The sequence below is a fragment of the Electrophorus electricus genome, chromosome 14, assembly GCF_013358815.1.
Source record: "Electrophorus electricus isolate fEleEle1 chromosome 14, fEleEle1.pri, whole genome shotgun sequence".
Lineage (NCBI taxonomy): Eukaryota > Metazoa > Chordata > Actinopteri > Gymnotiformes > Gymnotidae > Electrophorus > Electrophorus electricus.
The window spans coordinates 7,559,665-7,631,753 of record NC_049548.1 but is presented as its reverse complement, the minus strand read 5'-3'; the positions used below and the strand labels follow the sequence as shown (position 1 = coordinate 7,631,753).

At 40.5% G+C, this 72,089-nt stretch overlaps 3 protein-coding genes and 1 long non-coding RNA gene across 5 annotated transcripts; 1 reads left to right on the top strand and 3 right to left on the bottom strand.

Moving 5' to 3' along the window:
* Positions 1–6,230: 6,230 nt before the first annotated feature.
* LOC113588626 lies at positions 6,231–8,448 on the bottom strand. The gene is made up of 3 exons (XR_003411870.2): positions 8,362–8,448; positions 8,118–8,211; positions 6,231–6,637 (listed from the first exon to the last, which is right to left on the bottom strand). It is a non-coding gene; the product is annotated as an uncharacterized LOC113588626 (long non-coding RNA).
* Positions 8,449–12,392: 3,944 nt separating this feature from the next.
* jcada (junctional cadherin 5 associated a) lies at positions 12,393–29,991 on the bottom strand. Of its 2 annotated transcripts, XM_027027889.2 has the most exons (5): positions 29,698–29,991; positions 29,172–29,260; positions 18,710–19,167; positions 13,335–17,455; positions 12,393–12,891 (listed from the first exon to the last, which is right to left on the bottom strand). In XM_027027889.2, exons 3-5 carry the CDS (start codon positions 19,054–19,056, stop codon positions 12,857–12,859), a joined length of 4,503 nt encoding a protein of 1,500 aa, XP_026883690.2. In that variant the 5' UTR covers positions 19,057–19,167; positions 29,172–29,260; positions 29,698–29,991; the 3' UTR covers positions 12,393–12,856. The 2 variants fall into 2 exon arrangements, with proteins under 2 accessions (XP_026883690.2, XP_026883689.2); XM_027027888.2 differs by lacking the exon at positions 29,172–29,260.
* Positions 29,992–50,477: 20,486 nt separating this feature from the next.
* mtpap (mitochondrial poly(A) polymerase) lies at positions 50,478–57,957 on the bottom strand. Its single transcript, XM_027027884.2, has 10 exons — positions 57,916–57,957; positions 57,523–57,712; positions 57,091–57,257; positions 56,608–56,835; positions 55,975–56,199; positions 55,472–55,680; positions 53,250–53,476; positions 52,629–52,721; positions 52,409–52,482; positions 50,478–51,385 (listed from the first exon to the last, which is right to left on the bottom strand). The coding sequence occupies exons 2-10, from the start codon at positions 57,677–57,679 to the stop codon at positions 51,068–51,070; spliced, it is 1,698 nt and encodes a 565-aa protein (XP_026883685.2). The 5' UTR covers positions 57,680–57,712; positions 57,916–57,957; the 3' UTR covers positions 50,478–51,067.
* Positions 57,958–57,994: 37 nt separating this feature from the next.
* On the top strand, positions 57,995–65,541 carry map3k8 (mitogen-activated protein kinase kinase kinase 8). The gene is made up of 8 exons (XM_027027890.2): positions 57,995–58,110; positions 58,658–59,015; positions 59,258–59,428; positions 60,699–60,960; positions 61,992–62,098; positions 62,683–62,835; positions 63,598–63,844; positions 63,956–65,541. The coding sequence occupies exons 2-8, from the start codon at positions 58,683–58,685 to the stop codon at positions 64,081–64,083; spliced, it is 1,401 nt and encodes a 466-aa protein (XP_026883691.2). The 5' UTR covers positions 57,995–58,110; positions 58,658–58,682; the 3' UTR covers positions 64,084–65,541.
* Positions 65,542–72,089: the final 6,548 nt, after the last annotated feature.

Genomic DNA, 72,089 nt, shown 5'->3' with positions numbered 1-72,089 from the left:
CTGTCATTCCCGGTCCATCGACTCTCAAACTTACCGTCAGCTGCCTTTGCAGTAGCTTCCGGGCGACGTGAGCCTACTCTTAAAGGGCCGAATCCGTTGGCAGAAGGCAGAATCATCACCGTTTCTTTTGCTGTTGCTGTAGATTGTCGGCAGCAACCTGTTGGATCTCGGTTTAATCGTTATGGAGCTCTTTATCAAAATAAAATAAAACAAAATACATTTTGTTAAGCCCTCTTACAGAGATGTTGCTATCTTGGTGCTATCTGAAAATCAGACTGATATATATATATATATATATATATATATATATATATATATATATATATATATATATATATATATATATATATATATATATATATATATATATATAAAATCAGAGAGAGAGAGAGAGAGAGAGAGAGAGAGAGAGATTGTATAATTTATATACTGTAGAAAATTAGGAAGTAGCTATGAGGCATAAATTGCACATTGAAACCATTCAAACAAGCTTCTTGCATAGCTTTCACTGATAGTGAGCCATATTTGCCCTTTGTTTTTGTATACCAGCCCTGAACTTTCATCCATTGTCGCATCCACTATTTCAACATGTTGTCAAAACACTCTCTCTCTCTCTCTCTCTCTCTCTCTCTCTCTCTCTGAACATTGTATGACTTGTTGAAAATATTTATTTTAAGTGTGTCAATGCATCATTAAAATGGTCATATCTTGTACTAGGATTTGCACAAAATGGTACACATGATGGTGAAATACACAGACACACAGCTGCCTGTAAACTTTATGTATATATGGGAGCATATTAATCATCATCAACCCTTGTTGGTTCTTCATGAGTAAGCACAACTAGTCCATTGCAATAAACCTGCTGTAATAAAATATGTCATAGGTCATGTTCAAGTAGTAATATACAATCTCAAATAAAAAAAACAAAACAAAACAAAAACCTCATCACAGGACAAGTCTTGATTGCTAGCATTATACAATTAATCACAGTAATGAGGAGAAATGGATGTATGGGGGGGGGGGGGACACCAAAAAAAGATGAAGAGATACTTTATTTATAATTGTTTTTTCTTCTCTAGTTGTCACACTGCAATGCTTAAAGAGTCATATCTCAGCCATTTTCTTTTTCACAAGATATCATATTAAATTTCTTGTTTTATTTTCTTTAATAGTCTTGAACTCTGTAATCCAAGTTTTGGCAGAACAAATGCACCATTATTTGTCATGCCAATAAATCACCTTGAACTGAATTTTGAAAGAGAGAGAGCATAAAAACCTCTCAATCATATCTTGAAAAATGATGTGCTGTTTTTTTTTTGTGTTTGTTTTGGTTTTGCTGCAATTTGCATATTAACAATCCTTCTATTATTCATCATATCAAATAATATTCTTACTGTCAGCAACCTTATTGCAGTCGCAGGTAAATTCCCTACATCATAGATTAGTAAACTCCTAGTAACACAGACACCTTTGTCATATGAGAAGTGAAGACAAGGTCAGTGATTGAAGGCTGGTGGACACACTGAACATAAGCAATATTCACAAACCAAAACTGAAACAGCGAGAGTGGTTGGTGTCATGCACACAGCACAATGAGGGTAGAAGAAACAAACAACTCCCTTACCTGTACATTTTCAAACATACGCTACATTACAAACTGTATCTTTCAGCTGTATTTTATCTCCCAAAGAATGCTTACTAAGGGCCCTGCATTCTTTATTTTCTTTATATATTGAATATAATAAACATGCAAACATTTGGTAAAATCAACCAGTGTACATCAAAGGCAGCATAATCCAACAGAAGAAAACTACTGTTGCTTTCACCTTGTAGTGCAGATATGCCCTATATTTCAATAGTTAAATGTTTAATACAATATGTATGAAGACGAGTCAAAAGAGGGTTTTTTTTTCTTCTAACAGTCAGCTAAAGAGCCTGAATCGAAGAGTGAGGCCTGCATCTCCAAATCTGCCCCCAATGAGTGCAAAGATGAAATACAGCTGTTACACACTGTAAATAAAGTTGTTCCTCCAAGTCTCATTTCACATGCTGCAATGGGAGCAGTTTGATTGCCATTCCATTTGGCCTGTTGATCCATAAGAAACACATGTGTGTCCCAGGCAAGATTCTGTGGTCTTTTACTGGATTATGTTGCACAATCTTTCGAAAAAGATCAAAGATTAAAAAAATACTGAATATGGTTTTTGTACATTAGTGACCCAGAAAGATTCTTTGTCCTTGAGGGAAAATCATGGCCAAAGAGAAAATGTATTTCTTTTTTGGATTTTTAACTTTTACACAAAACATCCCAAGTGCCTCATGAACAGTACCTATGGATCTTTGAGTACCTTTTCATCCCAATTTAAAGAGCTGAGCTGAGGCTACTTAAGTGGCTTCAGTGAAATGTGCATATTGAATGCAAATGTATACTTGTGTAATACAATTAAATTTACTGTAGAACAATATGAATTAAAGGTCAACTGGAGATTTGGACAAAGTAACACACTCAGATGGAAAAGCAGTGACCACAAGCAGAAACTCAGCAATGGCTCTGTTATTTATATTTTCTATTTCAATATACAATAACAATGTTTCATTGAGACAATCTACTATACCCTCAGTAGAGTGATCCTGTGAGATGTTCTGCTCATTAGCTGAGAGCAGACACAGTGCGTGAAACAAGACAAGGACTGTTTGATATAAACTGAACATCTTTTTAATTTGTCTGAGACAAAGGATCACTGTATCACACACACACACACACACACACACACACACACAGACACAGACACACACAGACACACACAGACACACACACACACACACGCACACACACACACACACACACACACACACACACACACACACACACACACACACACACACACAAGCATAGTTAGTTGGCTGATGGCTCATTTAGGTTTAAGATAAAGGGACACAGGCACTGTCAAAGGCAACATGCATGAAATGTGTTCTGGTTAACTGCAGAACATTTCTACCAGACAAAATTAGTGTGTCTCTATAGGAATTGTGAACTTAACTAAACACGTGCTGTGAATGACTTTCAAACATTTTTTTTGTGCTTTATAAATAAAATGTATTTACTTAGTTATTTCACATATGTTTTGGTTCCCATTATGACAGCTGCATAATCTAATGGCATTGTGGCGTTTTTACATGATGCCTTATGTTCAGTATCATGCAAATTTGCTCTGCTACTGACTAAACTTCAGGCTGTGTTATGACTAAGTTGACTAAGAAGTACCTTAAAAGACAGCAAATAGTTATATTAGCATTATAATTTTGAATGTGAGATGCTTAGATGGAAATTTGATCAATAAAGATTTTCAATAATCATATTGGAAGTACATCAGATTGCTAGTCATCAAAATAAACAAGTATTAACAGTCTTACCTGACATCATGACTCAGCAATGACACAGCCATTTCTATTTTTAACATGTCAACAGTTTATAAAATCTTACACATTCTACTTCCATTAAATAGCTTGTTCATTTAACAAATCTCTCCATTATCTACAGCTCTCCATGTTACCTAATGTCACTTTACTTTTAAAGGAAAAACATTTCAGCTGCATAATTACTCTCCTAGAAGAGCTGAAACAAAGTGTACAGGGAAGCACTGAATAAAGGACAAAGAAGAAAATTAATTCATTATTCAATATCGCTGTGCATTTTGAGTTTCGTACCGACAGCCCCTCAATGACAGACAGCTTGCTCTGTACTGACCTTCTTAGAGCATCTTCGTTTCATTTCTGAAGATGGATGGATAGAGCACCAGGAAAAATAAAGGGAGAAATTTAAACACAAGGGAATGAAGGAGAGCAAAGGGAGGAAGAGATATCTGTGCCCTGACATCCAGAGAATAAATAACTATAGAGAGTGTTGATGACTGTGTAAAACTAGAACCGAGAAGAAAAATAAAGTGTTAAAAAGATGGAGACATAGTAACTCATGTGTATTAAGCAAGAGAAGGAGAAAAAGGAAAGAGATGATGATCTTTTTTAAAAGGCATGGCATTGTTTGTTTGCACTGGTTTCTGTGGTGCATTGTTATATTTTGTAACTAGGCCTTCTTTTGTGTAGTTTGTCAGCTGTACAGTCCACCCAGAAATCTCCCTCCATTCATTGTTTTGAAGGTTCTAGAAATCCCTCACCAAAATTGTCCTGAACGGCATCATTGCCAAATCTCACTAATGAAAGTTCAATTGCCCAGGGATAAAAATCTAAATGAAACTTTCTGCAAAAGATCATTCAGAAGAAACTCTCAGAAAGAGACTCAAATCTCTAATGTATCGGCATAATGAATGCTTTGTTATATATACTTGTTGACTATTGTGCTAGTTGACCTAGCAAGCCAACCAAAATAGTGGTGGATAGGAGAGAGAGAGAGATTTAAATAGAATGTTTCACTCTTAGAGTTATGCACCGGAAAATAATACAGTAGATCTACAATGCCCCACAAGACTTGTCCAGATAGGTCAGGTTCAACTTAGCTCTGTGTTCTACATGGCCTACAGTGGTTCATGGACTTGGGAAGAAAAGCTAAGAGTAAATTAAATATCTGGCTATGAAGGTATGGAAAGATAAGATTATACCAAACAAACTCAGCATGAAGAGAGAAAGAAGAGGAACAAGGTTAGAGAACCAGATTTTACAGGAAGTCTAAAAGATTTTGCCTTTCTATTTTTGGTTAAGACAGAAATGTCTAGTGGTTTGGATGCTTAGAGCAACACAGATAACAAAAACCAGTGATCCTGTGACAAAACTGTGTTTGCCCCCTTCCTGCCATTTTCTTTTTGCATGTTTGTCACACTTAAATGCTTCAGATCATCAAACAAATTTAAATATTAAAACAAAGATAACAAGTAAATAAAATACAGTTTTTAAATGAAGGTTTTTATTTTTTGGGGGGGAAAAAAAAAATCCAAACCTACATGGCCCTGTGTGAAAAAGTGATTGCCGCCTAAACCTAATAACTGGTTGGGCCACCCTTAGTAGCAACAACTGCAGTTAAGCATTTGCGATAACTGGCAATGAGTCCTTTACAGCGCTGTGGAAGAATTTTGGCCCACTCATCTTTGCAGAATTGTTGTAATTCGGCCACATTGGAGGGTTTTCGAGCATGAACCGCCTTTTTAAGGTCACATCACAGCATCCCAATCGGATTCGGGTCAGGGCTTTGACCAGGCCACTCCAAAGTCTTTTGTTTTTCTTAAGCCAGCCATTCAGAGGTGGACTTTGTGTGTTTTGGATCATTTTCCTGCTGCAGAACACAAGTGCACTTCAGTTTGAGGTCACAAAGAGATGGCCAGACATCCTCCTTCAGGATATTTTGGTAGACAGCAGAATTCCTGGGTCCATTTACCACAGCAAGTCTTCCAGGTCCTAAAGCAGCAAAACAGCCCCAGACCATAACACTACCACCACCATACTGTACTGCTGGTAGGATGTTCCTTTTCTGAAATTCTGTGTTACTTTTTTGGGAGATACACCTTCCAAAAAGCTCAACTTTTGTCTCGTCAGTCCAGAGTATTTTCCCAAAAGTCTTTGGGATTATTAAGATTTTGTGTGGCAAAACTGAGACAAGCCTTTGTTCTTTTTGCTTAACAGTGGTTTTCATCTTGGAACTCTGCCATGCAGACCATTTTTGCCCAGTCTCTTTCTTATGGCGGAGTCAAGAACACTGACCTTAACTGAGGTAAGTGAGGCCTGCAGTTCTTTGGATGTTGTTGTGGGGTCTTTTGTGACCTCTTGGATGAGTTGTCACTGTGCTCTTGGGGTAATTTTGGTTGGCTGCTCCTGGGAAGGAGTTTGTTCCTGAATTTCTTTGGATCGCAACATGCTGTCTAGCTTTTGAGGATCTTTTGGTCTCCTTCACTTTGTTAGGCAGGTCCTATTTAAGTGATTTCTTGATTGATGACAGGTGTGGCAGTAATCAGGCCTGGGTGTGGCTATGGAAATTGAACTCAGCTTTCCAAAGATCACATTTTCACAAAGGGCTATGTAGGTTTGGATTCTTTTCCCTTAATAATAAAAACCTTTATTTAAAAACTGCATTTTGTGTTTACTTGTGTTATCTTTATCTAATATTTAAATGTGTTTGATGATCTGAAACGCAAGTATGAGAAACATGCAAAAAAAAAAGGGGGTCAAACACTTTTCACACCACTGTAGACACTCAAGGATAAAATGTTGGTAACTTTATTAGGGCAGCCCAGATACATAAATGATAAACAGGTAAGAGTCAGAACCAGAACCAGAACCAGAGCAAAGGAAATTATAGAAACAGTTTTTTCAGGGAAAGTCAAACAGGCAAAGTCCAGAACCAAGCAGGCTATGAGAAAACAAAAATACAGAAGGGAAAATCCAATAAGGCATAATTTAAAATTTAAACAGGGTCATAACCAGAAAATTTACAGAATAAAGAAACCGCTTAGTATACTTACACATTGATAAGACAATACCATGCAAATAGGAAATGAAAAAGACAGGTATATAAACACATTGGTTAATACAGCACAGGTGGAACCAATAAATATTCAGGCAAAGGAGATCATCTGTGAGTTACTGCATTGTTGTTTCAGGGTTGAATGTCCTCGTATCTGCATGCATTCTGGGAAATAGAGTTCGCATGGGTTTGGTCAGATTCCATAAGATGCTACACGAAGGAACACCAAAAATTGCATGGATATAACCACAACCTGTAGGTAATAGCATAATACATAAATAAAACAAGGAAATCACCACATTAGTTTAATTTTTCAAGTTTATATTGCCGTTCCTTTGCCAGTAGATAAGTTGCTTTTTGTCATATGGCCATGTATGAGTCAGAGATTATCCATGTTCATTCAATCAAATATTGAAGATAATGAATATTGTGTGCCGGCCAAGAGACCATACAGGTTATTCTCACCCAGCCAGGTTATTCTCTTCCAATAAACCACACATAGATATACCCTTAGTTAATCTAAACTACAATCCTTAATTCCACTTCAGTGGGATTAAAGAGTAGTAGGAGTGGTAAAACAGTTTTATAACTTTACAGGTGGTAAAGTGCAGATATCACTCTAATCTCCCCTCTAGTTCCCTCACTGTCTCTCCCTCACCCATGTGATATGATGGATGATATGACTAACCAAACCGATGAGAAGGTTACGTAGACATGTTGATTCACTGTCTACACTTTAAATCAAGTACTGCTGTATATCAAGTACTGATGTAGATTGCTGATAATGTTTACATTTGCAATCTAATGTTTACTACTGTATAATATTTAAAAATGTCTAATGTCCTCTTTACTCTGTTAAAGAGTAAAGTACAATTGCACATATTTTGCTACAACTACAACTGTATATATATATATATATATATATATATATATATATATATATATATATATATACAGTTTATATATATATATATATATATATATATATATATATATATATATAATTTTAAAACAATTTTAACCTAGCATCCTGTAAGGAATTTGTAAATCCCAGTTTCACTGTACTAGTGCAATGACAATAAAGATATTATATTCTGTTCTGTTCTATTGCATTCTATTCAGTGGTTTTGTTGTCAGTCAGCCAAATTATCCACATCCCCCTTTCTCCTTAACATGAATTATTCAGACTGGACCACTCAGACACTGAATGCAGAGGGCAGTGCAAGCAGAGGGGGCAGACAGACCTCAGCTGGGTCTCCTGCAGTTGCTCTCACTTAATAATTGATGAGTGTCTACTCTTTCTAATGTCAGCAGAGAAAGGAGAGTCAGAGAGAGATGAACACACAGGGAGAGGGAGACATATGAACAGACAGAGGTGTGTGGACAGGTAGTGTTTTATAATAACATCTGACTGTTCACTGAATAAAAAAATACTTTAAGAAAATCCCCTATACCACCACAAAAGAATTTTATTTTAATTGAAAGTATGCGTTGTGGGGTTATGTCTGGCATTTATGTCTGGCAACTCTAGTGTCTACAGTGTTGGAACACTTTGTCAACTTTGAGCATTTTTAAGGAGTAGCGCTATATATCCTGAAGGTTGTCCATTACAGTTGGATATCTGTGACTGTGATGAAAGTCTCACCCCAGTAGTGTTGAACCTTGCTTTGCTTTCCACAGTGGTAACAGCTGAGTGACATCAACACCAACATGAGGAATCAGCAATGGAGCTTTCACGCCTAACATGAACGGAAACAAGAAACAGATATCTTTGCTGAAATAAGGTTAAAACATTTGAATCATTGAAAGACAATAAACAACACAATGGCTCAAGTTGAATAAGAGTGAGAAGGTGTGTATGCGCTTGTGTGTGTGGTAGACGTGCTTACACCAAGAAAATGACCAGATCTTGTCCAGATGCTTGGCACATAATATTTAATGTTCCAGTCTTTGGAGATGCCAGAAAGATCACATCTGCAAGAATTTGAACAAACATAACAGTGTGTCTAAGGCTGAGCATGCGATAATAGAAGGATACAGCACTATGACGTGTGTGGATTCATTTAGGGTGAGGAATCACATACAGAAACGGTATTTTTTGTTCTTAGAGGTCCAACAGCTAGGGTGATCTGCTCATAGTCCTGTTCCTTTTAGAGAATTACAGGACAGTGAAAACAACTAATGAAAAACTATGTACCCAATTTCACCAGTTTCAGTGTTCTTGGCACCAAATATGTGAATCCTTGTCCTTTGTTCATTGGAGACAGAAGCTTCAGGGAACTCGAAACATGGTGAGAGTACTTTCTAATTGAATCCCCTTGATTTGATTTGATCATATCTGATACCGAACATACTGATTCTGGTAGTATGCACCTTAGTTAATCACACAGGAAGCTCTATAACTCAGTCAAAACTCAGCCACTATCTTCATCTGGAGAGGGCACTTAGAGTTTGTAGTCTTCCATTTGCTAAGATCTGACTAAGTGCCTCGAGATTCCCGTGAAAGGTTGAATTGGTTGCCAGATTAGAGGCATTAGTCAGCCCTGGCCTGACAGAGCAAGAAGACGTTAAAAGGGCCTTTTCTCTGTCATTCTAATTGGAATGAGCTCATGACTGCTAGCTGTAGTCCCATTGCCCAGCTATGTGTCAGTTTTGAAAAGGCCACTTACTCTGGCTCTGTAAGTGGAGGGGTAATTCTTCAGTCTAACCTTCTCTTTGTAACTCGGGACACAAAGACACACACACACACACACACACACACACACACACACACACATAAAGCCCATCCCATCAACATTTAAATTTACTTGCTGCAATTAATATTGGCTGTTAATTTATACTGCTGACCTTTTGAGATGACAAAGCATGCCACAAGTAAGACAAATAAAACATCAGAGAGATATGTGAACTAATGGACAGGAACAAACATCTGAACCATAAACCATGAGGGACCTAACCATTTACACTTGGAGATGGGATAACCTTTCAATATTTCATTAAATAAATAAAAGTAGATACTTCTGAGAGTTACTGCACAATATTAGAGTATGGAACAATACCTTTAAAACTATACTAAAAGCTCCACAATAAAGCCATTTATCATTTAAGAGGTCAAAAATTGTTACAAACAGGTTTTTTTCTAAAGAACAAGCTACTATCAGGCTTTGCATCTCTACACAATAACAACGCAATGCTTCATAAGCTTTGCCTTATGCCTAAGGTCTAATTCCTTCTAAATTCGAGTCCAGACTGGACGTTTTATTTCCTGAGCGTCCTTATACCAGATTAGGATTGGGTCAACATGTGGAGAGATTCCTGAGCTGTACAAATGCTGTTACAGGGCAGAGACTGATACCATTCTGCTTAATTGTATAATTCTCTTGATCCTCTGGTCAGAGCTCTGTTCATTGTACACAAGAGTGCAAACCGCAATCATGCAAGAGTCCCTGTGGTCAACAAAAAGTGGATTTGCAGTGTGAACCAATACAATGGATCCTGTGTTCCTCTATACTCAGATTACAACAGTACACATGACTATGGCATATGGCTAGGACATAGGTTTTATATTTCATGGACATCATTAAATTATTGCAAGACAAAAGATATACAAACTATTCAGTTTTATGATATCAAAGCATACCAATCAATTTGTTATAACACCAGTTTTTATTTGTCAAGAGCAAGGTATGATTGGTTAATTGATTTAGTCCTTACTCATACAGCTACAGATGACAGTTCACTTTCAGTTAGATATTTAATTAGTTGTTAAATATCTATTTGAATTAAATATCAAATGAATATTAAATATCATAATACATTTTTTTACAATACTTGCTTGTTTTGACATACTACAACCATTTAGCTATCATCACATCCCTCCCACCACAGTGATGTCATTTCAGACAACATGCTACTCTTTTGCTGTTGCATGTAATTAGGGGGAATTTGATAGGCTTTTCAATACTGCATGACTCAGTTGCATTTGCGGATGAATTTCTACTAGGAGACCTATAACAGTGATGTTAGCTTTACTGTTCAATCTACCAGAACTTGTTTTTTTTTTTACAAAGGTCATTGTCTTTAAAGAGGGAAACTTGGCAGCTGAGGTATATGTAACCTGAGGTAAAAAAAAAAACCAAGAAAATAAAAAAAAGAGGAAAAAATGTGAATGACAAATTACAGATTTTCTAAATGGTTGTCATAATCTCATATTTTAACACCTTTTATTTAACCAGACTTTAGCACAATTTATCACTGACCAAAGAAATTCAATGGCCAATATTCAACCAGTAGCTACATTATTTCTGAAAGAGTCTGCCTTAGGATACCAGAATACAAACGAGGGTAGTCCATGCAAAGTTTATTAATGAATAGTTTGTTATAATGTACAAAGGAAACACTTTCCCAACACTGTGTTTAAAATATGTGCCTATATAATAAACACTTCCCTTTAAAATATTCTAAAAATAATGTTTTGAATTTAAATATCCATCAAAGCTTATTTTGGAAGATACAAATAAGTATTATGAAATATAATGATTTTTACTGTATAGTACCAAATGCAATATGCAAAATCTTAGTCCTGTTTAACCCATGACACACTGCTTATCTCATGCTGAGGGAACACATAACATATATCAATACTGTGTACAAAAATGGACACACAAATTCAGTATGAGAAATTGAAAGAATATTAAATGATATAGACTGTGTGCAATACCTTATTTACTTGTGTTGCAAAAACACTTACAAAAAAGGTAGAGACAACTGTATACTGAGGACAATGGCCATTTAATGATAAATAGGAAGGATACGTGTGTGTAAGAGCCTACTCTTTTTTTTAACAGAATATTTTCTTAAACATTCATAGTGTGTGTCCTAGGCAGCCCAAGTCACCCTAATGTTTATGAAACTCAGCAGGTCAGTATAAAGCTAATCATACTGTTGTTCTCATGTAGCTTGTGGGTTTGGTCACACACATTTGCCTACATTGTACAACATTTACAAAGCAACAACATATACTGATAGTGCCATAATACAGATGATGTTTGGTATACCCTATCCTGAGTATACAAGATACCAATTAAACTTGTCAAACAAGATGCCATGACAGCTTGTAAGAGGTACAGACAACATACAAGATATCGAACAACTGTGTCAAAAGGCACACCAACACCCGAGAATCTGATTTGCTGAACAGCCTCTGAATGGATTTATACACACTCACTCAAAACATACATAAAATGATTGTAATCAAGCAGATAAAATTGCACATTTAAAAAAAAAAAAGAAAAAATGTTTATATATATAATTCTTTTTTAAGAATGTGGCCTTTTTTATTTGTAGAGCCTGAAGATTAAGAAAAATAAATACACATTCTTTTGTTTTTGCATGTTTGACATGATATGATGTATTTCCTGCTGGTTACTGCTAATTACAAGCTTGTATTGCATATAAGATTTAAAAATATAGCAAAGAGAAAAATGATATACCAAGTTCCAGAATTATAATGCTGGGGTCCCAGGAGCTTTCATTGACCATAAATCTGTGTAAATCCAATAAAAGATACTTGAGCAAAGTGTAACGTATTCAATATTTAAAGGTCTGACATGTTTAAGAAACTCATATCCACTTTGTCAAAATGAAACAGATTTAGTTATACTCTGTTTAGCAACAGCAATGCTGCAGCCACTGACCAAATGAGACAGGGTGTTTCTGCAAGCTCCAGTGGTCAATCATACCTATGATCTAGGTTGTATTATTTATGATGGCACAGTTGAAAACAACATTTTTATTATTGCTACATGGATTTGCTAATGTACTTTGGTAATATAGTTCAACATAATGACAGATCTGACGGTGTGTATATATATATATATATATATATATATATATATATATATATATCTTATAAAAATATTTGAATTTTGTTCTTAATTTAATTTATAGCCGTCAAGCTGGCATGTTTCTATTTTTTAATGGCACTATTAAATCATTATGTGAAAACATGAAAAACATTTGCTGGTGCAGAGAAAATTATTAAAACAATTTAATTCTCAATCTGACTCCCTTCAAGGTTATACTCTTTATATATACACACATATCCCAACACCCATGTCAAGGCTTGTATTCATACAGTCACTTGTTCTCTCTCAAACAGAGCCTTATGGCATTCATCGTTTTGCTGAAAAATAAGTAAAATAAAGATGTTAAAAACATGCTAACAGATAAGGAATGGGTGTTCTCAGTTCTTGTACAAAGTAACATTTCCTAAATTCTTTAAACCAGTTAAAGTTTTTTTAAAAAGTGTGTGGTGGACTGTAGTACATATCCCAGCCTGGTCACAGTGATAGGGAGTGACAGTTTGGGTTGCCATATCCAAGTTTACACCCTCTCAACTCGGCTAGGATCATAGGTGTCTGAGGATTGAAAAAAGAAATACAACTCAATATAAGTCAACTTGGCTTCAGTTTGAGTGAGAAGCAAAGCTCGGAAATAAAAGAAATATTGGTGAAGCTCAACAAAGATCTGTATATTTTCTCCATTTTCAAGTTTTGTGCAAGGAATTATTGTCAGATTCAATAAACTGGACTATGCTTCCCTCCTGTGGCAACACTTATTACAGCAATTTCTCTTTAGATTTAGTATGGGAGTAGTCCCTGGATATAGTATTGCAGAAGGTTTACTCTAAGATGGAGCTGGAGTGTTGAATTCAATTTGATCAAATTTATATGTGTGTCTCATCTTAATACATAAAAATACAGATTTTCATAATTCAAATATAAGTGATGGATACCTGACTACCACATCTTGAGATTAATCCATGGTAATTTATTGTTATGTAAAGGAACGCTATACTAACCTGAAACACACAGAATATCTTCATCCTCTTCTATAGCCAAAACAGTGGTCACACTGTAGGACTCTGGGAGGGTAATCTCTCTCTTGGCCACTCTGCCCCTACGAGGCTGAGGAACTGGGCGAGACGTAGGCTTTGAGGCCTGATTTTCCTGCAGTTCCTCCTTCTGTGGTTGCTTCGGCTCATCAGCGCGCTTTATGACATCATCTTTCTCTTTTTCATTGCCAGCTTCCCACTCCTCTATTCTCACTTCCCTTTCCACAATTCCTTTTTCTTCTTCAAGTACTTTCTCCTCTTGATTCAGTTTTTCAGTTCTTTCCTCCCCCACTTCCTCTTCTTCTCTCTCTTTTTCCATCTCTTTGATGAAATTGCTGACATATGATACTGGTTCACCCTCCACCACAGCAGTAATCTGCTCCACAGACGTTTCTTCATTTCTTAACATTAAAGATGGGGGATGTACAGTCGATGTACACCTGTCTGGTTGGCCATGAAACATTTCTGCAGAATTCCATGTCTTTTTTTCACCTCCACAAACACTTAAAGCTAACTCCTCATCTTCAGTCGCTGGTAGAGACAGACGCAGTTTAGCCGGAGGAAACTCAGGCAGTTCCACCATGACAGAAATGGTATGGTTTTCTATACTAGGTTTATCGTCTCTAGAGCCATTATCTTTTCCGACATCTGGATCTTGCTTCTCCATTTTTGGTTCATAGCTGTGCTCTGAGCTCTGTTCCACTTCCACACACTCTCTACTCACATCCCATGTGTCTTCGGTTGGGTCTTCCTCCATGGTTTGCATAGCAAAGATGGCTTTATTTGTTCCATCTGCATTTATCTCACTTTGCTTGCCATCATCATGACTTACTACCAAGGCTTCAGCTGACACTGCAATGCCCAGGATCCTGGCTGCCCTTTGTTCAATGGACTCATGTACAGGAATGCCCTTTGCACACTGAACCTGGTAAAGGTTGCTAAAATCTTCAGTTTGCATACTGTTAGCCTTCTCTTGACTCAAAAGAGTTTCTAAATGTTCATCTGCTAATGTCTTCTCATTACTCCAGCCGACATAATCTGAATACAAATCATCATCATCGTAGCTTAGCCTATGCCTAAAACGTTGACTTCTGTTAACATGGTTGCGAGGGGACCTTTGTGAGCTGGTATCCGCTTTATTCATCTCTGTGTCTTTGTCATGGTCAAGTATAGTTGAGAAGTAGCTATGGTCTTTTGCGCTCCGATGATCCATACTGTACTCAGGACTGTTTCTGCTTCGATCTCCCCCACTGTCTGATGATGTGATCTGTAAGGCCTCATATGTTTCTGAGTTATCAGAGGGGCTGGTAAGCATAGGAGACTCTGGACTTAAACCTGCAGGTGATTCTGATGTCACTGTGTCTGGGATCGCTGTATAAACTGTCAGTCCCACATCCTTTAGTAAAGATTCCTTTGGCACTGGAATATCCAGTCTTTGAACCCCAGGGTCAGCCTGCATTCTCTCCATGACCTCATAGTTTACAAATCCACTGTCTTTGGGTAAAGGATTGTGTTGTCTCTGTGGTATATCAGGATTTGTAAACCTCTCCTTTGGCCTCAAGAAGTCACTTCTCACTTCCCTGTATTCTCGATCTGCTTCACTTGTACCTTTGCTCTCGAAGTCTGACCTGATATTCAAATTGTCTTTCTTGAAATATTTCTCAGGGCTCCGTTCTAAATGTGGCCGGTTAACAACGTCCGTCTTTAGGTTATGTGGGATTCTTGCAGGTCTAACATCTTTTGTGCAGGTGTTGCTCACTTCTAGAATGTTCTGTAATGCCTCATCCAGGTCTTCTATAGTCTGGTGAATACTTGGGTGTTTGATGCTTTGATCTTGCAGCTCCTTGTTAAAAGACTCAAGCTCCCCAATTGCATCCCATGGACGCCTGTTTACAGGTTTTAACAGAAACTGGCCCCAAACCTCTTGGCCATCTGGTGCTTGGGGTTTGGGTGCACTTTTTGTCAGTGAAGGCTGGTGATCAGGGGATGGCAGTGTTGAAGCTGTGAAGAGCTGAACTGGACTCTGTAGAGTGCTACCCGTCATCATTCGGGAGAATGCACTGTTGCTGGAGAAGTTTAGATTCTTTTGGCCTTTCATGGGATACCTATAGTTGGCACTGCATTCAGTGCCCACTCCACTGTCTGTGGTGGTGTCAGACAATGGAGGGTCATATGTGGGCTGGGTATGGTGGCCTGGTGGATGGACACTTCTGCAAACCTCAGGAGAGCCTGTCTGAGTTTCTTGGTTTTTATACTGATCTCCTGGCCAGGATCCTGCATAGCACAAGTCTTTTTCAGTACTTGCTTGACGAGACCAAACATCTACAGTCTCTTTCCTAACTGGAGCTTCAACAGAACTCTTGGTGGCTGAGGAGCTGCTGGGCTTTGGCTGTAGATCATTGCTGATGGAGATATTTGAGAGGGTTTGGTCGTAAGGTTGGGTTGCTGAACTTTCTGGGGCTGCCACCACTGAGCTGGGCATTTTTTCATTGTTGTTTGGATCTGCAGCTTCCTTGCTTGCTATAACACTTATTGGAACTGACACTAGACAGAACATGGTCTCTTTAAGTTTCTTCTTGTTTTTCTTATTCTCAGCTGCAGTTTGTGCCTCAAATTTTTTTACCTGTGTTACTGTATCACAGAAAACCTGGTTTGAGCTGGAGCTCTGCTCTGGTGATGTTATTTGGAAGGTATTTGAATAGTCATGGCTAGCTGTAAACCTGTTGGAATTTTCATCAGATACTGATTTTGAATTGCTCACTTGCCCTGAAGCCTCCTTATGCATGACTACATCATTAACACAATCACTGATATTGCTTTTACTTGCTTGTGTGCTGCTGAATGTCTTCTCTGGAATCATAAAGGCACTGTCATCAGAAGATTTCTCAGATAGGGAAGCAATAGGAATCTCTTTTCTGATATTTCTGATTTTGTCAGCATCCGTTAATGAGTTCCCATCAATCCCCACTCCTGAGATATGTCTGACACGTGGGTCATCGAAGGGTATATACTGAACATTCCCTGTTCGCTCCTCATTGTAACCTGGGTAGGCATGTTGCCTGCAGGGCATAGTCCTTCTCCCATCCCTGTGATGATCTGGCCAGGACATCCCAGTCTGTCTCATGAACCACTCCTGGACTTCTGTCATGGCTGGTCCCTGCATGTATGGGTCCCCCCTGTACTGGTAGTTTCCTATGGAACCTGCATAAGTCCTGTGCCCTCCTCTAACTGCAGGCTGCCTCCTGTAGGACGGTGGAGGGATATAACCCGGAGGCTCCATGCCAGACCCTCCAGCTACCTGTGCAAAGTACTCTTGTCTGGTGTAGGGCAGTGGAGTCCTGTCTCTGGAATGGGGCATAAATTCTCCCGAGAGCATCTCTGAACTTCCCCGCATCTGTTGATGAACCTCATATGATGGAGGTCTGAGAGGTCGGCTGAAGCGGGGCTTTGATGGCGGTGCGGACTGCGTTCCCGATCTTCCGTTGTCATTCCACCGCTCCCTACTCCCGCTCTCACTGAGATTACGTTTGTGAGGTTCCCGTGGTTGGTGCCCATTTATCCGGTAGCTTCCATATGGATCCTGACCAGGAAGTGACGTGCTTAAGTACTGTACACTGTCCGAGGGAATGGCCATTCTGGGCAGTGACTGGGATTTGGCTTTGGTTCTGGATGGAACAGCGCCCTCTGCTGTTCGGGGCCGCCGCTGCTCTTGTGCCCATCTGTCACCTTCACTTTCAGACATTTGTCTGCCTATTCCCACAGCTGGACGCCACTCTTCAGTTCCCAGGCTTTGGTACTTCCTCTCTGCTGCCATCCTCCACTGGTACAGGGCTAGTTCACGTTCTCTGGCGCGTGCACTATCTGCTCTACGCTGCCTCTCACGACAGTGTTCCTCGGAGCTCAAAGCTGACTCTGGCCTTCGCCGCATGCCCTCTGCCTTAGACGGAATGTCTGATCGTTTTCCATGGGGATCCCTAAAGTCAGCGTAGTCCAGGATTGCATTAAAGTCTTGGCCCCGCCTCCGCGAACAGGATACCTCCCGGTCTAGTCTGGCCTGAGGGTGCAGTCCTCTGTGGCTCTCAGGGAATCTGAATCAATAAAACACAATGTTAAACAAGTCTGAAATTAATTTCATAAGAGAAAATATCACCTAAAAATAACTTTTTATGAGCAGAACAACCATATCGCATTACCAAGTAAAAGTATGCCATGGAAACACCATACACAACATAAATGCAACTCTTAGATGCAGAGTCTGTTAGGCGTTGTGGTCCGCATGCAAACATTTGCTTTGAGGTAATAACCAAAATGAATTAACTCTACCCAAAAGCAAATGGTTGAGTCAGCACTGACAGTCAACTCTAACTACCACATGACTGCAGAGGGTGTCTGATCTGCATGTGTAATAACCCTGACCTCAATTCAGGGGAGAATCTTAAAATACTGTGATCTATATGTGTGTCAATGTGGAAGCAATGTTAATGCTGGAAATCAAGTTCCAAAGACCATGAAACCTAATCAGTAAAAACTAATCAGATTAATTAATAAGGGTAACACAGAGGCTATCTTTGATTAATGACGATGTTTTATACACTGCATCTTGTAGGTGCTAATACAAAACATGAAATGCCTTCATTAATTTTTATCCAATATTCAAGTCAGCTCTGCACCGACTCTGCCTGCAAAACCGCTGTACTATTATTAGCAACCTAACGACGTTCACACAAGAATTCATCATGTATTATTAATGTTAATGTTACATAAGCTTTAAGGAATAGAATATTGATCTGACTGAAGCCTCATGGAGTTTGCAGTTTTCCAGTGGGTCTGCCTGAAGCATTCAGTGTGCACAGCAAGAGGTGCTAGAGGCTGTCCCACTACACCACTGTTTACAATGCAACAGTCCCAGGTGGCAAGAAGCAAATCACACAGCATACTGAAGGAGTCACAGAACACAGTTAATGAGAGTATCAGTAACAAAGCACCTCAGATTGAGAAAGAGATGGGAGCAGGCAAGCACAAGAACAAGAGAAAGGTGTTTGGTAAAGATGACGCCTTCTGGTTGTATTAAAGTTAGTTAGAAGCGTGATGCGGGAAAAAAGGGGAGACAGAGAGGGACAAACTCAGGATTAAGCTGTCAGTGTCTTGTCCTATAGCTGAGGAAAAGTCCTTGACAGGTGCCACATTTACATAACACAGTCCATCTCCCCAGACAGTGTAAACCTCAGCTGCTGCGACATCAAAAAAAAAAAAAAAAGTAGGAAAACAGCATGACAACAGGCACAGGGCTGGTTACGTAGCAAGAGTCAGCAAGAGGGAGACAAGACATTACTTTGACTCACCCACTGTCTGTGGTCAGGCTGTCTCTGGCTGAATGTCCATCTCCTAGGTTACCATTGTCATCTTCCTCTGTCCTCTGCTTCCTGTCCCTGCTCTCTATGTCACAGGGGCCGCCCCTAGACGGAGTCTGCCCAGCACCGCTGCTGCCATAAACACAGTCAGCCTTGAAGCCATTCACAATGCCGTGTCCCATCCGCTTCTCACCCATTTCACACCGGCTGCTGCTCCGCCCCGCTGCCTGTTCATCCGTGGTCACGCCGTGGGATGTGGACGAGTGTGAAGGTGGGACGCTGGTTTTGCTGCTGACTTTGTATCCATGAGAGATGAGAAGGTCCTCCACGCTGTACATGGCTGTGCCGAGGTGCCGAGGTGCCCGAGGTGTGTGCGAGGATATTGTTACACTTCTACATGTAGCCCAGACGAGGCAAGCCTAGGAACAGCTGTACAGACGAGGCCATGACTGTGAAAACAGACAAGAAAAAAATGGAATGGGGAGAGGGAGGGAGGGGTGGAGGAAGGGGGGATGAGAGAGAGATAGAGAGAGGGAGAAAAAGAGGTAAAGAGAAAGAGACAGAGAGAGAGGGAGAGAGAGAGAGAACTGTGCCATTAACATGATTATCCTTCCAAATCCCTTTCATGTGAAGACTGCTCCCTCTACCCAAAGGGAAGACAATCAAACCAAAAAGGCCCCATCTTAAAATAAGAGAGACAGTTCTCAATGGCTGTCTGTCTGCCTGTCTGTCCGATTACCCTCTCTCCTCTCACCCGCCACCTTTATTTAAGCACAGCAATAATACTTAACCCAAACCATTCAAGCAGGAAACAATGCTCACAATGCACTTTACGTAACCCAGTAAGGCAAAGAACTGTAGGTATTGTATCCAAAAGAGAACAAATATGAACACTAAATGTGATTTATTGATGCAAGGTTAGAAATTTCTGGCCTTTGCTTTGCTCTTTGACAACACATTCACTAGTCTCTAAATCTCCATGTAACTTTTCTAAACTGCAGAGTGATTATAGCCTTATGCCACATTTGGCAGGACATTATCAGTACACATGTCTGAAAAGTGACAACATGATATTACACTGGTGCACTAAAGCGTTATGCATTATGCCTGAAAACTGAGAACATTACACTGGTGCACTAACACAGTGAGGAACCACGCCACACAGAGAACATCTGTAGAGAATGAACATTTCTAGCCTTCCTGCCTCCCCCTACGTACACACACACACACACACACACACACACACACACACACACACACACACACACACACGTGCGCGCACGCGCGCATACAAACACCCACACAAGCACAAACACACACATGGTAATCAGACACCACACCAGCACAAGGAATACTGTTATTCTCTTAATCTACTGAAGCTAAAGTTCAAATATAATAATATAATTCTAAGACTTAATTTGTTTCTATAACCTCTGTAATTATTACTCCTTTGGATCCACCCCTATACTTCCAAGACTAATCTAGTACACCTGACATGGAGCTAATTTAGCCTTCAGGAGCATCTAAATTATATAGGGGAATCAAATTATATTCCTAAACCTCTGCAGGAAAGTAGGGATGTGTAAGAGAGCATGCCTGGAGATGCCCAGTCTGGACCCTGCTACCTAAACACAACTCCAGTACTGTAGTAGATGCCTGGATTAGCCTTTATTACCTACACACCAGTCCAATACTAGAGTAGATGCCTGGATTAGCACCTCCTACATGGACACTGCTCCAGTGCTATAGTAGATGCCTGGATTAGCCTCTCCTACCCAAGCACAACTCCAATAGTGTAGGAAATGTTACTCCTTAGTACCATGCCAAAAAAATACACTTATTACTGCTGTAGTGTAAATCCTCTTGGAAAACTCTTGGGAAAAGGTTTAACCTCCAATGTCCTTAACTGTACCTGAGCACATTCCCTTATTCACACACAGATGTGCTTCAGTGAGGCCCTGACTGTGGGACACCATACTCTCCGGGCACAAGAGTGCACTAATGTGATTACCTCTCTTTCAGAACTTTAAACCTGTTAGTCTTGGAGGATTGACTCTTGACTTTCGTTTGGTGACACCACCTCCAATTTAACTTCAAATTCATTTGGAAGAACATGAAATAATATTCTGCAAGTGAAACAGTAAGTGCATGTTTCACATGACACTCATTTGTGTAGTGGATGCAGAGGTCACAAATTAATGTCTTTTAGATTCTTTTTTTTTTACTTTAGACCATTTGATTTAAAATAAGGTATATAAAATATACAATGAATTTATAATAACATTTTTTCAATGATTATGGTCCCTTTCATATACAATGACTTGTTATTCATATATGTCTCATTTACACACATTTTATACCTCTTAAACTTTGCATCCGACCTTAATGTCTTTCACAAGGTGGGTATAAGTCTTTACAAGGAATATAGCTTCATGTTCTTTCAAATGAATATGAAGTATCATGTGCTGTATGTTAAGGAGCTGTCAGACAAGTTTACAATTTGTTAGACAATGTTACAATCATAGTCAGAAATGAACATGCTAGTTCTATATCGCATATCTATTGCGGTATTGTATATTGCATGTGTGATTTTTTTATAGATTTTTTATAAGATATTTACAATCCTCTTGGATATGGGGGATTTGCACTGTACAAGTCAACATATTTGAGAGCAAAGGTTTACACTGTAACAAGCAACAAGGTAAAGAAAGTGGCCTCTAGAACAATAATCTTGTTTTTTGTTGTCGTCTTCACTCATGCCCAGATAAACTCACACAAATATGCACACATGCAGTGGAGAGAGAGAAGGTCCTCGATGGGTGAGTCACGAACATTTGAGAACCTGATACTACATAATGCCCCTCAGCCATATGCTTCCCTTTGACAACAGATATGTCTGGAAGGCAAGACTTCACTAGTAATCAAGACCTGGTCATCCAGTCACCATGAGGCACATTTTACTCCAGAACCTCCACGACATCCACAACACCGCAAACAACACAAAACAAAGCACAGTGTTAACAGGAAAATATAATTTAGATATACAGTCACCCTCTTATGCAAGGGTCTCAGCATTTGACGGCATTCACACACCCCGATTTTCGCAAACAGGAATAGCTTTCTGCGCTGCACTCAGGCCATTGTGCCATTGAGTGATACTAAAAATGTTAGATGATTTTACGTAGCTGCTGCTCCAATAATGGGCACAGCTTCTCTCTGAAAAGTGCAGATCTTCTAGATTTGGATGATGATGTCCCGCTTTTATGTCTAACATATGCGTCAAGCTAAAAATAAACAAGACCACATGTAGAACAGTGATGTCATCAGGCTACACTGCATAAAATCTGGTCTAGAAAGCGAATAAATACATTTCATAGGGAGAGACATGGAGAGAGAACCACACTTCAGCACAGGCTGCCCACTACTAGGCCAAGCTGGCAGAGTTGTGAGGACTCAAAACAATGACAAAGTAGAAACATTCAAAAGCAATCCCCAAGGCCACGACAGCCAGGAAGCATATAAACAAGTTTGCAAAAACAGATTTCCTCAAGCAACACTGATAAACACTTCCTTGTAGAGTTTAATTCCTTGCAAAATCCCATACCAGTTAGCGGATTAAAATAAGACCTCCCTGCGGCATGGACCCGCTTCCTGCACAGGAGCTAAGGGGCTACCTTCCACTACAGGTTATGATGTGCACAAAGCCCCACTCTCAATCATCAATAAATCACATTTAAGGTATGTGTGTGTGTGTGTGTGTGTGTGTGTGTGTGTGTTTGTGTGTTTTTGGAGGGCATCTGGCCTCTCCTTTACACCTGCCTTCCCATCAGGCCAACAGAAAGCCCAGAACCGCCACCCTGACAGTTTGGTGTCATCTCCTTATTCATAGCCTGGGTGAGATTTGCGGAGTATGTTTATGAGTGCAAGAGGAGGCGAGGATGGAGAAAACAAGCAAAAGGTATAATAAAAAACAACTTGAAAAAGTAAGGCACTCAAACTGAAGAATTTAATTAAACCCTTAAACGTGAAACATGTTAAACACATGTAGCCATGGGCCAGTTTCATGCATATGCAATGATACATGCAATATAGAGAATACAAATAATACAATTCTTGACTACCCGCTGAAAGGAGCACAATTTGCAACTTAATGACGTACTAAACTGATGCACCAAACTGAGCACTGGTGTCTTGATTTGGCCTTGCCATAGTCATACATGGACATTGCAAATAAGTGCAATCTTTTGTCTAAATCATATTGAGTAGACAGTCATATATGCTTCCCATGAAAGCAACTTCAGATTTTTAAAAATTCACTTAAACACCCTCAGAACAGCATGTTCATTCTGTCCATTAAAAAGTTTTCCATTTGAGCCACATCCGATCATTGAACTACACGCTATGTAAGAGAGATGCCCTGAAAACAAGGTGCACATGCACCGATTCCGATTGGATCATTGTTTACTTTGTGACATCATAGGGGCCAACCTCTTGTTCCTGAGGATGTGCATGCTTCAAGGGAAAATAGCAGCGATGCACTCACTGTAAGACGTGACTGGCTTGTATCAGCCCCTCGCATGTACAAAAAGGAGGAAGTGATCCTCACTGCATGAAGTCTCTTCCTTAGCAGAACTCCCCTAAATGATTTTTCTCTTATTCTTTTTTACTCTTCCAACTTTCACCCTGCAAAGTATTCCTCATCCTGCATAGATTTCATGATAGAAGCAAAAATTACAGAAGAAATGAAACATTTATTCAGCAATTGACATCAAAATAGTAGAGTCAAAACCTTAACATACATGTGACATTCTCGATATCACAAGCCTTTTGCATGATCACTATGGTACATACAATATAGCACATTCAAAGCAAGCTTTGATTTGCAGTTTAATAAAATTGTTTGATGATACAAAATATAAAAAATGTGAAAATATTAAAGTAATCAGTACTGAATGTCCCTGACAGTATCAAACATGGCTCCACAAGAAATAAGATTCTGGTTAATAAAAACTGCATTAATTTTTCAACATGTATAAAACTAATATTATGGGGGGTTTTTTCCCTCACAGCAAATCACCAATATTTAGATGTTATTTGACTTTGGAAGACCTTTCACTGTTCTAAAGGAAAATCTGTTTTGAACTCAGGTACTGATGCTTTACTGCATCCTGGCTCAGCAAGCTGACAAAGCATGACACAAAACCCTGACTTCTGTTTTTGAAGAGTTTTCTGAAAGTTCTGAAGGTTAAGATTAAAGACAACTTTGGTCCATGGTTTAACCCACATTCAGAACCAAAAACATTTACAACACAGTGAGACCCTTTCAAAAAGAGTCAGAGCTGTGGGCCTCCTGATGACAATGCCAGCCAAATTGCCCAGGGCTTTCTTTACACATAAACAGGTCCTAATCTATCGCTTTTGGGTAAAAACTGAAGTAACCCACTGCCCAAGTTTTGTTTAGGTAGTGCCCATGGTTACTAATGTTTTCCTTTTCTGAAAAGCAGCTTTTGAGCAATGGAGTACAAGTAAGCAGATGACTTTCAAACGATGGTAATTAAATTGGCACTTTTAAACAAGGGTTTTCAAAGCAGGAAACAGTGCTTTTCCAGGGTGGAACTAACACTGCAAAACACAGAACTCAGGCTTTTGTTTCTCAGGCCCACGTCATTTCCCTACATTTCACAGCAACTTTCACGATTTAAGAGATTTTCAAATACTTATCATTCTCCAAGCTTTCAACAGTTAGCCTAAACAAGAGGCCAGTGAATGGGATGAACTGCATTTCAGCCTCATGTAGCATTTCAACCCCATTTAGTCATGTAGAATATTCCCAAGAGGAATCAATAATAAAATTGCTAATTAAAGAACGCTTGTCCAAATGATCATTTACTGCATTTCAAAAAGGCAGTAGTGATGTCATACCACAACATGTGTTGCCCCAAAGCTGAAGTCCTTGTATCAAGAATTAACTACAGTTGCAAGGTCAAAAGCTACACAGCACTAAGGCCAATACAGACGTTCAGTACAAGGAAACTATACTGCATCTGTACAGTCCAGTTCTAGCAATACTGGGTGATAATTCCATGATGTCACTTGAGATGTCTGAGTTTAACAAACACACACTCCTTGTGTGTATTGAAGGAAGCATGTCAAGATTTGCTTTGGCAAAGACAAAGTCAAAAAATCTGATCCAAGAAAAACATACGATAACATTTACAACAAAGAGCTAGCTTGGAAAAGGGAGAAACTCTGGCAAAGATGTGGTCTCCAGACCTAGATCGATAGATAGTGTGATTTAGACGGCAATGGTCCCTATAAAATTCAGTGTTTTGAACTTGATTTATGGTTTATGACTAATGACTAAAAGCACGGCTTATTCTGTCAAACTGATTCTCAGTGCCAAGATGTTTTTGTTCATAATTAGCATCCATCAAGAAGCTCGGGCTACCTTGAGTAGACATTGACAAAGTTTATCAGTTCAAAGGGCTAAGATCAAGGAATAAGCACTAAGCTAATTAAACTTTTAATTTGTCAAATATTATGGTCTAAACAAACATCTTTTTCCTAAATATGTTGTGGAAAATAATGAACATTTGTTAAATGCGGGTCCAGCTTTAAAACATTGTTTCCTCATTTTGTCTAGAATGAATATGAATAATTATTTTGAATAATTATGAATCATTAATTTTCCAATAATGTTAAATTAGAACTGTTCTGATAACTTTGTTTTTTAGAAAATATAGATTATGACTCTGAGGGTCATTATACAAGAGAGAAATCTCTGTTTTTGTGACTTTGATAAAACGGGTCATTAATAAGTCATTAATAGAGGTTACTACAGGAGAGGGGAACAGATCAACTCAGTTACAATAGTACATCTTTATCAAATAGCTGTATTCCTCTACAGAGCCCAATCATGCTGGAGTAATTCATTAGACTAGCAGAAACTCCACAGGAGAGAGGGAGTGTTACAGTCCATATGTGTTCCATTTGGGTATATGGACTACACTCTATGATTCCACCAAATCATTATGCCACAAACACAAGCAACCCACCATTCATCATTTTTAATTACAACAAATAACCCAGTTTATACCACTCTACATATGGTTGCACTTTGCACGACAATAAGAACCAGAAAGCATTTAAAAATAGGATGACACTTTTTTCATTACTGCTGAAAGTAGGATGTGAGTGGAGGACGCTCACACTGAACCTAGGCATGCACTTTCACCAAGGCTCTTCATAAACCTGTCTATCATGGTGTTATGATTTTTTCTGCTTGGGGGGTGTTGCCATACAAACAACTCAGTAACACACATGGTAAAGACACAACACACAGGCTTAATCAGATTTGAATATCGTAATATGGGGACAAAGCCTTTGCATTAAAATCACCCAAAATGTCTGGATTATACTAATTAGATATTAATTGAATTAACCATTGGATTGTGAAAAGCACATCTAACCAATGTCATCTAGCCAAGGCTCATAGATTTCATAGTCACACAAGCACATAAATACATTCTAATATAAAGTCATTGTACATAACGTAATTAATGTAACTGTAATTTGAGTAAACCTTTATGGTCATGCTTTGTGGAAAAAAGTATAGCAAACGTGTATGTAGTCTTCCAGAGAAAACATTATCACCTTGTTATATCTTATCATGCCCCCCTGTAAATTACATAACAACATTAAGTTGTTTATCCAGGCTGTGTAAGTATATATCTAGACAACATTCCCCATCTCCATGATGAACTAGTAGGAAAGAACTTTAAAAACAATGAGTCACAGAATCTTGCCAGTACCCCTGGGGAATTAGACCAGCCCTTCCTATGCAGCTGGAGCTAAAGAGATACTCTCACTTGCACAGCACTCTCACTCCACGACCAAAGTGTATTTAAATCATAGGCGCACGCACGCACAGTGCAAGTCAATTACTCACCATTTTGCACTCATACGAAAGGACCACACAGACAAACACAGACGCCACCCTTTTTCTCTGTGGGAGAACCCGGACTCCTCCCTCTTCAGGAGTGTCCCTACGAGAACACAGCGCCTCTGACACAATACTCCCTCAATCTGAGCTTTCGTAAGATGCCTTAACTCAGTGATAAAAAGTCATCCAGAGGCATGACCACTTCAGCCTCTACCATTAAAATGACTGTGCCCTTTTGACATTTCCACTCACTGGATAGGCTTTACTGTCATTATTACACAGGAATAAGCTCTGAAGCCATTCATGGCCTATGACTGCTCATTTACACCAATGGCTCTCAGACTGGGATTCAGGAAGTCCTGGAGTCTTAAGTTAGGCCATACATCGATCACATTCCACTTCCCTGCTCACAATCACCCGTTTAGTGATCGGTGCACACACCTGTCTCTCATTGCCCTTCACCTGTTTAATCCCCACGGGTGCCTGAGTCCATTGCTTCACAATGACGCTCTCTGACGCCATTCGCCTACGAGACCTGCATGTCCTTAGGGACTCACTTGATGGGTGTTGTTTGTTTCATTCTTTACCTATTAAAAATCCTTGTTTTCTCCACTTGCAACTCACTCATGCTGCAACATATCACATTAACGAAATGAGATACATGACAAAGTATTTTTTTTATTATTGACATACAATAAATTATTAAGAAATGTAATAAGTTGTTTTAAAATTACTGGTATACAATTGTTTCAAAATGTTTTAAAATCACTTTCCCTCTAGGCCACATAATTACATTTTGTCACAAATAAATATATAGCTGCTATATGTTAGCAAGATTAGCTAGATTAGGAACATATTACAGGAATTATCTGTTTGTGAGTTTGGTTGGTGCTGGTCTGAAATTATTGGAAAACCCTTGACTGGAGATGCTTGGTACATTATGTTCTTGTTGGGTTCACACAATAACTCAGTTTTTACTAGATAATGCTGTGGAATGCACATAACTGGGCTTAACAAAGAAGAAAGACATTTGTAGCAGTAGAACATTAGATTAAAAACACAGCGATTTTGTTTTTTGTTGACAAGGTCTCCTTGCCACAGAGCACATTCTGATATCAGCAATCATCTTGCAAATGACTCTAAAAGACATTAAAAGACAAGCAGAAGCAAGAACACACAAGCAAGCCACCTGTCACTGACAGACACCCCTGCAACATGTCTCCCAGCTCAAATTCAAAATGCAACAGAAGTCAGGTCTAGGTCAGAAGGTTTCATCATAAACGCTCAGCCACGCCAAAAGCTCACCACTACTACTCACGGCTGAACCGTTAGGTGACCAAGTGCAAAAGCATGCTCCCACTATCTATTACCAGGAAACAGATCCCACTCGGTTTTCCCCATAGGCCTAATGTGCTACAGGATAACTCATTTTCAAAGCCTCTCCTTCCTTTTTGTGCTTGTTTTTATATATATATATATATATATATATATATATATATATATATATATATATATATATTCTGCCCAACTCTACTGATTAAGATTCTGCTCACAGCTGACAGGCAGTAGACTCATCTTCACAGAGAAGAAAGTGTTCACAGTTAGAGTTAGAAACTAACTGTGAGTCTAGTTGGAAAAGGTGTTTCGGGTTAACGCCAACAATTTTCACATGTGGTGCTTCTTGGTTTTTGCATGAGCAGCACTTCTCCTGACCTCAACGTGACATCTGCACATTGACACTCTTTTGTTCTCAGCACTTTCTTCCATTTGTCTCCTGCTTTCTGTGTCCCTGAGGGTTTGTAAATGCAAAGGATTCATGTGCATCTAGGGTGCAAATGTGCAACATTCACTTTAGGGACTATTAAATGCAGTTTTATAGAATATGTTTGCAAACTGAGAGCCATTCAATGTTTTCAAAAAAGTGATAAAACCCACTAGTTCTGGTCATGCAACAATGCTCTTTAGACAAGCGGCCTCTCAAGATGAATCTAGGTTCTTTCCTTTAGAGGCACGGAGGGAGGAAAGTCGATAATGGAAAACTGAAAAGATCCTAAACTCACATTTACACCTTGACAGCACGTTAATGGCTAAAGTAGCCATCCGGGAAAGGGTCGCTGACCTCGCACTTCCCTGATCGGTAATTACTGTAACGGCATCCCGTGAGTTTGACACTTACGGAACAGGTTATTTCCCGCGGTCTTTGGAGACACGTTTGCCCTTTGAAGTAACGTTATTTCTGTGACCACCTGGTGTAAAACACACAATAACAACTGTTTTCCTGGCGGTTAGCCAGCTAAACTGGACAACTGGCAACGAACACTATCGAAATTATTTCAAAGTCTTTTCAACATGTTTTACTATAGATTGTTTGCATTCTCAAATAACCGAGCTATAGTTACATGTGCATCGACGCCAGAAACGGTATCTACCTAGTTAACCTAGGAAACTAATGGCAGCAGCGCTGTAACTTTCCCCGCTGTGATTTAGCTGGGAAATAAGCAAACATCTTACCTTTCTCTTCTAGCCAGGCTGACCTGTCCGGTGCAGTGCTGGAGGTCCCGCATTAGCCCCGAAGCACCCAGACAGCGTTAGCTAGCCTCCTGCCGTTTGAGCAAACTATGTTTACATCCTAGAAACGAGCGCAAATTACACAGCGCTATACCTTTCAGAGATAGTTACGCAGCATAACGCGCCCCTGGCAAATGTATTATTTCAGTGCGCCGTCCTTTTACATTCTGCTTGCTAGCTAACTTAGGCTACCCCAGTTTTTGCTGTCCTGCAGACCTGTCTGTGATATTTTATCATTAGGTCCGTTATTCAGTAAGTTCATGCATGCTGTCTAGTCCAGGGTCCACCGCCAGCGTTCAGCGACGTCTCTACCACAATTTAGTGCTAAACCGTCCGCTGCAATCAAAAAATCCAAACAAAACCAACGGGGTCGATAAAGCCCCTTGAATACTCCAATGCGCTTAAATTACACGTAGCTACAGCCCTGGGCAGTCACGTAGATCAAATGTAACGTCTTGTGAGCACGTACCTGAGATGTGCTTTTTGCTGAGGTCCTGCAGTGGCCCGGGGTTAATTCCTAATGCTCAGTGGATCTCAGGGTCTGTAGACAGAGGCTGAGACGTGGAGACGGAGGGGGACCCAGGGAATGGTTCCTCCCGAAGTGCGAATAAACTTCAGGCGAGGAGACGGAAACACCCTCTACACGACCAAGTGCACACTAAGTCTAACGTTAATAATAACAATAATAGTACGTAAAGTAAACTAATTGCATTATAAACGCGATTTCAGCATAAAATATTTATTTAATTTCATCATTATTCAAACAGTTTTAAATGAGCTTGACAATAAAACCACCATGATCTCTGAAGTTACTAAGAGGCCCTGACTATTTAAGAGAGAACCCACACCCACACCCCACCTGAGTGTTTTTGCGGCTGACTGTTCACAGATGGAGGAGAGATTTAAAAAGAACAAACGACAGATTTCATAATATTGACACAGATGTTACATATAACCAAATCTGCTGAAGATTTTAGGAAAGTGGGTTGTGTCTATCTGCTAGGCCAACTTCAATCTAACATACCATTCAAAGGGAGAATTACAGTTAAATCAAAGCAATGATAAACTTGTTTTTGGTGTTCACATATCTGTTTTCAGGTACTTCATAACATTTGCACAGCTGTAGAGGGGACTTTCAGAGTCATGGAACCTCAAGCACTTTAAGGCTGATTATAGATTCAGTCAACTTCCAATAACCTAATCCATTGCCTGTCTGACTCCTTTAAATGTATTCATTGTTTAGGTCTGTCTCTACATCCTACAACTCTTGTGGCTACTGAAGATAACTAAGCTTAAGGAAACTCATAGCTTGTTAAATATGATGTAGTATCCGTTCTGCGTGTGTGTGTGTGTGTAACAGACAATACTATGACAGAACACACACAGCCTGTGCCAGTGTATACAAAACAATAACTGTAACCCCTAGCTGAACTGCATGAGTTGACATTCTTTCTGAAACCAGCACTAAATTGAATTTTTCATTACAGGTTGATGAAATAGAAAGAAAAATGATGATATATTGGTAGTACCACATACCATAGAGAGCCAAATAGAAATGTAATCATTTTTATCATTCATAACAAGTTAAAAAAAAATACTCTGTACAATACTGCAAAAGCTACTGCAAATATTAAAACATAAAATTAAAATCTAAAACTCCCATCAATCAGCCTTATAGCACATTTCACCTTGCACATCAACAGTATATGCATGAAATAAATATGAGACACATCTTGCAGATTTTATTTTTCAAAATGTTTTAATTGTTTGTAGTTATTTAGAGAGATCATTTCAACTGTGACAGTTTCGATTGCTTGGTTTTGCTTTGATTAATTCTCTATCAGCCAGGAAACAAATGGTATCAAACTGAAATAATTACATGGCGTGATATCTCACAGCACTGAAATGTCAAGGACATGACACCTCTGAACTAACAGGTTCATTCATGCAGCATATCAAATTTACAAAAAGAGGACTGTCTCAGAGGGAGAGCTCTGGAAATGGGAGTTGGTAATATGTCTGACAGGATGCGCTGCACTGAAGCCAAGTTTTAGAGCTTGGTGTGGAGGAGACAGAGACATCATCAACAAGTCACAGTTTCAGTCCATCGATTTGAACTCTCCATGTTGTGATTTATTTAATTGCAACACACAGAAGAATTTAAATGTGCAAAATGTAAAGAACTTTCAGTAAGACATGTCATATAAAGACGTGTCATAACTATATATAGTTGATACTACAAGGTTTATATAAGTTTTCTCTTCATGTCTAGTAGCTAGTTGTTTGTGGGCCCTCATACTTCAGAATGCTGTGGTTTGTTGATAGGCTTCCATTTATACTACCAAACTAAAGCCCGGAATAGTAAAAAGTGAAAAGTCAGACTGTGGTTTCAACCAAAAAAAAAAAAAAAAAAAAAAAAAATATGAGTAGGAAAACATTAGCAAGGTTGACAGACTCCTCACAAACAGGAAGGTACTGAACTGAAATCATATGGAATAACTACCAGTGTTCATAGACAGTGTGTTACTGCAGACTTCAGGCTCTCCTCACACTGGGTCCAGCCCAAACCCATAATTTAGTATGGCTATTTCAGAAAGCCTACACTGGCTCGTGGTCACGTGGGTCTGTACCATCTCAGCAGACCAGAAAATATGTCCAAGACAAAGCACTGGGCCATGAGATGATTCCACAGGCTTGTCTGGTCAGAACCTAATGGCCACTACACTGACTGCAGCTGACACACAAGACTATTGAAATTGGGAAATAGGAAACCAAAGGATAGTTTTTGGGATATTGTGGTGCTTATTTGTATATGCCGTAGTGCATTGAGCAGAATGATGCTATCTATTGTTGATGAAACAAACTTCTGTGATACATTAAAGAGAAGGTCTTTCTAGCTCTATTATGATGCAGGCAACATTTCTGACTCCTCTAAAAAATATTTAAATGGAGAAAAAGTGTAGCATGACAAATCGCAATATATGGAACAGCCTCAATCATGATTGATGTGTACTGTAGCAAGGGGTTATTTGAGTAGACAAGACAAATAATGATGAAATAGTTTATATCGTATTACTGACAATTCTTTCAGCTTTTCCATTGCTACCCTGTTGAAGCAGCTTTAATCAGCTTAAACATAAACTTTAAAAAAATCATTAAAAAAATCTAAATCATTTTCAAGTTTGTAGCAATATTTAAAAGTTTTTAACAATATTAATTAAATGTTGTAGTTTAACGCTGATACTTTGTACAATGTGATTGGGAGTTAAGTAGGGTTTTAAGAATCTTCTGAGTGCTTCCAGCAGTTAATGAGGGTCGAGTAAAGGAAACTGGCTGACCAAAGGTGCTGCTCAAAGCTGTTGTTTATTTCCTATTTCAGTCACGATGTCTAATCTCCTGAGCTTTTCCACCGGAAAAAAGGAAAGAGTCTGATTTATCCCACAACAGTGTCTTTGCTTAAACAAGTTAAAAATGCAATTTAGATTTGCATAAACATATCTAAGAATGGTGGACAGAGTTCAATTAAGTCTTCAAGCTAATGAATAAGTTCAAGTCCGTTTTATTTATATAGCTCATTTAAAAACAGTGTTGACAAACGTGCTGTACATAAGATACAATAAAATATCTTTCCCAGCTAGTACACACCACTCTAAATGAGGCACATATAGAACGAATAACATACAATATTCACAGACAAAATGCATTCAGGTGTCATCAAATAAAATTGTTTTATGATTGGATTTTTAAGGCATTTCTAAGGTCAACTGGTAAACTGTCTTGCTGTTGCAGTTGAAAAGGTGCCCTTTCAACTTTAGTGATGATCGGTGAACAGTTAGGAGTGGTTGCAAGGATGATCACTTCTTTGTACCCGTAAGAAAACAGGCCACTGTTCTGAACTAGATGTAAACGTGTTAGCGATGACCAGCACATTCCAACATACATGCTATTACTGTAATCCAGGCAAGAAGAAATAAAAGTATGAATACATTTTGTTTTTCATACTTGTTGTGTGGGGTGAGAATTGAATTGTCAAATTAAGTTCTACATCAAAAATCTTTTGCATGGGATTTAACATAAGAGGTAAGAAATCCAAGGTTTGCTAGATAGCTTTGAGTTAATTTGGGTTTTACTATCATTTAGTTGGAGAAAGTTAATGCACAGCCACGTTTTAATGTTCATGATCCACTCATTGAACCTCTTCAAGGAGCATTAACTGCCAGGCCTCAGGGGAAGATACAACTGCAAGTCATCAGCATGGCAATGAAAGAAATGTGACATTTACGTATTATTTGTCCCAGAGGTAACACACACACACAAAATTAATTTTATATATATATATATATATATATATATATATATATATATATATATAAATGCAGTCCCTAAAATGGGCCCCTGGAGGACTCCACACCTCAGAGTAGACGAAGAAGAAAATAGGTTGGCTATGTTGACATAAAAGGTTCTATTTCGGAGATATGAAATGAACCAATCAAGTCCTGTACCTTTGATAGTGGCACAGTGCTTGAGATGCTCAATGAGTATAGCATTGTCTAGCATGTTGAATAAATACTATGTCTCAATATTATCAAAATATGAAAGGAGTCAGGAAGCCTTAAATAAAGTCTACCCTCCTCCTCAAACTCACACATGCCATTATAAAGACACACAAAGGTGGATATTTGTAGGGCCACAGTGGTTTTGCATACTCACACACCACATTATATGGGAAGCAAATAGCCTCAACAGGACAAGTAGACCTCCTGTGAGCCTCTCCACCTCCACCTCCGCCTTGCCCACAGCAAATCCTTAAGTGACTGGGTTTGCCTGATCGAGCAACCACACTAACACAGAACACATGTGTGTAGGGAGAAGGAACAGAGACCTTGCACTGCAGCCTCAGTGAGGAGTGGGGGATGGGGGAACATCAGAGACCAAGGGTGGAGTTCTGTATGAAATCCTGCCGCAGCTGGGGCATCTGGATACGGTAAAGCAGGAAGGAGCACTGTGGGAAGGGCGGGCAGCAAGGCAAGAGGGCCACGTTCAACACACGAGGATCCTGTAGCACCGACCCACCTCTGAACTGAACGCTGAACAGCTGCCTACTGTTGATCCTCTGATACACGCTGATTCACTCTGATGTGAAACAAGGCTACAGCCTGGTGCAGGGAGCTGCTATAGCAAAGGCCACAGCCTGTTTGTGTCTTCAAACAGCAACCTTGGCAAGGCATCTTATCCTGGTTTGACTTCATACACTTCACACACCTGGAATGTGTAACGATAGGTGGCTAAGCAGGACGCGGGGACGAGTTACAGAAAACAAGAACATACGTTTATTTACACCAAGAACAAGGATTATGTAGCCATTGAGCTAGAGTAACATCAAACACTGACAACAGACAACAGAACCTTAGGTGTTTATATACACGTTAATGAAAAGGAATTACAAACAGGTGTTACACATGGGGGAGGCGGGGCGTGGCCACACAGATGAACACACACACACGAACACACACACACACACACACACACACAGGGAGACACTTTGCTGGCACTTTGCTGACAAGTTTGCTGACGATACCGTTGTCATGGACCTGATCTCAGACAATGATGAGAGGGCCAACCAGGAAGAGATTAAACACCTGGAAAACTGGTGCCAGGAAAATAATCTCCTCCTAGACGTCAGCAAGTCAAAGGAGCTGATTGTGGACTGCAGCAAGAAGCAGGAGCGGAACTACCAACCTGTGAGGATCAACGGAACCACAGTGGAGTGAGTAGACAGTTTCAGGTACCTTGGAGTTCACATCTTGCAGGACCTGTCCTGGTCCCGCCACACCAACTCCCTGGCAAAGAAGGCTCGACATCATCTTTACCACCTCAGATGCCTAAGAGACTTCAGACTGCCCTCCAAGGTGCTGTGGAACTTCTATACCTGCACTATTGAGAGCATCCTCACGGGGAACATCACAATCTGGTTTGGGAACAGCACCAAGCAGGACAGACGAGCACTCCAGAGGGTAGTGCGTTCAGCAGAGCGCATCACTCACACGGAACTTCCTGACCTGCAGACCATCTATTACAAGCGGTGCCAGACCAAGGCCAGGAGGATTGTGAAGGACCCCACCCATCCCAACAATAGGCTCTTCTCTCTGTTGAGGTCAGGGAGGCGCTTTTGCTCCCTGAAGACCAACAACAGAGAGACTGAAGAGGAGCTTCTTCCCGCAGGACATTCGGGCCCTGAACCAGGGCAACTGATGAACTGTGGGGACTACTCTATGTACTCTGGGTATGATGTCCACAATAACATCATAAAAAGACTTTTAAAAACTGTAAATTGTAAAAAAAACAAACAAAAAAACACAGAAATTGTACATTGTGTATATATACACATATTATACATTCCCACTGCATCCTTCATTACATAGTTATTTATTCATCAAACCACATCCATTTCCCTGTAGTTCCCTGTATCTCCCCTCAGCTTGGACAGAGCAATTACCAAAGCATTTCACTGCGAGTTATACCATGTATGACTATGTACGTGACAAATAAAACTTTGAACCGTGACAGAATGTCATATTTAAAAAGACAAAAGTGAACTCTGCTTGAATGCAACTGATACCAGTTCTCAACAAAGCATCACTTAATTTAACCTGAGATGCTTTGGATGGGTGAAATACTGAAGTTGCTTGTCTATAAATAGTAACAGTTAAGGATAGCTTTGTCATATACATATATAAAATTGCTTTTACTTATGTTAAATACATTTTCATGTATTTCAAAAATATGAAGCTGTCACCTTTCTCAGAGAATAAAATAAAAAGCAAAACAGGTAATATAGTAAAACTGAAAAATAAATACATTACCAAATCCATTCATCGATTTGAAACATTCTCAATGTTTTAAGCAAGAATGTTTGGAAAATAGGCTAACTGGCTATTTTGTTGAGTGATGTGTATTGAAGCCCAATGTCAATATAAATTAACTGAATTAATACATTTTCCTTAAATGGTCGTTTTATACAAAGCAAACAGTACAGTGGGAAATGCATTACAAGTTTCATATAAATTCTAAAATCCGAACACTCAGAATAAGTATCTATCTCTTTTCAAATTCTCTTTCTTCAACTCTCTCCAAATGAAATTTTCAGTCATGATCCTACATGTCTGCAATGTCAAAATACAGTGTTTTTAATGGACATCAGCATCTCTCTGTAATTCAAATATAAGGGACCCATAAAACTCCATTCATTTTACACACAATTGACAGATTCAGAAACAGCCAAAACAAAAGACAATCAAACAGTAGTGAAAGAGGTCTGGAGCTGGACCAATGGTCTTGTGCCAGAGGCAGCTTCTCAACACTTCCTGTTTGTCTATTAGAGCAGCATGTATTATGGGAGCTATCAGCCTATACACAGAGTGTCAACAGAATGTCTTTATCCAAAAATATCTGCAAAGCAAGCAAGTACAGGACAATGATGAGAAAGCTAGCAAAACCTCTTTATATGTGCACATTCTTTGCTTTCACTCAGGTGATGTTCTGTGCATTTAACATGTGAGTGCTGAACTCTAAGATGTTTCAAATGTGGTCTGTGCTTAATCCATCACCGCGCTGTAAACGCACACATGCACACACACTTTCTTGGTAGTTTGTTAATCAGGGTACATACACTTGATAGAATGCAAAGTGAAATACACAGACTAAAAGGGCACATTGCCAAAATAAAAGTTCAAAAATTGCACATATGTAAGTTATCATTTTAAAAGACAAACGACTAAAAAAAAAAACACACGAGGGAAAGGGAGAGACTAATGACTGTAGTATGGACTGTTTTCTCCACTGTTCCGATAGGATCAGAATTTTTACAGTAAAGGTCTGTTTTGATTGTCTGGAGATGCCACACACAATGACTAAAACATTAGGTATGAATGAGGTCACGTATGTGCAGCTATCGTACCAGCCGCTGCCATCGTTTTCTATTTCTATAGCTCTGCACTGTGTAGGCTGCAGGAGCGGGGGGGGGGGGGGGGGGGGGGGGGGCTGTTTGGATGAAAGTATTCAGGAGGACAGGCAAAAATGATAAGATAAATCCCCATCTGGTATTTAAAAGTCTTCAAATACACACAGGACAAATGACTCAATAGTCCATATCAGAGGAAAAAAAAAATGAGTGAGAAGAGTTTGGAAAAGTTCACGACTGGGAGGACTGCAGCTCAACTGTGTGTTCAGGGTCCAGGATCAAATTCCAGAACATCTGAAGGGTCGATGGTGCATGATGGAATAGCACTTTTTAATCCCTACAACTTCTCTGCAGTGGCCCATGCCTTCTCACTGACAAACCAGCACTATGCAAAACCCAGCACACTCCAGCAAAACCAAGCTCTGAACCTTCAGCCCCATTCCAAGAGCTCAAAGCTACACTGCTGGAGTAGAATGCAAGGAGCTAAGAGAGAAAGCAAGAGTGCAAGAAAGAAAACAACTCACCATTTTCAAAAGACAATGGTGAGGTTTAGAAAGATGCATGCACAACTTGGGTCAGACATATCAGTGAGGCATCACATAGTCATGGGTTTTGTTTTCAGAAATTAGTCATTTCTTCACTCCCTTAAAACTACTGTTTTCCTTTCTCAGAATTATTGTTAGTGTGAAATCCGAGAAATCCTTAACCAGGCCCACACCCAAGAACAAACTTTATACTGATGATGTGAAGTGCATGAAGGGGAAGCCTGTGTGTGTGTGAGATACCACCAGCCTTTTTGTGAGATATTTTATAATCATGGTTTTATGCAAAATAACGTGGTGGTTTGAAAGTCATTTGTTAAAGTATTTATGAAATATCATATAGGATATTCCTAGTGTTCCATCATATTTATAGGATTTCAATTAAGACTATCACTGAGTTTCATACAGACAGCCACTGCCAGCCATTTAATGTGAGCACATTAATAAATTAACAATATAATCTATTACATATGCACATGAGACACATACTGATTAAGACAGTAAGGTGATTAAATTCTAATTTCTGAGAGAAAGAATGTGGGAGAACAGATGATGGAGTGCACGGAAGTTCATCCTTTCTCAAAACACTATGACAAAACTGTTCATCTATCCATCTATGCATCTAATCATTGTCACCTTAAATCACATTGTCCTGACTTCAGTAATACATCGAAGGATCTAATACCAACAAATCTCCCTGGCTCCAGTTTTTAACATTGATCACAAAATAACTGCATTCTTCAGGAACATTCAGGCAGTAAAGCATTTACATTGAGCATTTAAACTGAGTATGAACTAAGTGTAAGCATTCTATTTTAGCGATCATAATGGGAGGGGTTAAGGGAATATTGTTTCGAGCCTGCTTGAGAGGGGGAGTAGAGGAGTAGAGTGTGCTTTGGTCCAAGTGCAACACAGCGGTTTGTGGTCTGTACTCTCGTCCGGTGAGGCGAGACAGGGTAAACAAGAGAGAGAGACAGAGCAGGAATGAAACAGTACAAGAAACTTCATCAGAAAATCTTACACTCTTGGCAGAAGACAAAAAGCCCTCATTTGTTCAGAAAAGGAAAGAGTGTAAATAGTTTTCATGGACCTTTTCTTTTGGCTTCCATTTAAGTACAAGCCAGGGGCAACATGAATCCACTCAGATGCATTTGAGGCCACTGCACTGACCAGAAAACATTGTTAGAACTCATTCATGGACAGTGGCAGTGCAAAGTCTGATTACAGTTCGATTCAGACAGGTTGATCTCAGGTCAGTGAATTGTCAGTGACTGCCATGTGTTGTGGCCATTGTGAAATAGTTTGGAACTCATGACAACTGGAATAACAACAGCATCAGATTTTAACTGGTCACACATGCACAAACATTAAACCTTAAATGAGAATGCAGGTCAGAAGTCAAGGAGGTCAGGGAGCATTGCATACACCCTGGTAACAGAGAGAGCTGGCCCACTCACTCCCAGGATTAAGACCCCATTAAAGCAACTTGCACATGGCTTTAATACACCATGTTTTCTCTAGGGATCCTCAGCACTACTCATCATCAGCACCTAGGCGCTCTATACAGCCATCTGACTGCTTTTATTTAGTTTTTAAAAGTAGACCATTTGGCCAGGCCATTTCTGTGGTGATCAGTATGGTTTTCCAAAAGTTCATTAAGCATATATGCTTTTAGTGCTAGCTGTGTAAGATGGTCGACATTATGAACTTGACTGCAGCAGTGAGCCTCTTTAATGCTAAGGTTCTATGAGAGCTGCTCTATATCCGCTTGCTGGGTTTACTAGACTGCCCTATAAAGTATCTAAGCCAAACTGCAGCCAGACCACCTAGCATGAAAAACCTCTCTCTCGCTCTCTCTTTCTCTCTCTCACTCACACACACACACACACACACACACACACACACACACTTTCTCATCATACTACGTAATATGTTTTCCATGAAAGAACAAGAGAAAATTAGAATACTCAATCTGTATTACATAACTCATGTTAACGAGTCAATAAATTATTGTGTTACTGCTTTTAAGTTCTGCAAATGAAATGTGATGAACCTATCCTGTACAATGGCGTCTTAGCAAACAAAGAACACTGCACCAGAGGGAATGTGGTCAGGACACAATGGATGCAATACAGCAGCAGACACAATGCTTCAACTGTACAGTGGTGACAGACAGAAGGAAACAGGGAAGAAAAGAAATCGGGCGTCAAAGAGTCTTGCTCACACAAAAAAAAGTGATGGCGAGTTTTTTTGGAGGTTGGGGAGTAGAGAGGTTTGAGAGAAACCTCCAAAGTCTGAAGTCATCCTACTGACAGGTTAATCTCCCATGTATATTCTTCTCAGAGAATACCACTCTACGCCATGCCTCCCATTGCCATTGGTTTACTGTGCCAATGCCAGACATCTTCTGAATCCTGGGAATTTCTTAGTGACAAAGTGTGACTTTTGACTAGCAGCCATTCCAGCATGTTTCCAGCATCTTCAAGATTCCCATGATCACAGAATTTAAGCTCCGTCACCATGGCGCCATCGGAATTCCACGAAGCCAAGAGTACACTACATTCCAAATGATATAAGTGGAGGGAAGTGAGATATCTGGGGCCTTATCTTTGGAGAACAAAGAGCATCCAAGAGACCAGAGACCAGACCCCAGACTCCAGACCCTTACGAATACGACCTTTCGCCGGATAGCAGCATACCAGCTCACTGCCACTCAGGTGAGGTTTATTTTGATCAGTCGGAAAATTTCTGTAATCTGGAAAAGGAAGTACACTTCTCCTTAAATATCTATTTCATTTAATCTGCTTTTAGGTATCTTAAGTACTTTAACTGCATCAAACAATATAATCAGTTTCATTTCCTTCATGGGCTGTCTTTCATCTCAGCATTAATCAAAATGCCATTGAGTAAATGCCCCACCTACATCTATACAAAAATAGCAGAAGTGCATGTCCTCATTTTGAGTTTTCTGTATGGCCCCACCTTCAGAAGATTGCATAATAGACTCGTCATTGGGAGACAGGTCTCTGAAGAGCAGATGATTCCCCAGCAGCAAGTCTGGTGCCATGCCTTCAACACACTGCACCAATAACAATCTAAACCTTGATTAAGGCTCATTACAGAGCCATATTTGGGCATTGTGATCAAATAAGCCCAGATTTCACCTCTAGATAGGGAGAAAAAGAATACTGGAATAATTATGCAATTATTATGCCCCAGTTGTGAAAACAGATTTTCTGTAAATTGTCTGTGTAAGATTTGGGTTAGAAAACATGATGCAACAGCCATTATTTTGGAAGTACAAAGGGATCCTATTTAGATGTTCTTAAGTGTCATGGTTGAGTGTGACGTGTATGTCACTGCTGAAGTATGTGACCCATGGCCTTACAAGCCTAACATACCAACTAAAGTGAGACACAAAAAGCATAATGACCTTTTAACCTCTGTGTTCATTTCTGATATTTCCTATGTTCAAATCCAATTTTTATCTATTACATCACAGCCAAGCAACATCACCTCACAACAACTCCCAGATATGCTTTCAAAACAAAAGTGTGTGTGTGTGCGCGAGAGACAGTGAGTGAGTGAGTGAGTGAGAGAGAGGAGAGAGAGAGAGTCTCTGGAATAATTTGGCGTCAGTAACTGAACCCTCTCATTAGAGTTGTCCACAAGGAAGAAGCTGATTATATGTATAATGCTATAAGAAGAGTGGAGAATCTGACTAAATTATATCATAGCATTTAAGTATATTATTATGCAGGTATGGAGAACTGGAAACAACAAATATAGAAGCTCACAAATTAAGAAAGGCACAAGCCCTGATACAACGAATCTATAAAAACAATGCAAGGCAAAGGGAAAACGCAAAGTACCTCATAAAGGATTTTGCATGTACCTAATCAAACTAAACACCACCAAATATATCAAACCCCTCACAAATATATCAAAAATATTGTGGAATTCCCATCTGAATACTAGAAATGTTGCCTTTGGGGAGGTGGTATCTTATTAATTGTGATGACACCCATTGCTTGTCTGTCAACAGAAAGACTCCAACCTATACATCAGATTCTCTTGATCAAAAGTGAATTCAAACAGTTATTTTATTTCATATTATTTTCTAAACAAAGTGTACTTAATGTGTTTTCCAACAGGTTAGAGTAAAAGGCTTTATATGAGTCCCCTCTTTTCAGTCTTTAAGACTATTGAATTAATAATGTAAGACTAATTGCTCTTTATGGACCCTTGATTTCCTGAAACTAAAAGTGACTGCACAAGATACCCTTATCTTAAATAAAATTGTTTACAGCTTGCCTTTCTTGCAATTAATGACTCAGATGTCAGCAAATGCTCCACCAGGCCTGTCAAAGCCATTTTCAGTTCCTGTGAGCTTTGGGGGTCTTGCTGCTTCCAGTCTTCTCTAAGGGATGTGCTCAGTGGATACATGGGTGGGGGACCAACTCAGCCAGTCAGAACATTCCACTTTTAGCCTCAAATACATACCACAGCATTTCAGGTCTATCCCTAGTGTGTCACTGTTCAGTTTCTTTTGGACTTCTGTATTTTGCTCATTTTTGAGGATGACATGATTTTTTTTTTAATTTCCAGTGCTGTCACATTAGAAGAAGAAGTGAAGTATGCCATAATGATGAACAAACAGCCTTTAATATCTGCTCATTTGTAAGAAGTATTTTGACAAGATGTAAAAATCGTCAAACACTGTTGTGACATCCTGTAAATTGACAAAAATTATTCATGACTACCTTTTCTAATTGGGTCAAAGAAAAGAGAGAGAGAGAGAGAGAGAGAGAGAGAGAGAGAGAGAGGAGAGAGAGACCGACCTAGTTAAGCCTACGGTACACAGCAAATCAAAGTCCTTCTGTAATACTGTCTGAGCTCTGTGGGATCTTGCTCTGCTTCTCCCACTGCAAAGCTCTCCACTCAACCTCAAAGACTGAGGGAGAAAGATTCCCTTTCTTCACTTAAATCAGCTCTTTCAGTCTAAAGGAAACTGGTAGATAAGCTGTGAGGTGCAAAGAGCACTCTAGTCAAGTGGCCAAAGTGAATATCCACACACCCACAGTGAAACAGCAGGGTGTGTTTTTATGGGACATGAACAAGACAGAGGGGGAGTGCAACGTGAACGAGAGGAGGGAGGAGAGGGGAGATGTTGGACAGTGGAGTCCCCTGTTGTCTTAGGCGCCCTCTCACTGGACTAGTCTTCCATTCATCCTCCCTTTGGGGATTCTACCAGCAGTATAAATATATAAAATAAAATATTACTTAAACTGGCACTTACTTCATATCATGCCATATCATCTCAACCAACAGGATTTTCCCATTTTCAATTTGAACGTGAATTTAAAGTTGTGATGCTATTTTAAGACTGGAGAAACAAGACAGGAGAGCTGTATGTATCTAGAAAGCCTTCATTACTGACAGGAGTGCATTTAATCGCACTCATTCAAAGCCTTGTTCCCCATCATTCTTGCCTCTTCTTTATACCATCTCAGTTACTCCTCTCACACTGTCTGTCTCCCTTCTATTTTCTTGCTCTCTCATTCTCTCAATAGCTGCTTTATTACCGCCTTCCCCTTCCTGAATTCACTAGTCCTTGAGTAAACAGGCAGCGTTGCCCAGGTCTGAGCAGAGGGTAGGACTGTGCAGTAGCTTCACACCTCACTCTCCCTTCCTCCATCAGTGACCGTTTGTGTGTGTGTGTGTGTCTGTGTTGATCGGGCTGAGGGTGGAAAATTCCTGAGCTGTAAGCTAGCTGCACTCCTGGGCTCCTGCCCTCATAAATTAAAGGCATGTGTGGAATCTTGAGCCAAAGTTCTGACAGTGAAAAAAAGAGAAACAGCAGAAAGATGAGGCTAGATCTCAAAAAGGGGTGGATAAATAGGGTAAATAGGGTGGTGATTGATACAGAGAGAGAGAGAGAGAGAGAGAGAGAGAGAAATATATGATGTAGGTAAGGAGATGAAAAGGAGATATGTACTGTTAATCATAATAAAATAAACCATAAAAGAACACTGACATTGGAAGAATGAGGTAGAACAGAAAGGTGGAGCACCTCCCAAGTGATGGAACGGCACATATCTGCCCCTCTGCCTCTCATTGTTTGCACCTCTACTCGCTCAGTGGCTCATTCGCCCCTGCAGCACCCCGCGTGGAGGGAAGAGAGGGTGTTGGGGAGTCCTAAGTGCAGATGTGAATACTCCAAATGCCAGTTTAATAAAAAGAAAACAACCCTGCCCCACTTTCTCCAGCCCAACCTGGCCCACCAAAGGGGAATTACAACCTGCAGCTCAGGGGTCTAGGAGAACTTCCTGGAACCCTGTCAACCCTCTGCTGGAACTCACCGGTTACCTAAACACAGATCGGCGGACACGCCCCAAATTGTACACCTCTGTGTGAGTGTTCTGTATCAAAACCAAATTGTTGAACATCTAATATGGTCGTTTCCAGTCTTATCTACAAACAGCCTTTCAAAAATATGAATGCACTTGATTCGATCAGTAAAACCAATTAGGTAATGAACTATGACTTTAGTTAGATGAATTAGGCATGATAATTGCTTACAAGAACCATTCAGAACTAACCCTGTTTTCCTGGTGCCCAATACACAGGGCAATGCATGACCCCAACACACATGCAAAAGCTCTTTTCCAACAATGTTCCCTAATGATTGTTATTTCAATATGGTGCTACTGTTATTTGACACTCAGGTTAAGACAGGAACCTGTGGGATTTACCACTGAAAATCAGGAAAGAAAACCCATCCAAGAACAACACTGAACACAAATCACTGCCTCGTATAAGAACTACTGAACTAGTACAAGCTCTTTCCTTAAAACATCATTACCATTTACCCAATCACATATTTTGCTTATTTTCTATTTATAAATATATAACAAGAAGCAGCATACATTTCCACAGTTCAGACACTTGGTAAGTCCATAACCACAGATAGCCAAGCACAGCATGGCTCAAGTAAGCTGTAAATGGCAAAAGCCCCCAGAAATAGAAAACCTTTAAAATGTCAAAGCAGAAGCAGGCACATGTGCTTCCAGCTGACTGTGGCACAAACTGTGGAACTGTGCAGCACAGAGGCTGCAACCCTGCTTGCAGTTTAAGGTCATTGCTTAGATATACATCAACATTCAGCAGACTTCTAATGGATTCAACTATTCTTCTACTCAGCCAACTGAACCTTCTTCTGCCTAATGGAATACTAAGGACATACCTTTAAGAACATCTCATTTAAACAAATCGCTTACTCCCTAAGGAGAAAGGAACCTCTCTTAGAAATGGAAAATGCCCTTAAGGCAAGAGGCCAAAGGAACAGGGGAGAAATTAAAAAATAAAACACAACTGCACAACTTAAAACCTGAGTTTGTGTGTTTACAGAGTGTCTCACGAGACCTCCCAGAGGTCATCAGCACGGGTGGCCCTTTGAACAAGAGGTCAGATGGAAGCACAACCTTGTGTATTTGATCAAACTTAGACATGTTTATCGCATGCTGTCAGTATGAAGTGTTTACTGACTTCTGTAATCTGTGCAGTTTAAAACACTCGAAGGAAAGAAGGAGAATGATATTCATGGCAAGCAATCTGAGCCAAGCCATACCAATACTCACTGCTCATGCATACTGGCCTAAAGGGAAGATTTTCCATTCAGTGCTGCACTTATAAAAAACCAACCAAATACCCTGATTCTAATTCTAATTTCAGACCACTATTTTCCATGCAACTGGCTAAACTTGCTCTTTGCCACCATTTCTCAGTTTACTCATACATCACACACAACAGATGGAGAAACACATGAATTAACAGTTTGCAATCCATGCTTATTAAGATGGATTTTTCCACACTTTGTCTGGCTTGAACTTAAATACATACACAGTTATCACAGTGATAAATTCCTTTCCCACTTTCGGTTGCTATTTGCTGATGATATCTCTCTACTTCAGCTCCACAGAGTTCAGCAAAGGGCCCATTGTTCAGCAGATCATGTTGACCACATGGAGCATGCCCGTGATCACTCCACTTCTACGGGCCCTCATACAGAACAGCTTTAACAACTTCACCAAGCCACTGACAAGAGTAAATCCACCTATCACCACTCTGTTTAGTAGATAATGCACTAATGACTGAGAACAAAGAGCTACTACACGCCTTGAATACAATAAATCATAAATAAATGCACATGATGCATAAAGTACACAATGCTTTTTCATACATAGAGCCTTTATACAGATACACTGGTCTACAAGTGCATATGCTATAATGAAAGATGCTCAGGAGAAAAGGGCGCATAAGGAGAGTAGACAGTGGAAAAATGTTGCAACTGAGATGCATTATGCCACGAGTGCTTCTCTGACACATTCCTTGGTCAGTTTGCTGTCATTTGTCAAACTCGGCAGATGTTTTCTTATGACATGTCAACTCCATACTGCAATAGGTGGTGCATGTTTAATCTACTACTGAGTACACATATTACCAGCCTATGACTGCCTCTGTTCAGAAGAGGCCACCTGGATAACGAAGAACACATAACACCATATAAGCGCAGACTGAAATAAATGCTTTTGGCAATTAAAGAATCCCCAAATGTGCTGCTATTACAGATACAAGAGATGGGATTGTGGGATTGTGTTTACATCAGAAAAAGGATGAGTGTTGTAACTTGAGCGCAGAACCCCTCTACACCCCCAGATAGTGAGAGTGAGAGAGAGAGAGAGAGAGAGAGAGAGAGAGAGAGAGAGAGAGCGAGAGCGAGCGTGCCAGACAATGCTGGCGTTTTACATAACAGGAGTGGGACAGCGGGGAGGATCCCCGATGAAGGCCAGTCCTGACAGAGCTCGCTTTGTGTGGGTCTACCCACATACGCATCCCCACTGACTGATCTGGGTCGAGACAATGGGAGCTGGAATCATCCTCGCCCTCATCAACTTCACAGTTCACCACAGGACAATGACCGCTCATTAACAACACATTTTCCATCTCTTAAAGTAGCAGTGAGCACAGAATGAATCAGGAAGGCATTTAGGGAGGAGAAGAAGGAATCCTGCAGTTGCACTTTAACATGTAAGAGGGAGTTTAAATGCAACTTTACATAAAAGGTAATCAGTGTAAAGGACACTGAATAACAGTGTAATTACACAATGGGTATAGCAAGCTACATATAATAAGAGTACCAGGTGTGAGAGTCTTAGTAGTTTTGTCTGCATGTAGCGGTAAGATTGCAGAGTTATGATGCATATTGAGGTTGGAGACTGCATAAAAAATGAAGATTCATTATTAGAGAGAGCCTCTGAATTGGCCAAGATGGGTGTGACGATCCTAAGTCCATCTCCAAACTCAACCGTGTGTTTAATCAAGCCAATTTCTAAGAAGTTTCTTATGAGGCATAGAACATGATACAAGCTAAGTTTCATGGTTAATTCTTCAAGAGAGTTTTTAACTTAAACAAAACTTCATGCATCTTACAGTTATGCACATGAATAAGTGTTCCTGCTCTCCCTTCTGCACAGAGAACTATCACTCCAGGCGGAAAAGTACAGGGGAATTGTCTTCATGCTTCTCAAAGTTCACAGAGAAAAACGTCTGAGCGAGAAAGGTGAAATTAGATACTACAATCATGTCTTTGAATAATATGAGGAATAAGGAGAGCTACTAGTATAACTGCTTGTCTAATGGCTCTAGCAGAGACAGATCCCAGTCTTTATGGTTCCCGGAAAGGATGTCATTACTTATGGATGCACAACCGCTAACGAAACATGAGCTTCTCAGAAGGACCCATGCTGATCTTCCAGAGCTGACTCAATCCGAGCTGCTGTCTGGGTGTATGACTGAGAAAGTACCGGGGTGGAGAGGGAAGGAGGGAGTGTTTTGTAAATAAAAGTCCCTATAATTTATTGTACGAGTTCGACTGTTATTTTTAGATACAGACACACACACAGCAATCATGTCAAAACATGAGCTGGTTTAATTATGACTTACTCAAACATATTCATTAATTATTATTACTTGTTCATTATCGCTTCCAGGCTGGGATGACAGACTCCCTCTACACCCACAGTGCAGAAGGCCATAAGCAACCCTGAATGCCCCAGTGCCTGCTTTTCATCCCCCACGCATCTGGCCAAGCAGTGTCTAATGTGCCTTGTTAAAAAATAAAACATGGATATAGTAGTTTGGGAATTCTGATTGGTTCATCATAGGCACAGAAAGGTGTTTTTAGGGAGAAGAGATGACACTGGAGAGAAAACCCAGACCGACACAGCAACTGGATCAAACCTTGGGGAAAAAAATGCACATTCACAGCAAGACTGAATGATAGGCAGAACCAGAGTCATTCCCACCTCCCTATCAGCAAAGTCTTATCAGTGCCAAACCATGTGTGCTTCTCTAACAGCACCTCCCGGCAGTATACAAACATACGTCTTCCTTCCTGGAGCTGTACTATGTGAAATGAACCAGAAGAAACAAAAATAAAAGCTCTAATTACATGATTAAACCATGCCAGTTTGACCTTGACCCTTTTCTTACGACAAGACAGGCTGTATGGTGCTCCAAAATTCTGGGATACAAAAGGCCTGTGTGACATTGTGTGTGTGAATGTAATCAGGGTCCACACGGTTGTTCCAAGTATTCATTAGTAACTGCATACAGTGTGGCTCTGAATGAAAAAAGGCCTGTCTTCGAGAATGACCTGTTCCTAGAGGCCATCTTGTTGCATAGTGCTGTAACTGCTCTTGGTTTTCTGTTGTGTGTGTATGTAGGAATGAGAGCTAACCAGAGCGAGCCAGAGCAAAAATAAGACAAGGGGGAAGCACAGATCAGCATGCTTGCATCAGTCTATGCTGTTACAGCAGTGGTGCCAGGCTCCAATTACGCCATGCTGAGGTAGGCAGCTGAAAGAATAGCACTTGTTGGAGTACACAGAGAGGCCCAGTCTGCTAAGACTAACACAATGCACACGTGTGTATGTGAACCTAATGAAAGCCTGTTCAAAACAACAACAGGGCAGGATTCTCCAGCAGATGACTGAGCTAATCACTACTGGTGGGCTCAGCCATAACTAGAAGGTCTGAAAAGCTTTCCCATGTTTTCAGAGATGTCTGGAAGACATGCGTATACAAAAGTCAGAGTGGATAAGACAAAAAAATATATATATCATGCTTTTATAAATCAATGGTATAAGCCATATCACACAACAGCTGACAGACACCAGCATCGGATTTAAAAAAGTAATAACACAAAGTGAAACAGCCACATAGAGAGATGGATCAAAGCATTCTTATAGAGAACTCTGTCTTTGCTTCTACCAGGACAGAAGCATCAAACACACTGACCTGCAGCTTAGGCAGAAAAAGCTTTCAAATGATTGCGAGCAGCTGAAGAAAGGTTTACACCAAGTAAGGGCCAAGGCCGAAATTCCACTGAGGGAAGAGAGAGGCCATTTTCATTATATCCTGTTTTTCCTCCAAATCCCTCCTGTTTTAAAACCCCTAAGCCACTTTTAAACTCCTCCTGAGGGTTTATACCCCTCAACCCACCTTTCCAAATACTTACAGGCTCTGGAGACATCCTACAGGCCAAAATGCATGAGTGAGTGAGAGAGAGTGGGCTAGAGAGGGACTAATATACCAAACCGGTCACCTAGAGGCCAGGGATCAAAGTCATGACAAGCATTCGGGCTGGCAAAGAAGTTTCCTTAAGTGCTGAACAGAGAGCAGAACACCCAAAAGTCTGGTATGGTGACCTTGCCTCCCTATGCATAGACTTGGAGAAGTGAACTCAAAAGGGATCAAAACACAGAAGGAACTTGGTTGGAAGCCAGTACTGGACTGGGTTTTCATGTTATGCTGAAACATGGTAGTTTCGTGTGGATTTGCCCTCGAGCTCCACTCATAACAGGGCTGGTCTTGTTCTGCCATCCTGCATAATGGCCAGCCAGTGCTTCACAGAAACATTTATCAACCAGCCAAGATGTAAAAAGATAGTTCAACCCACATTCAGCAGCTGTTTATAGAGGAGTACTATCAGTGACATGTCCACATTCAACTACTCATACATGCTTCTTGAGAAAATGTCTTCTGTGATATACGAACTCAATACTGGTCTAGACAATATTGGGTTTCACCACAATAAAAACACTTACAAGTTTGTCATTCTTCCCCCGTGTCTACCCAGTGTTTTACACCTCACACCCAAGATCTCCATCCTCGCTCTCTCCAGGACCTCAGCCTCTCTCACCTCCCAGGCCAGCTGCTCAAGTTCAAAGCCATTATTCAACTGGCATTAATGTCGATAACCATCTCTCCCCATCACTCAGGCCATGGTGCTGATGAGTGCGCCAATAGAGATATTTTCAACTTTATTCCTTGACCTCTGACCTTGGCAGCCTCAGAGCGGAAAAGCAGCTGTTTGGAACACCCTCCTATGCTTATGTCGGATCCCCAAGGGAGAGAGCTTTTCTATTTTTCACCCTACTCACTTTCCATAACACTCCACGCCTCCACTTATCCTGTTCTGCCACTGCAGAAATCTAAAGCTGATGGTCTTCCGGGGTTCATCATCTCTCTGTTTAGGATGGATTCCAGCTTTGCTCACACCAGGGGGACATTCTATTCAGAGTTGACATATTTCTAATAGGGAACTTCTGAAAAGACCATTTAACACATATTAAATAAATCCATATCAAAATGACCAGAAGGCAATCATTTTATGAAAGGGTAATTTCATCTAAAAAACATGGTTTATTATACATGTACTCAAGCATTCAAGTTCACTCCATTTTGGTCTGTGTCAGTATACTGTTTGGCAGCTCTGCTTCAGTTACATATTTCATTTATATTGTATACTCATTTTTTGACAAATAAAAAAAAAACCCAAAACAAATGAGCAAGAAGCAAAGACAGCCGATGATTCGATGATTTGAAGCCAATGTCTTCAAAACACAACAGCATACTGTTTATCAGTATCTAAAATAACCCCAATGCCTTGATCAGGAGCACACTTTACTACAGAAACACACTTTACTAAAAGGGAGAGCAGCATACATCTTGTATGTTTCTGCAGCAGTCATGTGGTTCCAACAGCATGGTGATAGAGCTTTCCCAGGCAGTTCCTGTGGAACAGTCAGACAGTCCTCTCCTTATTATTGTGGCTTTACCACTGTCCCAACAAGCTCAACCTCTCAAGACAACATCCTCTTGGTTAAATTATCCACAGTTCCTCAATGTATTTGTCTTAAAGTCAAGAAGCATACTGTACCCTACTGGTGAGGTTTTGCATAGCTGTTTACCACCTGCTACTCCATCGCTGCTCTACAGTGACTCCAGTAGTGTCCTTATCCTTGCACTTGCTGGTTCACGTTTCTTCTTCCTGCGACCTTTCACCCCTGCTGATTCAGCAACTGAAGGCAAGAGGAGCGCTGCCAACCCCCAAGGAGGAATTAGATCACCTGATTGGAGTGCACCCCGTTTAATCACCTCCCCCTCCTGAAACAGCCAAGCGCTCTCACGGCAGAGTGCTACGAAGCGTTCTAGTTGTGTTGCGTTAACATTTTTGCTAATATTTAGACTGGTTTCGAAGGGGTTCTGGATGTGCAGGGGGGCTGCCTCAGGTTTGTTCTGCTCTTTCCCCTGGCAAAAAGGGAATATGACAGAAATGGAACAAACAAAGCTAGTGAGCATAAAAGCTCTTGGTTAAAATGCATGTATAAGATGAAACTGTACAGTCATGTACTGTCAAATTTTCACAAGCGGGAAAAAAAAAGTGCTGTTGTTGCTTATCAAACAAATGTTACTCCAAGTTGTAAAATATACAGTTAACAGATTAAAAATCAGAGAACTTTTCTTTTTGGCCAGATGACCTATGGTGGTCCTACATAGCAGAGAATCTCTCTATATATAATCTAGCAGTCGAGTGGAGATGGCCGGCTTATAGCCTTACTGAGATGTGATAGACAAAGTGATATAAGATGACAAATGACTCTAGGAGAAGTGATTACTTGCCCAGAAGAGGTCCAACCAGGACCAAGGCCAACATTTTACTGCATCTGCTCCTCAATACATCAGTATCACTACAGCACAATGACTGCTGAACCTTGAAATGTGCGTGTGTGCACGTATACATGCAGACTTGTGTATATGCATGTGCGGGCACAAATGAGTGAAGAGTGACAGAGGTGGCTATGGTTAGAAAAAAATGTGATTATGCAAAAACTGAGGATGTTTATCTTCAAACCACTCAACTAGCCATCAGAAGTAGGGGTGTGTGTGGGTGTTCTTATAGATTTTTAAACGCATTTTATAGCACTGAAATTATACAATCACTAACATAATGCTTATCTGATGGGCAATATACACACAGTGAAAAGGCATTTATACTTTTCAGTAAAAAAATAAAATAAAAAGGTTTTGTCCCTGCTCCCCACCCACAACAAAGCACAATCAGAATTTGTCTACAGGAGTTTCTCACTAAGACCTCCGAGATATGTGCTTTGGTGAGCTCTTTTATACCTTGATTAAGCACACAAACATCCACAAAGCTCACGGTACTTTTACATACTCCTCAGGATCACACACATTGCTTAGAGCAGTTACTCATTTCTTGTTATATTTGGCAAGTGATGGTCTGATTTTCAATAAAGCATGCAAACTCACCCTCCTGATGTTGATGGAGTTTCGGTTGAAGGCAAAATTGCCATAAAACTCAAAGAACTCCTGCAGCAGCTTTTCTATTGAGGAAAATTATCAGTACACAACAAAACACTGAATTTCATCTCTTAAAATGCAACTATTAGCATATCACTTAATATTTCAGCAAATTACATGCTTTGTCAATAGATGGAAAAACACTTAAATCAAATCTCACGGGACCCACCTAATGTGTCTGTGTTTTTCTCTAGTTTAATCTTGCTTAGGTCGCTAACAATTGTGCAGTCATTCCCTTCAATAATGCACTTGTCCGATGGGCCTGGGGAACACACAAACACACGCGCGTGCGCAGATGTACTTGCTTGATTCCTATATATATTACGTGTGGCCTTGTGCAGAGGGACAGGCTGTGCATCATAACTGGCTTCAGTACCCTTGACCTAGTCTGACTTCAATAACTCTGTGCATGAGGGTATGTGAGTGAAAGTGAGTGGGTGAGAGAGAGAGAGATAGAGAAAAAAAAAGGAGTGATGGATGCCAGGACTCATTTATTGTCCTAGAGGCAAGTTGGAGAGTACATGAAATAGGATTGGCTGATGCAAGCTTTGATCTGTGAGCCAAGGTACCCGCTTCTGTGTGTGTGTGTGTGGGGGGGGGGGGGGGGTACGACGACAACAAATAGAGATAAACGGGGGAGGGGGTGGCGCAAACATCAGTACAGGGGGAGCAGTAGAGAGTGGGGAGGGGGAAAAGCTACTGATAAACAGCAACAGCCAAAGAGAGCAATGCTGGAGTACACAAAATGTGAGGGAGAGCACACAAAGATAGACAGACAGAAACAGAATACCTGCCAGGTCTCTGAGCTGGTCCAGGGTGGGCAGTATAGCAGGTACCCTGCGCTGGAAGAAAAACAGCACCAGGACCGTGAGGGAGAAGTTGGTGATCCAGGCTCCAGGGATGCTGCTGGTGATGCTGTGCACACGAGCCCAGCAGCGGACCGCAAACACCACATGCCGCACACGCTCATCCAACCTCCCATACACAAACAGCAATTCAGAGCTCTTAATCGCCACCCTGTGGACAAACATGGAAGCACAAATGAAATACCCACTAAGCTATGTGGCTGCTTCAGAAGTCCAGTGATCTGCAGAGTCAGGTATCATGTTGGTGACGATCATTATTAGTGCCTGGCTTCCTTATTTTAAAACTCTACTTCCTTGCATGTCCACAAATATGTACAGAATACACAACACACATACACACACACACACACACACACACACACACACACACGCAGGCAGGCCAGAAGTCCACCTAGTGAAAATGGCTCCGTTTATATCTCAAATTGAACAAACTTAATTACAAATCATATAAAATCAGCATAACATTACATTAACTTCAGAACTTATTAGTATTTGGCAATACTGAAAAGCACATAAGTACATTTATAAAACTGACCATGTCAATTCCTCTGCACAAATGATGATCATTATTAGGTCTTTTCCTTTCCACTGAAGCACATGCTTAGATGACAGTCAGGTGTATTTGAGCTACTTATATTTAATTTAAGTAATTTAACAAAATTTGAAGACATTGCTCACCTATTATAAATACGGTCACCCTTCAGGTTTTAATCACAACATTTTATACTATAATGACTCACAACAAAATTCAAAGCTTTGCAACAACTACTAGAAGACCAAAGATGATTAAGGAGTGCTGACTGTCATGGACTTTCCTCCAGTCACCTGACTTTAATCCCATTGAGAAATAATGAGTGCACTTGAAGGCAGAGAAAAATCAAGCATTCAGTAATATTACTAAATGTCCTTTGGAATATTGTGGAATTATGCTGGGATAACACGGTTTAGATTTTACACAAACAATTTATTCCCTCTTCCAGATTCTTCAAACTCTTTATCAAAGAACATTTCACATTTTCACTTGTCCCAGAGTTTTGGCCTCACTGTGAAGCTCACCAACAGGAACAGCAGAGTTGCTTTAAACAACAACAACAACAACTCATCGTCAAGGGTAATTCAATGTGCTCACCCCTTTACCCAGTAACCAAAACTACACGATATTTATGATGGGACATTCAGCTGTTAATTACTTACAACTAAAGCCAGTGATGAGAATGCATTACGGCCAAAATTTCCACAAAGCTTGAAACAACGGCAGAAAGCAGTTTGATCTGCATTTGGCTTCGCTTTGAGGAAAGCCAAAATAATGACCTTTACCCCACACTACTCCACAATGTTCAGCATGACAGCAGCTCTGAGCTCCTGCAAGCCTATAAAGAGCTTCAGATATCTGTGTCAGCATTCTAAGAAATGCTCCCATTACTCTTTTATATACAAGCTCTTTGTGGCTCAGAAATCTGCCAAGACCAAAACCGTTGCTCTCATGGAAAGATGCTGCCAGACCAGTAGCACCATCCTGTAGTGTTGAGAGTGCTGGGAATCTCCCAGTGATATCATGGCCCTATGCCATGCCTCCGTGGAACTTGGTTCTAGTTTCTGTGTGTGAGCATATGCCAATGCCCTGTATATTTGAATATCTGAGAGGCAGCATCTGAAGTGGAAAAACCTGCCATGTCATCACGTCTCTCTCTCCCTGCATAAACATGGTGGGTGTTCTAGAGAAGTCTTCCGTGTCCTAGGCCCTGTTTCTCTTAAGAAGGAGAACCTCCTTGCCTGTTCCTGTACGTGGTATTGTGTCAGTGTACAGTTTCAGTGCTGCGTCTACAAGTTTTCATGTGGACTCTCACTTCTGCTTGCTCCCCTACTCCCCACCCCAAACAATGCATGATCAGAATCTGTATGCATGAGCTTCTCACGAAGACCTCTGAGGTATGTGCTTCCCTCCTGAGAGAACTCCCGCTGTTCTCTCAGATACTTTCCAGCGCGCAGACTTCGCGAGCACAACAAATATAAAACTATATTGCATGTCTGAGGAAATGATATTTGAACAATATAGAGGGGCAAGGCAGGTTGTAATTTACTCAGATTTCAGGTGTGCATGACATTACCATCAGCCACATCAGTGGGAGTTAAAGGAAAGCTTCACCTGTTATTTGCTGTGAGGTCACACTGAAAGCCTGAGGGCTGATGTGCGAATCGGACAAGGGGGCATCGAGCACTGAGGATCTTCTGGACGCCAACGCAGCCAGGGCCAAACTTATCCACGCACTCCCCAATGACAGAGAGGATGCTCTGGGTGACAGTGCGGTCAGACGTAACACTTTTCATCTGGTACTCTATTGACAGACCTGAACCCTGGAAAAACACCGAAAGGTTTATGACCACAGTACGCACTTTTCTAGAAAGCACTCCAAATTATGCAATCCACTGAGATTGTATTCTCTTTTGCGAAAGGTAGGGGAAATTCCTAGTTCTAGAACCCAAAATTTCCAATGCACATGTACTCTGAGGCATACTCAGCATGTGCAACTGAAAACCACATTGTTAATTAGCATACTTTTTACACCATGGAAGATTAGTAAAAAACAATTCTGGGGCCTTGCAGTGGGCAACACACCAGCATTCAGCGCAGTCCTCCAGGCTACACACCTTGCTCTGTTTCTGGCCACTAACTCCATCCAGGTCCAGGAACATGTCCAAGTCGCAGCCCAGCTTGCCGAAGCTGTTCACCGTCGAACCGAAAGGCCTGATGATGCATTCTGGGAAATAGGCAGCAGCGATATCTCCGAGCAGTGAGCAGACCAAGAAGCGCAGGCTGATGTCCTCCTCACTCAGCTGGTAGGCCTCTGTCAGACAACGCAGCTGCTCATCCACCTGACAACACATGGACTTTTTAATTTGCAGAACTGCAGACACAAACTTTGCAGTACTGTGCAAAAGTCTTAGACCACCATTAGACTTGTTTAAGCAATGGTGTAATGACCATATATAATTATTTCTTAATCTCTTTTAAGATATAAAAAGAAAATACATGAAATATGTACACACACAAAAAAACTTAGCAGCTGAATCACACACTAATATATATTTTATATACATGAGAGAGAGAGAGAGAGAAAGAGAGCACAGACAATAGACAGAAAGGTAGATAGATATGATACTATACATATATGATTATTTTTAAATTGAAATCTGCTAGAACTCTGTTAATTGCAATTTTTGGATGAATGTTAAGTTTTAAAACATAAACCATTTTCCACTCTGCTTCCACAGGTAACTTACACTCTCCTGTCTGGAGAGCTTCTGGAGCAGCTCACTGACTGGAATGGGCGAATGCTCACAGCACCTCACTGTGTTCAGGCTGCTGGACTGGCTGACATTCCCCTTCAGTGAAAGCAGGCGAGACTTGAAAGGCACGGCGGCCTCGTGCTGCACGCTGGGAATGGTGCAGCTCCTCTTCAGTGCTGCTATGCTGTCCCTGCTGGTGAACTCAACCACAGCGTTTGTACCCTGAAGTATGACAGACAAGTTCAACAAAGGGCAAAGGGTGTGATGAAGCTCACCGGGGGGATGGATCACGACAGGAATACAACCACTTATGAATAAGATAGCTGCTACTTTGTTATGTAGAGAAAGCACTACTACTTCACTGTGTGGGGAAAGGCAGTAAAATGAAGTAAACATGAAACAAGTGTGGGAATAATTACTGTCACTGAGTCTAAAAGCAAGTTTAGACAGCGAATCACAAACTCTCCTAATACTTACATAGGACTGATAGAAGAAATGGTTCGTTATGTCCCCGTGTTTAGATATATAATCTAAAAACTTTTTCTCGTTGAACTTTGGGGGACAGCTGATGAGGACAGACCTCAGAGCTCTTTCTCGTCTTTCCTCTTGAATCGCGCAGAAGGATTTTTTGTGCTCCGATGTGTCTAAGAGGAATTCAAAGTACCTGTTTTATGTGGTATTACTGATCGTACACACAAGCAAGCAAGATAGCTGAAGCGGAGACAACGTTTCCATTTGCTAACTTTATCACATTATGATGAACTGTGCAAAGGTAATATGTACATGGTCTGATTATCCACGGAGGGTAGTTAGCGTTACTTGTCTATTTTCCTTGCTAGAACACCTCGCTAACGCCAACTAACCCATAATGATGGCTAAATGATACATTATGGTGTAGCTTCGACATACCGTCTAGAACCGCCCTTTTAACTTCCTTGGCACTGCTAGAAACGGCCGAGCTGGCGAATAACCTCTGTGCTTGTAAATCTGCTTTTTGACAAAGTTTAATAAGCCTCGCCGCTGCTCTCAGATGCATCCTGCAGACGCCAAAGCAGGCCGCCATCATGCAGCTCGAGTTGACGCAGGCGCACTTCTCATTCTATGGTAGCCGAGAGGAAAGAAACGTACGTTTGAGTTTTAGTGTAACTCCATCTACTAAGCACAAAATAAATCCAAAATACTAAGCACAATTAAATCCAATATCGATGAATTCTTATAGTTTATATTAACATCGTGAGTCTGAGCATATTATATTAACTGAGTCATAGCAATTTATCCTTTGATTTTTCAATAAAAGCATACCCAGGAACTGCAATAAAATGTGACCTATGAGAAATATCACCGCCCCAAAAGGAAAACGAAAGCGCAGCTGAGTAGGAATATATGATGAAGGCGGTGTACAGGCAATGAAAACACGTCTCGCAGACGAGGGCTTGCGTTTAGTACTTATGGAGCATACGACACCCTTCGCTTTCCAGTGATCTAAGTTGTCGCCAGGTGTGTAGCATCCAGCTTCAGCCTTATTTTTTTTTTTAAATAACTACCACGGTTAGAAAATCACCGATTTAGTGTACGAGAACATGTTTCGTAAGATTGTACTTTGGTATTTTAGTTATTGGTTGGTTGCATTGATACCTGCTTATTTAAAATACGCACAATTTGTCGACAAAACAAATGACGTTAACCTGTGTGAAATGAATGTGTTCCTTAACATTTGTGCGAGCTTTTATCAGATTTATCGTTTAAAGACCGACACCTTTTCAGTTCTCTTGCCTGTTTAGCACGTAGTTAAATAAAGGCTTATTTGAATACTGGGGGCTGTTCTTTCGGGGGAGAGGGGGTTCCCTTTCCCATGAAAAACTCCCTCGTATGTTAGGTAAACAACAAAGCGGCTCAGCAGAGACACGCTTTCTTCAGGTTTGCTCAGTTTATGGAGATTTCCAGGCAGCTGATTTGGAATTCAGCTTTACGTTTTAAGTTTGTGTACCTTTTATATGCGTGACACACGACGCATGAAATGCCTTACCACAGTTCTGCATTTCAGACTTGAAGCAACGCTGTCGCCAAAAATGGATTTCAAGAATGAGAATGTTGGCATAGAACTACTTCTGGCTCACATGAATATTGGGGACATTATCCAAGCGGTGGAGCACCTCTACTCGGAGAGAGACGAGGAGGAATCTGGTGTATCATTCGGTGACAGTCTGTCACAAGACGAAATGGATGAAACCGAGGTCTCTGACATTGGGACCTCTCGTAATCTGGTTTCACGTATGCAAAATAAGGGAAAAGTCAGGTATGGGGGTGTGCCTGAGCTGCTGGCCTTCGTAAACATGGTCTCCAACACACCACCCTCGACGCTTTCCAAACTGGAGGAAGAGCTTGGAGTCCTGCTTAACAAGGTGAGTTGCTTTGTTAATGTCACTCAGCAGAGTTAAAAGAAAAAGCAAGTGTTTTATTTAAACTGTGAATATATGGTTTAATCTTAAGGTTTTTCAGAGCTATTTTCGGTCTGCTCTTTGCTTAAAAGAATGTATTAGGTTTTGATTTTGTGTTTCCTTTTCGGATGTGTGATTTGGGCTGTACGTGTTTCATTGGTGTCATTTGATTTGTCTCATGACTGCCTTCCCCTGCACTCACACAGACTGACATGGTCATAAAAGAGGGGCGTTATCGCATAGACTTGGACGTGCTTCTGTTTCCTTGGAGACTGACTTACAAGGCTCCAGGCCCAGGCCACGTTCCTAAAGGTTCTTTTGGGAAAGTCCATCTGGCACAAGACACTGAAACACGCAAGCGAATGGCATGCAAACGGGTGAGTCCAGGAATGCAGGGAATGTATGTCCTTTCCTTTCCACTCATGTGTGCTCAGGGAACATGCCCTACTTTCTTTCCCGTCAGTTTATTACAGTACATCCTGCTTGGCTAGTTTGTTTTAAGTGGCCTTGACAGATTAACAACACAAGGAATCTAAAAGATTGTGTGCTGTTGGCCTGTGCCATGGCCATGCAATCTCAGCCAAAAAGGGCCAACCAAGCAGGAATGACACCTGTTTCAATATGGTGGAATTAATACAGTAATGTCATTGGAGCACAGAAGGTCCCAGCTGGGTGGAGAAGCACATCAGTGAAGCACACTGTATTATCTTATAGACTATAGTTAGGTGTGAGTGAGTTAGAGAGAAGTAAAATAGACTGGTGTATAGTCACATTCTTTCACGGAGATCACGTGTGTCCTCATCTTCCGCTGACAAGGGCTCATGAGGACACGAGGAACAGAAAAGAAAAAAAACAGCCTGGTGCAATGGCAGCTGTTGCTGCAATTTTTACTTTTTTATAGAGGAACAGTGTATGTTGGGAAAGAACCTGATTTCCCTAAAAGGCTCGAAGGAAGCCTAGTGCTAACCCCTGCTACAGCAGCTGATACAGGAAGCTTTAGAGGAACAGCCCCACAGAGCCTCCAGAGGGCAGCCAGGCACAGTGCCTTGTCCAGAGAAGGTTGTGCACAAAGCGTTCTATGTGACTGAAAAGCTACTGCTACAATTTGTGTGATCATGAAAACAAAACAGCATAATTATGCAGTTTGCAAGATGGTGTTACTGTGATGTGTGGGAGCGACGTCCTGTGCAGGTGTTCCAGCTGGTATGGCAGAATATTTATCCACGAGACATTATTCAAACAAACTACCTGCTCAGGGCTTAATAGATAGAGCCAGCCCATTCAAAAGATCTCAGATAAAGCAGTCTACATATCTTTATTGAGGCATGAAATCCTGGAATCCTGGTCAAATATGATCTCATGCCATGGGTGTTTATCCATTGTTTCCCCATAATATTCCAATACTTTACTTCAGTTTATGACCCACTACTAAAGCTCCCCTCCTTACACTGCAATAACACAGCAGCAAAGATGGCCATACTGTGTGCATGGATTTGTAAATTTGAGCCTAGAAAGTATTGAAGCCCAAACACATACTCAGATAAACTGAGATTACATACAAAATGAACACCTGTTCTCAGTAAGACATCTGCAGATACAAATGTGTGCCTGATTTAGGCTTCTTCCAACCCTCTGATCCTTGTACAGATCCCTTTGGAGCACTTCAAGCCAGCAGACGTGGAGATCCAGGCACGGTTTTGTCATGAGAACATTGCGGAGTTGTACGGGGCCCTGGTGTGGGACCAGAGCATGCACCTGTTCATGGAGGCAGGGGAAGGTGGCTCGGTCCTGGAGAAGCTCGAGAGCTGTGGCCCAATGCGGGAGTTTGAAGTCATCTGGGTCACCCAGCAGGTTCTACGTGGGCTAGAGTACCTGCACTCCCACAATATTATACACCACGACATCAAACGTGAGTCTAAGAACTGGTCTGCACACTGGGCACATTCTTGTATTACATTAGTACACTGGTGTTCATCAAGGATGTTTTGGTGGTTTTATGGTGTTTGTTTATTTTAGTTTATGGCTCTTAAGAATACTTAGGATTTGTGGTAAAACAGTCTCTACATTTCATAGCATCAAAAGTTTATATGATACAATACTTGAAAATTGGAGCAATGGTAGTAGTTGTGGTTTTTTTGGGGTTTTTTTTTTGTTTGTTTGTTTTTTGTTGTCTAAATCTGATATCTGCATAGTAGTTCAGTTATTCCACACTCATGGGTTAAAAGTCCCCATTCATGTTGTGTGAAAGTTGTGCATCTACAATGCACAAATTTTAACCCACAGGAAGGTATGACATTAAATACACAAAAAAAATGTTGTTAAATGGCAAGGTAAATCGGGTTACACCCTTGTCTGGTAAAGGGTAGCCAGCAGCCTAACAGGAACTGAGATCTAGGCCATTATGAGGAAGTGGTGCTGGGTTTTTGTTTGTTTGTTTGTTTGTTTTTGTCTCAGGCATTTTGAAAACGTGCAGAAATGTATTAAAGTGGTGAGGGATTGTGGGCAAGAGCATTCCCCTTTCATTTACTCAGCCTGAAGACCAATCAGTACTCATGACCTTTTGAGATCTCTGGAAATTCCAGAGTGCGAGTGAGAGAGAGAGAGTGAGAAAGACTGCCCCATGGGGTATAATGTTGACCTTTTTGACTTGATTTTTTTTTTTCTTCTTCTTCTTTAAGATTAAACTTGATTTTAAATACAGGTTAAATAGGGTAGATCAATGATTGCTTTAAACTCTTTACTGATTTTTAGCTTGGCAAAGTAGGCCACTATAGAAATATGCTACATATCACATTTGCACACACACCATCTACTAGAATTCCTGTGAATTTTCTTGTAATGAATCTTCATCTTAGATTTTCCAGGTGGCTGAGTGACTCTCCTGATCATGTGTCTTCTCCTCATAACTCTACCCCCCCCCCTCCCCCCCCATCTCTGCAGCCAGTAATATTGTGCTCATGTCTGCCAAAGCTGTGCTGGTAGACTTTGGTCTTACAGTGCAGATGACTGAGGATGTGTACATTCCTAGGGACCTTAGAGGAACTGAGGTGGGTGAAAATGTTTGTGTGTGATTTTACAAATGGTATAATTTTTATGGGAAATAAGAGAAAGGCATAGAAAATAACATGTATGTAAGTTCTTACATGCACCAGAATAGATGGTGATCTATAAATGTGCTGACTGGCTCATCTGTTTCACATGTCTGTCTTATTTTAGCTTGTACTTCATATTGGGGAAAATCCCAGAACACACACACACACACACACACACATTTTCTTGTTTGGCCTTCAGAAAGTCCAGGAAGAAGATGTGGTCCTTGGTGACCTACTCTGCAAAAGCTCTTGTTTCCAGCACAGTCTGTTCCACCAGCCTTGATATTTCCAAGTGCTTAATTTATTTTCCAGAGTGTTGTGAAGTTTTTAGGGCTGAGAGATTTTTGTTCTGTTTTTGGACAATGTAAGAAACAGGCATATAAACACTGACATAATCTTCTGCTCAGCACAAGGATATAATCAGCAACAAAAATATCCCTTCAAACTGCGTTAAACTTTGTTTTTTGAGAAAAGTTGGTTTTACCTGACTCTAGAAGGTACATGTGTGTATTAAAATGGGCCTTATTGTCTCTGTCCAGATGTACATGAGTCCTGAGCTGGTCCTGTGTCGGGGACACAACACAAAGACAGACATCTACAGCCTGGGCACCACCATCATCCACATGCAGACAGGAAGCCCTCCCTGGGTTAGGAGATACCCCCGATCATCGTACCCCTCCTACCTCTACATAGTGAGTACACTACATAAATACATACCTCTGGCCTTCAGACATGGAGCAAAAATGCCAGCATGTAGTAACCATTATAGAATAAATATACAGTTCATTCAAGGTGGTACTTTGCCTGAAGAAATGGATTAGAAGGAAATAAGTTAACAGATGAATAAATATTGCCGTGAATAGGCTGTGACTGACTTAGACTGTTCACATGAGGCCGTGTTCATGACCGTATGGAGGAAGTTAGAACCACATAACACAAACTGAGAAGCCTCATGGCTAGTGTACTCTAGCTCTGTGTTCTGCCTGTGCCCAACACCTCACAACGTCTTGTCGTCTGGTTGAGTTGTTCTCGCCACACAACTCTGGGTGGCTATATTTGTGATTGCAGGTTTTCCTTTCCATCACCTACACTATTATTTCCATATGGGTTTATTGTGAAATGTTTTGCCACTATTGCTATTGAGAAAGCAAAGCTCTCGCTCGGTGGGCAAGTTTGTGAGTGCTTTTATATGAAGCTGGACACTCTGTGTTTTGGTTCATCAATCAGTGTTCATTTTTGATTAAAGTGAGCAGACAGATCTAAAGAGCTGTTTGGAAAGAGCAACACCCTGCTTAACTGTCCGCACAGCCTTAAGTCTCACTTCTCCCTTTTTTTTTCTTTTTTTTTTTTTTGGTCTGCAAAGGTCAACCACATGCTTTATGATCTGCAATGAAATGACGAAGCTAGTTATGTTCATAACTAATGATCAGAGGTGATGTCACATCTTTCCCCAGATCCATAAACAGGCTCCTCCACTGGAGGATATATCAGAGGACTGTAGCCCAGCTATGAGAGGCCTTCTGGAGCATGCGCTCGAGAGGGTCCCTGCACGGAGGAGCTCAGCCACAGAGCTGCTGCACGAGGAAGCCCTCCACCCCTCGCGAGAAGATCAACCTCGCTGCTGGAGTCTGGACTCTGCACTTGGGGACGGCACACATCCGCTCTTGCGCCAACATAGTCAGATGACAGACAGTACACAAGGTACCACACACACTCACATGTCCACGCACATTCACCCACACAATGAAGCACAAAGAGGCATCCTGTCAGGCTAATGTTTGCATGCTTTGACTTTTCCTACTCCTATTTTAGAGTCTTCCTCGCTGTACACTGAAGACTCGGGCCCCTATAAAAGAAAAGGTTCCCTCTACATAGACCTTGGAGCTCTGGCTGGCTACTACAACTACGTCAGAGGGCCACCAACCACAGAATATGGTTAGGACCTTCAGTAGGTCCCATTTAGGCCAAAGAACCCTGCAATAATTTTGCGTATTCACTCACGTTTCTGGGACTGGCCGCATCAAAGCCCAGAAGATATATGTGCACTGAACTGTCTATATTATAAAACAAAGTGCCACTGTAGTGACAGTGTTGGGCTGTCATAGTAACTTGTCAGGTGACACTGGTGACATTTGCTTGTTACGAGGCTGGAAAACACACACTGATTGCAGATGAAAAGTGTTCACAGCATGGCAGCGTGAGACAGTGCAGTAAACCAAGACTGAGCAAAAACCTGGAATGACTAGTAATATAATTAATGATCGTGTGGACTGGATTGGCAGCAAGTCATTTTAAACCTGTATGGTCTTGGGACTGCAGATACCTCATCTTCTGATAAGTGCTCAACACATTTCTCAGAGTATTGTGAGCAAGAAGATGGTCCACAAAGATATGATGACTGTGAAGGCAGAAAATATCACAGTGCCGTGTTCCAGTAGACTCTGAGGATGTGCACATGAATGTGTCTGTTGGAGTTATTGACCACTGATGGCCATGGTCCAGCTTCTGTGACTGTCCTACACATCATCAGATCATATCTGCACCCAAAGTGGATAAAGGCAATCCAATATTTGTTCACTTTTGCCTCTCTGCAAATACAGCATATCTCACTATAGCAGTGACATGTTCAGAGTTTCTTTCCCTCCTATGAAGTTGGTCCTACTAAAGAGAAAATGCAACAGACAACAATATATGTCCAATGTTTATTTTTATACAACACAAAAGCCTTGAGCCTATACCAGACAAGGTCAAATTTCAGTGCAATATAAGAATACAGTAAAAGTGTTAGCTTAAAGCTTAAACCTGGTCGGAAGGCTATTGTTTAAGGTATTAAATACTTGTTGGATTAAATACTTTATTAGCCTGTATGTTTGAATATTTAACATTTACAGACATTAATCATTCTAATACAGGGCACTAGCGAGATCTGTGAGAGAGTGATTTGTTTGATGGAATAATATGAAAGCAGGGGCCTAATCTGTGAAATGGCATGGTTCGATGCCCAAGATCCTTTTTTTGTTGTTGTTGTTGTTTTCGGTAGTCTTATCATTTTGAATGTTTCTGTGAAATGTTTTAGGGGGCGTTCCTGTGGAATGAAGTTTTGCTGAGTACTTGCAGTGCAAATTAGCATTTTGTTCTTTAGACAAGTTTTGACAGGAGCAGGACATGCTGAAGAAAAGGAAGGTGAATTGTGTTTTATTCATACTCTTAAAATTCTGTATGTTCCATCTACTCTCTGAAATGGAAAATATTTCTTGAGGGGATGCTTTTATATCATTTCCTTTGGTTCGACCAGTTATGTAGTAATGTCTGTCATACTTTGAGTCTGTCGTGCATTTTCTTTCATGCGTGTTTTGCTTGATGAGGTCCAGAAGCCAGTAAACTAAGATCATAGCACAGGGCACTTTTGCTTGTTTTGTTCTTGCTAGTACAAGTAGCCTATAATTTATTTATTTTTCTTTCCCAAATGAGAACAGTAACGAGAACTCTCACTACAGTTAACAGCGTTATAAACATACTACTGAAAGCTAAGTTCTACAGAAATGTCAGTCATTCTGGAAAGAACACGGAGCAGTGCAGCTTGCAAGAACAACAGATCTTATCAAGAACAAGCATCTGTCTGTCAAACAGACCAGAGGGGAATTATCTGAACCTAGAATATTCCCATCATAATTATAGGGCTTATTATATGAAATTTAAAAGAAGTTCCCCAACTCTATACAAGTGGTGACCCAAAGGTCATCTGTGGTGGGATCAACTGTGTTTGTTCTGTAGCATGTTATCACACAATATACTTTTAACTTTTTTGCATAAGCAAAAAAACAAAAAACAAAAAAAACCACACACATTAGTCACAAAATTGTACATGGATTATAAAATGGATTTGTTAACCATACACAAATATAAGGAAGTACTTAACCATTAACATTTCCCAAGTAGAAAGGACACCTGCTTCTCTTGTGAAGCTGTATTTCTAGAATGTGAGAGAGAGAGTGTGTGTGTGTGTGTGAGTGTGTGTGTGTGAGTGTGTGTGTGTGTGTGTGTGTGTGTGTGTGTGTGAGTGAGAGAGAGAGAGAGAGAGAGAGTTGCACAGTCAGTAACATTTAGCATAAAGGGAAGTGGGTTTCTCTATCAGTCTTTCACTGGCGTCATGGTAAATGTGGGAGGGCAAAAGTGTGAGGAGGTATTCCCTGACCTCATCATTTCCACATTGCTATTCAAAAGACTAATTAAGGTAAGAGAGCTTTTCTAATGGTAGCCAGAACAGACTGAAATCTTAGCACATTGGTATCTTCTTGCTATAGATATTTAAACCTGATGCTCAATTTATGAATAATAAAAAACCTAAAGCATGTCAGTAAATGTCAAATGCAATGCACACACACACACACAGAGGTCTCTAGGGATGTAGACATGATTTATAATGAAATGTTTGGGTATAGTAGTTCTGAAGCGAAAGGGCTAGGGAAAGATAATACTCTATATTTCAACAGCAGTTGCTCTGTCTCGATTCACCCCCTTTAATACAGATACACCTTAATATGGCACATAAAGTTGTCATCCCATGGACTGTGTTACTCTGGCCTCATGCCTCTCTCCCTTATTCTCACATTCACCTCAAAGTAAAGATCTACTAGATCAATGTTCTCAAGCTCAAGGCAGTTTTCCAGTTTTAGCACACAGTTCCTGCTAATTGTCTGATAAGCTGAATCAGATGCATTGGAGCATAGGTCTCCAAAAACAAAGGAAACAACAGAAATGCAAAAATAGCAAAGGCTACAAAGTCTGCTTAAAATCTCAAATAACCATATACCCGTCTCATATAGCCATATACCCGTCTCATATAACCATATACCCGTCTCATATAACCATATACCCGTCTCATATAGCCATATACCCGTCTCATATAGCCATATACCCGTCTCATATAGCCATACAACCGTCTCATATAGCCATATACCCGTCTCATATAACCATATACCCGTCTCATATAGCCATATACCCGTCTCATATAGCCATACAACCGTCTCATATAGCCATATACCCGTCTCATATAGCCATATACCCATCTCATATAACCATATACCCGTCTCATATAACCATATACCCGTCTCATATAACCATATACCCATCTCATATAGCTGTTCATCCAGTATTTAAATTACCTTAAGGACAACAGGGGGACAAAAGGAACTGCAGTACAGCCAACTGGTTTGATCAAATGTACATGAAGAGATTAAGTAATAACTTGTCATTTTTGTTTTAAACCCAGTTAGCTAAAACTGGATACCCTGAATCAGTGTTGTTTGTGTTACACATTATACATTGCAAGTTAGTGTTGCAATGTGAAATCCATATCATTGAGCTGGAGTTGCAAAGTGTCATCAACCTGTGCTATCTCTGACATAGTATTTGATATTAGGTTGTAAAGTAAATTCCAATCAAAATTCAGTATATCAACCAAATTTCAAACTAATGTACAGAAAAATGAGATTGAATGCACAAGGCCTCAAACCACAAAAGAACTTTACAAATACATGACTAAATAACAACATAATCCCATTGTCCTGTGATGGTAAATTACTAAATATCCAGCAGGGGGCAGTGCAAGACTGTGCAAGACTGACACTATTAAAATACTAAAAGTGGTTCATAAACGTGGTACTGAAAACTTCATTCACTGCACATTTCAGTATTGTCCCTGTTGTCATGTGCCATACCCAGATCCTGTAGGGTTTGGTAATGATTTAATGATTTCTATCAGATGTGCTAGAGCAGGGCACTGAGAGACCACGACCAGCACTGAGAAACATCAAGCAGTACAAACAGGCAAACAAACAAACGAAGAAATAAAAAGATAAAGAATAGTAATGCTGGGGTTAAAAGGCCCAGGGATGGCATCCGTGTACATTTTCATTACTACACGTCTACCGGTGGCAGTGGAGATTGTTTTTGTTGCTATTTTTTTGTAAGATGCATAGACTCACGGGAGCCGGATCTTCAACATTATTGAAGATTTTTATAGATCTTTACTGCCATTATTTCCAGTGGTCAGTCATTCAGAGGTGCTCTTCCCCTCATGCTTATCTTCCTGACAGAGCAGTATTTTATTTATCCCACACTGTTATCGGAGCACTAATCTGCCTCATTTGTTTTTGGGTTTTTCTTTCACGGTTATTCTTCTTAGGAGAGAGTTCCTTTAAGAAGAGCCAGACTGATAGCCTGTGGCATGGTACCACTGAAGTTAGTGTTAGCTACTGTGTACAATAGCCCTTTCTTTACATACACAGTTAACCAGAGACATAGAGGCCCCTAATCTCTCCATCTCCAGACTGTACAAACAACAGAGTCACCAGAATAGAGTTATTGCTTTTCAAGTCATACATGCTTTCTCTAACAAACCATACCAAAACTAGGACATCTGTGCCTCCGAGCTGAGCCTCATACTGATGCCTGGGACCAGGGGGTCCTGCAGAGTCAGAGGTCCTCTCAATCATCATGTCCAAATATGTGCCCGATCAGAAATGCATTTTTTTGTGCCTCTCTGATTAAATATTCTAGTTTATTATTTCACTTGCCCAGGATTATAGTGTTCGCTTTGGCCTTTTATTATGCAGCTTGTGTTAGGTCTTTGAAGTGGTTCTAAATGAAGTGCTTGTTTGGGAATGAGGCTGCCTTGTCACCATGCCATGGGCTGGTTGATGCTGAACTGGGAGCAGTTGTCCATTTTCTTAAATATTGCTTAAAGTTAAAACACAATGGGGAAAATGGGTCCTGCACCATGAGAGCAGGATACATTTGTGCCCAAAGGCAAGTTAGTGGTTTTTAATAGCGCAAACCCAGGATGCACTGTAATACATACATTACCTCTATTTATGTTGTGAATAAATGAATCATGCTTCACATTAAGGATTTTCTGTGCCTGTAGCTAAAGCTGTATTGAGCAAGGCCTCAGTGGATGTGTGTTTGTGTGTGTGTGTGTGTGTGTGTGTGTGTGTGTGTGTGTGTGTGTGTGTGTGTGTGTGTGTGTGTGTGTGTGTGTGTGTGTGTGTGTGTGTTTTCGCATAAGGGCCAGATGTGCCTCCTGGGCATCATACTGCAATCACAGATCTTTGTCCAGACATGGGTAGTGCCAGGGCAGTTGGCACTGCCACTCTGAGAAGGGGTCACAGTCTAATGTGTCATACCCTGACTCACTGTGCTAACACACACTCAGGGTAAAGTCAATATTCAGACAATGCCAATGGCAACATCAACAGACACACAAACACACACACACATTCACACACCAGTATTATACTTTCATCTCTGTCCAAACGTGACAGAAAGTATCCAAATATTACATACATTTAAGACATACTTTAGACTATACAGCTTTTAACATTTTTGCTTTACCTTCGCTGACAAAACAAACAAGCAAATAAAAACAAAAAATTAATAAACAACCCCAACCTCTCACTCTCTAAGTCAAAGTAAAATTTTGCTTGTTTTTTTCTTCCTTGAGAAACAGAATTTGGCACAGCAAATGTTATTATAAGAGTTCTGGGCCCCTGGACCAGCTCTGAGCATTCACACCCACATGAGCAAAATGACTTCCACTGGCTGGCTTTTAACTGCTCTCTGCTAAGACAGAGTCCAGCGAACTAAATGCAATGGGACAAAATACGGACACAAACAGAGAAGTGCATTTCAACTCACCTGCTTCTAATTCACTTAATGCTTTCATTCATTTATTTAGTCGTGCATCTCTCATTAGTTTAAATGATTTCCACTCTTTAATGCACTTAGCACTGGTGAGGCGAAAAAGATGAAGAGGAAGTAATGTCTTAACAATTATAATTACCTTTACTTTTGCTGTAGCTTGTCTTTTTACACTGTCACCCACAAACTCATCGTTTATAGTATGCCAGCAAGTCAACGCCCTCCAAAGCATGCAGGAGAACCAGGCTGTGCAAACATCTTGGGCAGTGGTGCTTAAGCACTCTGGGCCACTGTCAGGCAAATTACATTGACCTCTTCCTCTGCTCTGCAGGAAAGAAACAGCATTAATCAGTGGTCAAATATCCGAATACACGAAGAATATCAGTGCGATTTCAGTAAGCCACGGAGACATGGAAGAGACTCTTGCCTTTGTGTTTAACTCTGCTATGTCAGGCGCTGTGTGCTGCGTGTTTGACATAGGACAGGACAGTGCCCTGGTGGTCTTTGGAAACACGAGCTCACAGGCCCCTGGCTTTCCTCCACTTGTATTGTCTTAAGATTACCAGACATTACAAGACCTCAATCCATCCACCAACATTACTACGAGCCTCAAGATCCCTAGAGAAACAAGATACTCTAAACACACATCCATCTAGCACTGCAGAACACACACTCTCTGTCTCCCAGTCTCACACACAAAAATACCCATACTGTACACACACATGCACAAAGGTCTCTTTCTGTCACAGGCTGGAGTAGAAGTCTAATGTTTAATAATTGAGGTATTTTAATGCAGCCCATGCTGACACAGCAGACGGCTAATGACAGGACTAAAACGCTACCTGTGAATTCCACAGGTATTGAGTTACACAGAGCTGCTCCGAGCTGTGTTTATGCTCCTTCCCCACGCCCAGGAGCCCACGCCCAGGAGCAGCTACCTCACAAGCTCCCCAGCCCTGTCTGATCTGCCTGACTGGAGCTGCGGTTCTGAGCGGCCAGACAACTAGACTGGGGAGGAGGGGGAAGACTGAGGCTTCATACACACACACACACACACACACACACACACACACACACACACACACACTTCCAGGCAGGCAGGGGGCAAGAGTCCGTGTGAAAATTCAGCCTTGCTGTTATGAAAGTGAGTCACTACAGCATCAATGCAACTAAATCACTTAAAAATATATATTATAAAATAGTATACTATACTATACTATACCCATACTGACAGGAAATGAAAAATTGTACAAGTCTGCAGGTTTTAACATGACTCAGTATATGAATTTGCACTTTAGGTTCCTTGCAAATGCTTTTAGTTCTGAAGTTTTAATGCCTTAATGAAAAATTAATAAAAACAAATTTTAAATTTCAAAAAATTACACAACACCCTTAATTTTTCTGCTGCCATTGAACGTGGAATTATCCATAAACTGCACTGAATGACACTTTTGACAAAAATATAAAATTGACTGCAAATTGTGTACTAACTAGTGGCACGATGGAAGAAGTCAGAGCAAGCCAAGTAAATGTTCTAATCCAGAGAGAGGCTCTAGCAGAGCGGAACATCCTTCCCACAGTGACCTGGAGGAGGGAAGCACTAAGTGGGCATTCTAATGCTCAGTGACCTATGACCTCTCAGCAAGGTGATGCTTTTTCAAACCTGTCAGACAGCATGTGTTCACAGGAGAGCTGTCGGCAGGAAGTCTTTGTGTCTCGTTGTCCTCTTGGCTACAGCCAGCCTACCACCCACAGACCTCTTTCTCTCTCTTGTTCTATCTCTAACTTTTCCCTTTCTCCGATACTTTATTCAATGCAATTTAATTCCTTATACAATTATTATACAATAATTATACAATTTTGCCAAAGCAATGCGAAGACTGAAGTGAAATTTTAATTCCCTCTTTATTCTATTTATTCTGTATGCAATTTTGTAAAAATATATTTGTCTAGGGGCTTGGTGTGAATGGTTAAGCTTAGGTCTATGGGTATGGCTTCCTTTTCAAATAAATAAATACATTTTAAAAAGTACCTGGGATGGGCTACTGTTTTAGCGCATTCACTTGTTTGACTTTTTATGTGTGTAATTTAATATTTTTTTTATGTGTGCAATTTAATATTTAATTAATATTTTTCTTTTTCTAAAATATGACTATGCATTGCAAATAAACACATTTTTAATATTGACAAATACCTTAACACCTCACCCTTAACTATATGTGTAGAGTGTAGTTTCCCTGATTCT

Excerpts from the sequence above, each read along its gene's own strand:
- map3k8 (XM_027027890.2), top strand. The coding sequence starts at position 58,683 with ATGGATTTCAAGAATGAGAATGTTGGCATAGAACTACTTCTGGCTCAC. Across the intron at positions 62,099-62,682 it reads GGGACCTTAGAGGAACTGAG|ATGTACATGAGTCCTGAGCT; the intron begins GTGGGTGAAAAT and ends GTCTCTGTCCAG. Across the intron at positions 62,836-63,597 it reads ACCCCTCCTACCTCTACATA|ATCCATAAACAGGCTCCTCC; the intron begins GTGAGTACACTA and ends ATCTTTCCCCAG.
- mtpap (XM_027027884.2), bottom strand. The coding sequence starts at position 57,679 with ATGATGGCGGCCTGCTTTGGCGTCTGCAGGATGCATCTGAGAGCAGCG. Across the intron at positions 56,836-57,090 it reads ATTTCTTCTATCAGTCCTAT|GGTACAAACGCTGTGGTTGA; the intron begins GTAAGTATTAGG and ends GTCATACTTCAG. Across the intron at positions 52,483-52,628 it reads GAAAAACACAGACACATTAG|AAAAGCTGCTGCAGGAGTTC; the intron begins GTGGGTCCCGTG and ends TTTCCTCAATAG.
- jcada (XM_027027889.2), bottom strand. The coding sequence starts at position 19,056 with ATGTACAGCGTGGAGGACCTTCTCATCTCTCATGGATACAAAGTCAGC. Across the intron at positions 17,456-18,709 it reads AGCCTGACCACAGACAGTGG|ATTCCCTGAGAGCCACAGAG; the intron begins GTGAGTCAAAGT and ends TTATTGATTCAG. Across the intron at positions 12,892-13,334 it reads AGATATTCTGTGTGTTTCAG|ACACCTATGATCCTAGCCGA; the intron begins GTTAGTATAGCG and ends TTCAATCCTCAG.